The 71424-nt window shown below is 48.9% G+C and overlaps 2 protein-coding genes across 2 annotated transcripts; one reads left to right on the plus strand and one right to left on the minus strand.

Annotated features, from left to right (window-relative positions):
• Window positions 1-6163: 6163 nt before the first annotated feature.
• Window positions 6164-20588, minus strand: GLT6D1 (glycosyltransferase 6 domain containing 1). The gene is made up of 7 exons (XM_049896488.1): window positions 20583-20588; window positions 19711-19948; window positions 17530-17588; window positions 16752-16831; window positions 12113-12160; window positions 7472-7609; window positions 6164-6830 (listed from the first exon to the last, which is right to left on the minus strand). The coding sequence occupies exons 1-7, from the start codon at window positions 20586-20588 to the stop codon at window positions 6164-6166; spliced, it is 1236 nt and encodes a 411-aa protein (XP_049752445.1).
• A 9092-nt stretch (window positions 20589-29680) lies between these two features.
• LCN9 (lipocalin 9) lies at window positions 29681-35230 on the plus strand. Its single transcript, XM_049896489.1, has 8 exons — window positions 29681-29782; window positions 29987-30123; window positions 30531-30604; window positions 30929-31039; window positions 31376-31477; window positions 34431-34546; window positions 34656-34698; window positions 34983-35230. The coding sequence occupies exons 1-8, from the start codon at window positions 29681-29683 to the stop codon at window positions 35228-35230; spliced, it is 933 nt and encodes a 310-aa protein (XP_049752446.1).
• Window positions 35231-71424: the final 36194 nt, after the last annotated feature.

Below are 71424 nucleotides of genomic sequence, written 5' to 3' on the forward strand. Positions count from 1 at the left end.
CTCCTCCCTCCAGCCGCGTCGCCGCGCCACCCACGACGACCAGCTGGGCGCCCTCCCGGGGTCAGTTCAGGGGGGTAGGGCTGCGCCCTGTGTTTGTGCTGTCACAGGATGCAGTGCTCAGCTCTCCTGCGCCCAGTCCTAAGCACGGCGCCAAGATTACCTGACTGGGACGCTGGCTCCAGGCTCCGAAAACAGTCTCTGCTTCCCTGTAGTTGTTCGTTCTCCGTCTCTGTCACTCAGGTCAACTCTTTAAATCTGTGTTTGTTGGTCAGGGTTCATAGATTGTCATGTATGTGATCGATTCACTTGTTTTTCCGAGTCTTTGCTGCAGGAGGGATCCGAGGTAGCATCTACCTAGTCAGCAATCTTGGCCGGAAGCCACAATTTTAGTATTTTAATTGCTGTTGTTTTTGGAACACTTACTAAGCCCATTTTTTTCTTCATGAAAGAGGATTAAGAATTGCCCCTTGTTGTGACTTCAGAACCTCCAGTTCTCTTTTGTTGTGGTGGTTAGCTGCCATTCAGTCAGCCCCCAACTCCATGAACAAAACTCCATAGAACAAGTCTGCCTGGTCCTGTGCCATCGTCATGATCGGTTGTGGATTGAGCCATTGTGATCCAGAAGGTTTTCATTGGCTGATTTTTAGGAGTAGATGTCCAGGTCTTTTTCCTAGTCCATCTTAGCTTGGAAGCTCCCCTGAAACCTGTTTAGCATCACAGCAACATGCAAGCCTCCACTGACAGACATGAGGTGCATTGCCTGGGAACCAAACCCCGATCTCCCTCAGGGAAGACAAGAATTCTACCACGGAACCACCATGGCCCCCATCCCATTCTCACAATCATTCTATAATGGCTAACTACATTATGGAAAAGTCACAGCCGGCACTCTGCCTACATGACTTACAGAGGCTCCCTTCCCTAAGCTTCATGACACTCTAGCTATGACTTCCTGGGAACTTTTATCACTTTTGAGATTGCAGAAGAAATACTTGTGAGCAATCTCATCTCCCCCTGCTAGAAAGTAGGTTGCTTAAGGACACAGTTATGTTTTTAGCAACTTTCCATGGCTGATGGCATCTAGCAGAGTGAGTTTACCATGGAGCTCAGTAAATATCTTTTGTTAAAAAAGTAAAATGTCTATAGCTTTTTTTAAATGACACTTTTAAAAACCATCTCTCGAGAACACATTTTTTTTGTGGTTACGAGATGGGGGAGGGAGGGAGGGTGGGAGAGGGTTATTTACTGGTTAGTTAGTAGGTGAGAACTACTTTAGGTGAAGGGAAGGACAATACTCAATACACGGAAGGTCAGCTCAACTGGACTGGACCAAAAGCAAAGAAGTTTCTGGGATAAACTGAATGCTTCGAAGGTCAGCAGAGCAAGGGCGGGGTTTGGGGACTATGGCTTAAGGGTACTTCGAAGTCAATTGGCAAAATAAACTCTATTATGAAAACATTCTGCATCCCACTTTGAAATGTGGCGTCTGGGGTCTTAAATGCTAACAAGTGGCCATCTAAGATGCATCAATTGGTCTCGACCCATCTGGATCAAAGGAGAATGAAGAACACCAAGGTCACACGATAACTAAGAGCCCAAGACAGAAAGGGCAACATGAACTAGAGACTTACATCATCCTGAGACCAGAAGAACTAGATGGTGCCCGGCCACAACCGATGACTGCCCTGACAGGGAGCACAACAGAGAACCCCTGAGGGAGCAGGAGAACAGTGGGATGCAGACCCCAAATTCTCATAAAAAGACCAGACTTAATGGTCTGACTGAGACTAGAAGAATCCCGGAGGTCATGGTCCCCAAACCTTCTGTTGGCCCAGGACAGGAACCATTCCCGAAGACTACTCATCAGACATGGAAGAGACTGGACAATGGGCTGGAGAGAGATGCTGATGAAGAGTGAGCTACTTGTATCAGGTGGACACTTGAGACTGTATTGGCGTCTCCTGTCTGGAGGGGAGATGGGAGGGTAGAGAGGGTTAAAAAATGACAAAAGGGTCATGAAAGGAGAGGCTGGAGGAAGGGAGCGGGCTGACTCATTAGCGGGAGAGTGAATGGGAGTGTGTAGTAAGGTGTATCTAAGCTTATATGTGACAGACTGACTTGATTTGTAAACTTTCACTTAAAGCACAATAAAAATTATTTTAAAAAAATCTCTCTTTGCAACAGTAAAAGATACGTATTTGGTAGAATGTCTCTGGTTTACCTGTGTCCAGTCATATGCTGGACAGGTTAAAGATCAGCTGAGGGGGTTAAACCCAAGCGATACATACCTCAACACTGGAAAACATGCTGAGTGAAATGAGAAATATTTATTTGCACCAATAAATACTTATTACACTTTGACCCTTTTGTGTATACTTTTTTTCCTGAACAAAATTTAGGTGTGTTTCTTCCTTAAAGAAGCTATTTTATGCATCCAAAAGTATTCGCCCCACACGTCTGTCAGTTTGTCATTCTGTGAGGGCTTGCATGTTGCTGTGATACTGGAAGCTATGCCACCGGTTCACATACCAGCAGGGTCACCCGTGGCAGACAGATTTCACCTGAGCTTCCGAATAAAACAGACTAGGAAGAAGGAACTGTCAATCTAGTTCTGAAAAGAATCAGCCAGTGAAAACATTATGAATAGCGATGAAATATAGGCTGAAATAGTGCCGGAAGATGAGCCCCTCAGGTTGGAAGGCATTCACATATGACAGGGGAAAAGCTGCCTCCTCAAAGTAGAATCAACCTTAATGATGTGGATAGAGTCAAGTTTTCAGGACCTTCATTTGCTGATGTGGCACGACTCAAAATGAGAAGAAAGAGCTGCAAACATCCATTAATAATGGGAATGTGGAATGTAGAAGTATGAATCTGGGAAAATTGGAAATTGTCAAAAATGAGATGGAACGTGTAAACATCAATATCCTGGGAATTGCTGTGTTGTTGTTAGGTGTTATCAAGTGGATTCTGACTCATAGCGACCCTATGTGCAACGGAACTAAACTCTGCCCGGTCCTGTGCCATCCTCACAATCATTGTTTTATGCCTGAACTCATTGTTGCAGCCACTGTGTCCATCCATCTTGTTGAGGGTCTTCCTCTTTTTTGCTGACCCTCTACTTTATCAAGCATGATGTCCTTCTGCACAGGCTGGTCCCTCCTGACAACATGTCCAAATTATGTGAGACGTAGTCTCTCCATCCCACCCTTACTTCTAAGGAACATTCTGGTTATACTTTTTCCAAGACAGATTTGTGCATTCTTTTGGGAGTCAATGGTATATTCAATGTTCCAATCACCAGTAATTATCAATGCATCCTGATTGCTTGTGTGATCAATTTCAGGCTGCAGAAGTTGGTAAAAATCTTCAATTTCTTCATCTTTGGCCTTAGTGGTTGGTGCTTAAATTTACACACTAACCACTAAGGGCAAAAATGAAGAAACTGAAGATTTTTTACCAACTTCTACAGTCTGAAATTGATTGAACATGCAATCAGGATGCATTGATAATTACTGGTGATTGGAAGTCAAAAGTTGGAAACAAAGAAGAAGGATCTGTAGTTGGAAAATATGGTCTTGGTGATAGAAATGATGCCAGAGATCGCTTGATAGAATTTTGCGAGACCAACAACTTCTTCATTGCAAATATCTTTTTTTCACCAACATAAACGGCGACTATACCCACAGACCTCGCCAGATGGAACACACAGAAATCAAATCGACTACATCTGTGGAAAGAGATGATGGAAAAGCTCAATATCATCAGTCAGAACAAGGCCGGGGCCAACTCTGGAATAGACCATCAATTACTCATATACAAGTTCAAGCTGAAACTGAAGAAAATTAGAACAAGTCCAGGAGAGGCAAAGTACAACCTTGAGTATATCCCACCTGAGTTTAGAGACCATCTCAAGAATGGATTTGACACATTGAACGCTAATGACCAAAGACCTGATGAGCTGTGGAATGATATCAAGGACATCATACATGCAGAAAGCAAGACGTCATTAAAAAGGCAGGAAAGAAAGAAAGAAAAGACCAAAATGCATGTCAGAAGAGACTCTGATACTTGCCCTTGAATGTCGAGTAGCTAAAGTAAATGGAAGAACTGATGAAGATCTGAACAGAAGATTTCAAAGGGTGGCTTGAGAAGACAAAGTAAAGTATTACAACAACACATGCAAAAATCTGGAGATAGAAAACCAAAAGGGAAGAACACGCTCAGCATTTCTCAAGCTGAAAGAACTGAATTAAAAATTAGAGCCTCGAGTTGCAATATTGAAGGATTCTATGGGGGAAAATATTAAACGATGCAGAAGCATCAAAAGAAGAAGGAAGGAATACACAGAGTCATTGAACTAAAAAGCATTGGTAGACATTCAACCATTTCAAGAGGTAGCATATGATCAGGAACCGAAGACGCTGAAGGAAGAAGTCCAAGCTGCAATGAAAGCACTGGCGAAAAACAGGGTTCCAGGAATTGACAGAAAACCAACTGAGATGTTTCAACAAACAGATGCAGTGCTGGAGGTGCTCACTCGTCTGTGCCCAGAAATATGGAAGCCAGCTTCCTGGCCAACTGACTGGAAGAGATCCATATTTATGCCTTTCCCAAGAAAGGTGATCCAAGTGAATGTGGAAATTATAGAATAGTATCATTAACATCACATGTAAGCAAAATTTTGCTGAAGATCATTCAAAAGCCACTGCAGCAGTATATCCACAGGGAACTGCCAGAAATTCAGGCCAGGTTCAGAAGAGGACTTGGAACCAGGGATATCATTGTTGATGTCAGATAGATCCTGGCTGAAAGCAGAGGCTACCAGAAGGAGGTTTACCTGTGTTTTATCGACTATGCAAAGGCATTCGACTGTGCGGATCACAACAAATTATGGATAATATTGCAAAGAATGGGAATTCCAGAACACTTAATTGTGCTCATGAGGAACCTTTACATAGATCAAGAGGCAGTTGTTCAGACAGAACAAGAGGATACTGAGTGGTTTAAAGTCAGGAAAGGTGTGTGTCAGGCTTGTATCCTTCCACCACAGCTATTCAATCTCTATGCTGAGCATATAGTCTGAGAAGCTGGACTATATGAAAAAGAACAGGGCACCAGGATTGGAGGAGGATTCATTAACAACCTGCGTTATGCAGATGACACAACCTTGCGTGCTGAAAGTGAAGAGGACTTGAAGCACTTACTGATGAAGATCAAAGACTACAGCCTTCAGTATGGATTACACCTCAACATAAAGAAAAGAAAAATCATCACAACTGGACCAATGAGCAACATCATAATAAACGGAGAAAAGATTGAAGTTGTCGAGGATTTCATTTTACTTGGATCTACAATCAACAGCCATGGAAGCAGCAGTCAAGAAATCAGAAGATTCATTACACTGGGCAAATCTGCTGTGAAAGATCTCTTTAAAGTGTTGGAAATCAAAGCTGTCACCTTGAAGACTAAGGTGCACCTGACCCAAGCCGTGGTGTTTTCAATCTCCTAGTATGCTTGCAAAAACTGGACAATGAATAAGGAAGACCGAAGAAGAATTGACGCCTTTGAATTGTGGTGTTGGCAAAGAATATTGAATATACCATGGACTGCCAGAAGAACGAACACTTTGTCTTGGAAGAAGTACAACCAGAATGCTCCTTAGAAGCAAGGATGATGAGAGTATGTGTCACATACTTTGGACATGTTATCAGGAGGATCAATCCCTGGAGAAGGACATCATGCTTACTAGAGGGTCATCGAAAAAGAGGAAGACCCTCAACACAGTGGCTGCAACAGTGGGGTTAAGCATAACAAAGATTGTGAGGACGGTGCAGGGCAGTGTTTCGTTCTGTTGTACGTAGGGTCGCTGTGAGTCAGGACCGACTTGGCACCTAACAACAGCAACAACAAAAGTAATTCCATGTTATCTGCAATAGGTAGATTACAACATCACTGTGTATTACGATTAAATAATCAGCCTTTCATTCTTTATCTTGCATTGGCAGGTTTGGATGGTTTAAAATTGCAGGGAGAAAATAAAATTTTCTTTTTGAAGAGTGTGAGTTTTTATAAGTCTTTTAAAAATGGGAAGTTTAAGGTGTTCTGTATATGTGAAGAAATGTGATTCTCTTATTCGTCCCTAAACTTAGAGGCATAAGCGTCAGTCCCTTTCTGATCGCCATACCACCTTAACGTATTCAATCTGTGGGGGGAGACGAAACTTGGGGTCCCAGTTGTATTCTGGTGATAGCAGCTTGGTGGGCTTATTGAGGAAAAAATATTTGTTCAGGTGGCTTTCATACGTGCTGTTGAGTCTATTACTGGTGTCATGAACAACACCTTTTAGATATTTGTCAATGAGATTTAAAATCTCCTGAGGTGTGCCACCAATAATCGAGCTGTCGTAATAGAAATCTCCCAGGCCAAACGGAATGCAGGCTGCTGACCCAGGCCTTCTCTCATAGGGAAAATTCTTAGTGTTTTTAAAATACCACCACCTGTGGAGCTGAGCCACAGACTTGCCCAGCGTCTCAACCCCAAAGTCGTTCTGGAAGACCTGGTTGACGGCCATGCTGAAGAGGAAGTCGGCTTCATTCTGGATATGCCATATGATGTGGTCCCCTAAGCTCTTCATCCGCAAGAGGTTAAGGTCGTACCACAAGTCTTCTTCGTTTATTTTGAAGGCTTTGAATGTTCTCAGAGGACCTAGTTTCAGGTCAGGGAGCTGGAACAAGGCATCCACTATGACGTAAAAGATAACCTTGTAGCCAACCATGAAGTGCTTGTCAGCAGATCGTATGAAGAGTTCCAGGTACTCATCCACAAACCTGTGAAACACACACAAGGGGAAAAAAAATGCAAGAAACTTTTTTTGCTAAACATTGTCAACAGCACATGTACCATCAAACATGCTATCAGGTCCCTGGGGGCGCGAACAGTCTGTGTTCAACTGCTAGTCAAAAGGTGGGGGGTTCGAATCCCCTTAGCGGTATGGCAGAAGAAAAGGCCTAGCAATCTGCTTCCATAAAGATGACAGCCTTGAAAACCCTGTGGAGCAGTTCTACTCTGCACACATGGGGTCGCCATGAGTCAGAATCAATGGCAACTAACAACAACAACAACAAACACACTGTCTAACACAGTGATGTTAAGAGTGCCCCGGCGGTAAGGGTAGGGTAGTCCTGGTTGTGTTGGTCAGTGAAAGAGGCACAGTGAATGTGAGGGGCCTGAGAAGAGCTGTTAAGTTTTGGAATAACTGTGGTGAAGAAAGGAAACGAGAGCCAAATGGATATTAGTGAAGGGATTTCCAAATAGCACGAAGGACCCAGCTAAGGGTAAGGAAAATGCCACTACAAATTTTTATTCAAGACTGCTGGAAATAATGGCTATGGTTGATCGTGAGTAGCTAGTTCAATGCAGAAAGCCCATGAAGTGCACCCACACTTCCCCAAAGACCAGCAGCACCTACCTGCCTACAGCAAACACGGCCAAGCCCACGGTGATGTTCCGCCTTTGGTAGTAGTTGTTCAGGACCCGTCTGTTAAACGTGCCTTCCCAGATGACCGGAGCATGCCAGTCAGTCATTGTTACAACATCCGGGCGTTTGCTGTTGAACAAACAGAAGCAGATCCCACTTTACGATGGTAAACGAACTAAGCAGGTACCACTTTACGATGACTATGGAAGCTGTTGTCCAAGTGGAAATAGCCAATGCTTCTAGATAGTTACTCTGTGCCAGGCACAGTGTATTAAAAAAAAAAAAAAAAAAACTGTTTTTTTTTTTTTAATAGTGTGTTAAGTTAAAAAAAAGAAGTGACAATTCCATATCTTGGTCTCAATCAAAGACACATTGCATTGGGCAAATCTGCTGCAAAGAACCTCTTTAAAGTGTTGAAAAGCAAAGATGTCACCTTGAAGACTAAGGAGCTCCTGACCAAAGCCACGGTATTTTCAATCACATCATATGCATGTGAAAGCTGGACAATGAATAAGGAAGACTGAAGAAGAGTTGATGCCTTTGAACTGTGGTGTTGGCAAAGAATATTGAATATACCGTGGACTGCCAAAAGAATGACCAAATCTGCCTTGGAAGTACAACCAGAATGCTCCTTAGAAGCAAGGATGGCGAGACTGCGTCTCACACACTTTGGACATGTTGTCAGGAGGGATCAGTCCCTGGAGAAGGACATCATGCGTGGCAGAGTACAGGGTCAGCGGAAAAGAGGAAGACCCTCAACGAGGTGGATTGACACAGTGGCTGCAATGATGAGCTCAAGCATAACAACGATTGTAAGGATGGTGCAGGACCGGGCAGTGTTTCATTCTGCTGTGCACAGGGTCGCTATGGGTCGGAACCGACTCGACGGCACCTAACAACAACATATCCTGGTAAGGATGTGGTAAACCTGGATCTCTCACACGTTGCTGGTGGAAATGTAAAATGGTGCAGCCACTCTGGAAAACGGTTTGACAGTCTTACAAAACTAAACCTGCAACTACCACATAACTCAGCAATTGTGCTCCTGGGCATGCTGTCGTCGGTGTTGTTAGGTGCCATAGAGTCCGTTCCAACTCGTAGTGACCCGGCGTACAACAGAGTGAGACACTGCCCAGTCCTCACAATCTTTGCTGTGCTTGAGCACCTTGTTCCAGCCGCTGTGTTAATCCGTCTCATTGAGAGTCTTCCTCTTTTTCCTCTTGGTAAAGCTGATGCTCCACTTTACCAAGCATGATGTCCTTCTCCAGGACCTGGTCCCTCCTCATAACACGTGCAAAGTACATAAGACAAAATCTCATCATCTTTGCTTCTAATGAGCGTTCTGGCTGCACTTATTCCAGGACAGATTTGTTTATTCTTTCGGCAGCCCGTAGCTTATGCAATATTCTTCACCAGCCCCATAATTCAAAGGCATCAATTCTTCTTCTATCTTCCTTATACGCTGTCCAGCTTTCGCATGCACGTGAGACAACTGGAAACACCGTGGCTTGGGTCAGGTGCACCTTAGTCCTCAAAGTGACATCCTTGCTTTTCAACACTTTAAAGTGGTCTCTTACGGCAGATTTGGCCAACGCAATACGTCATGTGATTTCTTGACTGCTGCTTCTATGGATATTGATTGTGGATCCAAGTAAAATGAAGTCCTTGACAACTTCAATCTTTTCTCTGTTTGTCATGATGTTGCTCCTTGGTCCAGTTGTGAGGATTTTTGTTTTCTTTATGTCGAGGTGTAATCCATACTGAAGGCTGTGGTCTTAAATCTTCATCAATAAGTGCTTCAAGCTTTCAGCAAGCCAGGTTGTGTCCTCTGCATATCGCAGGTTGTTAATGTGTGTTCCTCCAATCCTGAAGCCATGTTCTTCTTCATATAGTCCAGCTTCCAGTATGTATCCCAAAGGAAAACATGTTTTCATAAAAGCCTGCACACAAATGATCATAGCAGCCTTCTTCATATTAGCTCAAACTGGACTTAAGCTGGATGTCCTTCGTCAAGTGAGTGGTTAAACAAATTGGTCCATATATATCACGGAACACCAGTTACCAATGAAAAGGCCCAAACTATCAATGCACTTGGGTGAAACTCAGGGAATTATGCTGAATGAAGCAAAGCTAACCCCAAAAGTTTACAAGCTGTGGGATTCCATTTATGCAACATTTTAAAAACAACAACAATTAGAAATGGAGGGCAGATGAGCAGTTTCCCAGGGTTAGGGATGGGGCTAGGCAGGAGGTAGGTGGGTGTGGTTATGAAAGGGCCACACGGGTTCCTTGTGGTGTTGGAACTGCTCAGCATCTTGACTGTGGTGGTGGCGTTGTTGGAGGACCTTCCTCTGCCATGTTGTCTGATGTTCTCAAGAATCAACACTTCATGCTGTTCCAAAGGGCAGCACCACTCGCCAGAGAGCAAGGAAAGCTCCAGGAGTTCGTGGCAGAATACCTGCTTTGGAAAACGGCTTGCTACAGTCTCCTAGGTTGGACATCCACATGCCCACCACCCAACCACCCCACTTCTTCCTAGGTGAGACTCTCACACACGTGCTAGGAGGTATGTGTAAGACGATTCATAGCCGCACTGTTCACAAAGCAAACGCGTGAACAGGACAGGGGGTGAGTGACCTGGCACACCTCCACACTGGATTATCGTACTGCTGTCAAAATGAGCTCCAGCAACCTGCACAATGTGAGTGAACCTGAGCAAGATAACACCAAGGGAAAGCGGAGGGCCCAGAATATCTTCTTGATGTGGTTATGAACAACTGAAATTTCAAAATAGGCTTTTTTTTTTTTTTCTCAGAATACTTACAGATGAGATTAAATGAAGCAAGGGACAATGGCCCAGAGTTCAGTATGGCGGTTATTTCAGAGGTGCAGAAATGGACAACACAAAGGGATGGAAAAGGATGTGAAGCTAGATGGAAGTTACTAAAGGCCGTAACATTTGTTTCTTTAAAAATAAACAAGTGGAAACAACCAAAATGTTCATCGCCAGGTGAGTGGATAAACCAAACGTGGTGTACACGCGCAGTGGGGAATCATGCAGCCGTAAGGAAATGGCAAGTTCTGATGTATGTCACGATGCGGATGAAGCTGGAAAACACCACGCTGAGATAAGTAAGGTGGTTGCAAAAGAACAAATACTGCACCATCTTCTTCATATAAAACAATCAAGTACAGAGAAACCAAGGATGATTAGTGGTGACCAGGGGTAGGAGGGAGGGGGAAGAGGAAGTTTTCATTTCGGGGGCACTGAGTTTAGGTCAGTGGTGGTGGAATATTTTGGAAAAGGGTAGTGATAACGGTGGCACATGAAAAATGTGACCAATGTCATTGAATCGTACGTGTGAAACTTGTGCTGGCAAATGTGCTGGCATGTATTGCATGAACTAATGTTGAGGGCGTGTCAGGAACCACGGATTATGATCAATCTAATTCTACACACCCGAGGTCCATTTAACATATGGCTAGACAGACAGAGATATATACAGATATTTATGAATGTATATGTGTGTGTATATATAAGAGAAAGGAATTCACAGAAGACGAAACACAAATGAATAATAAACATGTACAAAGATGCTCAATGCAAACTGAAATGAGATATTTTAATTCATTTATAGTAGTTTTGCCAAGAATAAAAGATTTGATAATACTTTACTCACTGTACAGAAGGAAATAAAATGGGACAATTATTAAAGAGCAATTTAACAACTCAAGTGAAAATGTAAAATGTCTACATCCTTTGGCCTGATGGCTCTGTTAGGAATTTGCCCTCGAGTGAACTCACAGGGCAGTACGTAGTAAGCACAAGAACAGTCATTGAAGCACTGTCTGCAACACCTCACGAAAAACCCAAAATCTAGAGGGAGCTGGTTAGGTAAACTACGGCATACACCATATAGTAGGATACTACAGAACCTCTCAAAAGAATGAAGCTGTCCTGAGTGTTAATGTCAAATCAAGGGGGTGCGTGAGTGGGATTTTCAACTTGCTTTCAAAGAGATTTTCTCTCTCACCAAGTAAACCAGAAGTTTCACCTAGGCAGACCGTGCCAGCTGTCTCACTGTCGCTTGGTGAACCAGAAGGTTCACCTAGGCAGACCGTGCCAGCTGTCTCACTGCTGCTCGGTGCTGTTGGGTCAGTTCCAACCCACAGCAACCCTCTATGCAAAAGAATGAACCACTGCCCGTCCTGCGCCTCCTCACAATCATTGCTAAGCTTGAGCCCAGTGGTGCGGTCACTGTGTCAGTCTATCTTGTTGAGGGTCTTTTCGCTGACCCTCTGCCAAGCATGGTGTTCTTCTCCAGGGACTGGCTCCTGATAACACGTCCAAAGTACGTGAGATGAAGTCTCACCGTCCTTCCTCCTAAGGGGAATTCTGGCTGCACTTCTTCCAGGACAGGTTTGCTTGTCCTTTCTCATTCCCACCCTTACTTACCTGCTTCTTGATAAGTAGACCCTAGGTTTGTTAATAATAGTTATAAAAATAAAAACTCCAACTTCTGGGAACCTCCCATGATAGCTACAATTTGGTGATGAAAAAAAAAATTACCACTTCAATTTGAGGTGTGTGTGTGTGTGCACACGTGTACATGCAGAAATTTTTGTTCTTACCTAGGATTAAACCAGTCAGACAGTTGAATTTCTTTTACTTGATGATTCCTGGGTACGAAGAGAAAATCAAGTTATTATAAGTAACCTGTTCATGCAACAGATATTTACTGAGCTGTGTGATGTGACAGGCACTGCTTGGTGTTGGCTCTACAACCACGAACGCTGAGATCAGCTCCTTCCCGAGGGAAGCTTAGAGCAGGGAAGACAGCCTTAAATAGACAATTGCAGTCCCCTCGTGGTAAGTGCTAAGCGGGTGGCAGGGATCAATGGGAGCATATCAGTGGACATTCAACTCCATTTTGGGGTCATGGGAAACCACTTGGAGAAGAGATAACTCAACTGGGTCTGGAAGGGCATGGGATGGTCCAGGAAAGAGGTGTAGGGTGAGAGAGTCATGACCAAGTGCCTGAAGACAAGCAAGAGTGCAGTTGTTGAGAGAAAGATATTTTTATTAAAAATTAACAGGGCAGATAGGAAAATGTATATCCAGACAAAATGAAGTCGTAATTAAATTCATTTATCAAATCTTAATGGCTTTGTTATGTGTTGATGTAAAAGGGTTGGAAGAGGAGTCCAGGTGTGTTTTTTTGGTATTCATTTAAATACAGGATTCATCTAGAGTGTTATTGTACTTTTCAGTTATCATTTAACTAACAAGCTTATTAGGCAACTTCACTTTCAAAACCCTGGGATATTTTGTGAATAAGAAAAGTAACTGTAAAAGTTCATCCCTTTCTGGTATTATCAGAGGTGCCTTTAACCACAGGTATTTTATGATGGGATTCCCTAGACCAGACACTGTCAAAATTCAAATTGCCCGTGTCTAAATCCATTAAAAACAGAAAGCGACAAAGGAGAACCGACTGAAACATCATCAGTCATTCTGAGTGTTGGTCTTACTAATTTCCGGACTCCTACGAAATGGTCCGTGAGCAGAAAACATGGGTGACTGACTAAGCAATGTTATCCTCATCTGAAGAAAACCATCATTCTTGACAGAGACACGTAAACTATAACAACTGTCAGGCCCTGCCCTGCGTAAGCTACTCTTTCCCCTCTCTTTCCATGCCATACTCTTCAGGAGGAAGTCACCGTGGGCAGCCCACGCTTAATGAGTGGGAAGTTACACGCCACCTCCTTAGGGGTAGAGTATCTACATAAATTATTTGGAGTTATTCTGCATGGGAATTTGGTCTCTTCTCTCCCATTTATTTATTCAATCGTTTATTTATATCAGTATGTACCAAGAATATTTGCATGTTGGGTTATAACCCAATAACACATCATTTTGTTGCTTATATTGTTCTAGCATTGGCCTTTGGGAGCTCCCTCCTGTGTTCCTTTGAAATGTCTCCTTCAATGTAGGCTTGTTGTTTCCTTTGTTAGTTTCAGGGGGTGGGGGAGGTGAGCACTTGGTTGTTTCCTGGCACAGCAAGGTGTTCCAGGTTGATCTTGTTTATTTCCTTGCTCCAGTCCTAACGTCAGCCATTTCTCCAAAGAAGCCTGGTTCCTTTTATTGGAGAATGGTGTTAGAAACCAAGATCTGGGCACTAGGTGTGCTCATTGCTGCTGGGGTGTCTTTGCTTCTAGCCTTCTCAGCTGATAGAGCAAAGAAATACATGTGTGTATGCTAACCTGTGTATACATGTATCTATAAATATTTCTGTACGTGAACATCTATATTTACATTAAGCTAAGTATGAGTTCATACTGATGTCTCCATCTTCAATCTATTTCCATATGAATCATTCTAGTCTCAAGTCCCCATCCCCCATTTGCTTTTCCATAATCTCCCACATCAACAGTAAGAAACCTGGCTCCCACCATACAGCATCCATCTACTCAACTGTTCAATTCCAGCAGACATGTAGATCAGTATCAGAATTGTTAGCCCACACCTCCAGGGGAAACAACTTTATCAACCAGAGTACAGTGCTTAGGTACAGGTTCTAATGCCTTTAGTCTCACAGACTCCACTCATGTCCAAAGTTACTTAGGTCAGCACCTTTCCCCACCCTCTTCAGTAAGGTTGTTTCATACAGTTTGTGATACAGTTAGATTGTTTCATTACATCCTACAATCCATCCCCTCAAATGACTTTTTAATTTGTATTAAGATTCATTCTTTGTGCTGTAAAGTTCAGTTGAACTAATGCGTAGAGCCACGTAGAGCCACATATCTACCATTACAGTATCATACAAAATAGTTTCACCACCCAAAAATGTCCACTGTGTTTCTCCCTCCCTCCTCCAACCCCAAACCCCTGGCAACCATTCATCTTTCTACTGTGTCCATCATTTTGCTTTTTCCAGAATATCATATAATTGGAATCATACCACCTGTACCCTTTTCAGACTGGCTTCATTCAGCCATACAAACAATACACATTTAAGACTTATGCATGCCTTTTTGTGACTTGGTTTCTTAGCTCATGTATTTTTTATCACTGAACAATATTTCATTTTATGGCTATAACATAGTTTATTACCCATTCACCTGTTGAAGGACATCTTGGTGGCTTCCAGTTGGTGGTGATCATGGATAAAGCTGCTATGAACTTTTTTTGTTTTGATTTTTATTGTGCTTTAAGTGAAAGTTTACAAATCAAGTCAGACTCTCATACAAAAATGTATACACACCTTGCTATATACTCCTAATTGCTCTCCCACAATGAGACAGCACATTCTTTCCCTCCACTCTCTATTTTCGTGTCCATTGGGCCAGCTTCTGACCCCCTCTGCCCTCTCATCTCCCCTCCAGACAGGAGATGCCCACATAGTCTCATGTGTCTACTTGATCCAAGAAGCTCACTCCTTACCAGTATCATTTTCTATCCTATAGTCCAGTTCAATCCCTGTCTGAAGAGTTGTCTTTAGGAATGGTCCCTGTCTTGGGCTAACAGAAGGTCTGGGGACCATGACCTCCAGGGTCCTTCTAGTTTCAGACCATTAATTCTGGTCTTTTTACGAGAATTTGGGGTCTGCATCCCACTACTCTCCTGCTCCCTCAGGGGTTCTCTGTTGTGTTCCCTGTCAGGGCAGTCATGGGTTGTAGCCGGGCACCATCTAGTTTTTCTGGTCTCAGGCTGATGTAGTCTCTGGTTTATGTGGCCCTTTCTGTCTCTTGGGCTCGCAATTACCTTGTCTCCTTGGTGTTCTTCGCTCTCCTTTGATCCAAGTGGGTTGAGACCAATTGATGCATCTTAGATGGTGACATGCGAGCATTTAAGGCTCCAGATGCCACTCTCCGAAGTGGGATGAGGAATGTTTCCTTAATAGATTTTATTATGCCAATTGACTTAGATGTCCCCTAAAACCATAGTCCCCAAACCCCCGCCCCTGCTACACCGGCCTTTGTATGAACTTTTTCACTCAGGTTTCTGTGTAGACATAATGTTTCAAATCTTATGTTGGGCAAATAGCTAAGAGTGCAATTGCTGGGCCATAAGGTAAGACTGTGTTTAGCTTTGTAAGAAACTGACAAATTGCCCTCCAAAGTGGCGGTACCAATTTACATGCCCACCAGCAAAGAATGAGAGTGCCTATCATCCCACATCCTTGCCAGCACTTGGTGTTGTCAGGCTTTTATTTAGATCTTAGCCATTCTAATAGCTGCTCAGTGGTGTCTCATTGTTTTAATTAATGTCTAATTACTTAATGACAAACAAAGCCTCACATTTTTTATATGCTTATTTGCTTGCCATCTTTGGATCTTTTGCCCATATTTTAATTGGGCTGTTTGTTTTTTATTGTTGAGTTTCAAGAGTTCTTTGTATGTTTTGGATACGAGTCTTTAATGTGTTTGGGAGGGGTTAATTTTCAAAGACATTATCTCTCACTATTACAGCTGCTTTTCAGATAGCATTTGAGAGCCCTGCATTGCTTATAAAGCAGGCCATGAAGAGGGGAAATTTTTCTATATAAGAGAATTTTAGCAGGTTAACAAATTTGTCCCCCAGTAGAGTAGGCTTATGTCTCTGTGGCAAGTTGCTTTTAGTCTTGTTTACATTAGACACACGGGTGGGACTTGGGGATAGGTTACAACTTATGTACAATTGTATTTCTCACGGTTTATGCAACCCAGCGCTCTGTATCCCTTATCTTTACTTTTGTAGGACATTCGTATACAAAATATGATTTCTGCCTGCACGCACCTTCCTCCACCTCACGTAAAGTTGCATGAGAACAGGGCTGGTTTGGTGATTGCTGCTTCCCAGCAGCTGGCCCAGAGCCGACACAGAGGAAAATCAACCAAACCCACTGCCGTCAAGTCGATTCCGACTCATAGCGACCCAATAGGACAGAGTAGAACTCCTCCATACAGTTTCCAAGAAGCACCCGGCAGATTCTAACTGCTGACCTCTTGGTTAGCAGCCATAGCACTTAACCACAATGCCACCAGGGTTTCCAAAACTGATTGCTGTCGAGTCGATTACAACTTACAGTGACCCTATAGGAAGGGGCACTGATAAACGCCTGCTGGGCGCTGGAACGTGAAAGAATTGATACATTTGTACTTTGCTTTCTCCCCCAAAGAAGAGATATTTTCTAATTAATTTCGAAGGTGTTATTAATATCTTTGGACTAAACTCAGCTGTTTAGATAATCCCTGATCACTAAAAGTAATATTTTATATTTACCTGAAATAGCGCTCAACCAACAGCAGTGAGAAAAGAAACGAAACCAGCAACAGCATTTTTCTGTTAGATCTCATTCTGTCCTAGGGGAAAAAGGAGGAAAAGAAAACTTCAAAAAGTTAAAAACCACATCTTTGTTACCTGCCAATAATGAACTAATTCATGGGCATTTGGGCAGCAATTAGGTGTCTGCTTCCAGAATCGTCCACCTTCGGGAGAAGACAGACTCCAGGCAGAGAACCTCTGTCCCAGTTGAGGTGCCTGTAGAATCCCGCAGGGGGCTGACTGGTCCTTTTAGGGTAAGGTGTGCAGGGTCCCCGACACCCCTGGCACTCTTTCATCAAATCCACCAGGGTTGCATAAAAAAAAAAAAAATCGAATAAAACTTTTGCTGTAAAGCTGTGAAAATATGATGAGGTAATTACAAGGAAGACCTTCTGGACTGGGATGTCTTCCCCCAAAGTTGGTATTTAATTCTTTTTCCCTCACAAAGACAGTAAGAGGGATCAGTTGTCCCCAGGCTACTATAGTCTAAAATATAGGTGCTCTCTCAAAGGCAGATGAGTGTAGGCAGTGAGGGAAGTCTGAACTGAAGGCATGAAGCTCCAAACTGGAATTTGGGGCTCCGACCAATGCACCGAGCTGCTGCTGGTGGCTTACAGAGGGCTTCTGTTTACTAGTCTAACCCAGTCATCTATGGGGTCATGGCACTGGGCTGTGTGTTAAATGGAAGTTACTGATGTTTAATTTTGAACACTGATTTGCTAAGACCTGCACCGACCAATTCAGTCACCAGCAGCCACAGGAGCTGCCGAACACTTGAGACGTGGCCGCTGTGATCTGAGACAGGTGTGAGTGTAAGACACACACCAGGTTTCAAAGACTTAGTATAAAAAAAAAAAAAAGAAAAATATTCCATTAATAATTTTCATGCTGATTGCATATTGAAATGAAAATAATATGGGTACATTGGGTTAAATTTAATCCTCCTATTTCTTTTTACCTTTTGTGGCTACTAGAAAATTTGACATTACTATCGAGGCTCACATTTTATTTCTGCCAGAAAGCTCTTCTTTAGATAAGGTCACACGGGGCAGGCTTCAAGTAAGCTGAATCTTAGTGCCCTCAAGATGTGAAATTGTCTGCCTTTCAAAGCCAAGAGCCTTGGAAATACCAGATGAGTGGGGGAAGATGGTGGTCCATCGGGCCACACTGCCTCCAACAACGGGCCCTTGAGGACTTCCTTCCGCGGGCTAGCAGCACGCTGATACTCCGTCTGTTCTACACAACGTCTTTCCGACCTCACCCACCACGACTTTACCACAAGCCTCATACTCTTATAAGTCTCTGCCTATAAGTCCCCGTACCTTGGATTAAAAAGGAAAAACCTTTGCTGCTGAGTCGATTCCAATTGATAGGGACCCATAGGACAGAGTGGAACTGCCCCATAGGGTTTCCAAAGAGTGGCTGGTGGATTCGAACTGCCAATCTTTTGGTTAGCAGTCTAGCGCTTAACCACTATGCCACTACACCACAGGGCTCCGTACCTCAGGTAGGGTGATATAAAGAGGCAGTCAAAGATGTCCTTAGGAGGACTGATGTGCTCCAAGCATCGAATCTCTGGGGCTTTGTAAAATCACACCCTCCAGCCTGTGTTCTGCACTCATGGTGGTTGAGTCGTCCACTAACAGTGATGTCACCAGACTCTTTTGATGACTCAAACATTAGAAAGTTGGGGTCATAATGACACAGCTGCCAGTAGGTTCCTCTCGTTGCCACCAGGTGGTTGGCCTTCATCTCGGGTGAAACAGTAAAGGACATTTTAAAGCGTTCTTCTGCTTTTAGCTTTGTTGTACCTCCTTGCTTTCTTCAGACTGATCCTTACAGAGAGATGCTGGAGTGGTGTGTGTGCATTTGTGGGTAGACAGAGAAGAAGAACGTCCACGCCTTCCTTCGGCCTCTCTTAGGCACTGCCTCCTTACCCCGGGGAGAGTGAGTCCCGGCTTACGCTCTTCCTTAGAATGTTTGTTAAGTGCTTGCTTTTCGGAAGATGAAAATACAAGTTTTCATGCTATAAGACCTGCCAGACGCATAAAAGTGCAAAGAAGAAAATGATCACATACAACCCCGCCGTCTTCAGTTGTATAGTTTAAAAAAAAAAACGCTGCTGAGTCAATTCCAACTCATAGTGACCCTACAGGACAGAGTACACTGCCCCACAGGGTTTCCAAGGGGCAGCTGGTAGATTCAAGCTGCCAACCTTTTGGCAGTCAGGTCTTAACCACTGCACCACCAGGATGTACTTTATTTCTTTGTCCCCTCCCCTTTTAAAATAAGCTTCTCTTATTGAAAAAGTAACACGTACATGGTAAAAAAAAAAAAAAGGAAAAAAATCTAACAGTAGAAAGGGTTATATTAACACACAACACATCTCCTTCCACCCCAGCACCTGACTCTCCGCCACGCACGGCCAGAAGTAGACACACTAACAGCCCTGGGGTTTTATTCCACAACCCTTCTCCGCATACGTTGTTCTTGTTGGGTGCGGTCGAGTCGATTGCGACCCATAGTGACCCTATATGACAGAGTAGAACTGACCCATAGGGTTTCCAAGGCTGTAATCTTTACAAGAGAATATCACCAGGTCGTTCCACCAAAGAGCCGATAGGTGGTTTGAACTGCCGACATTCAGTTAGCACTGGAGTGCTTTAACCGCTGCGCCACCAGGGTCCCTTTCTGTGCTCTAGAGATGTTGCCTGCAGTTCCTCCTTCACACAAACGGTGGCGCTCTTCAGCACCTTGGGTGCCCTACTCGGGATGTTCTGAAGACGGTCCCTCACACCTCGGACAAGCTGACCCTCGCTCCTCTCTACAGCTGACTGTGTCCACCGCAGCAACAGGTCATGGTTCGTTTAACCGGTTTCCTATGGCCGACTTTTTGGTTGTCCTCTGTCTTTGCTACCACAAGAAACGCCGCAGCAACAGTCCTCAGACGAGCTTCCCCAGCACACGTCAAACCGCACGGCCGGGCTGAGTCCTAGAAACACAACTGCTGGGTCCACGGTTAACTCGCTGAACATCGAAGTCGCTTTCCACAGAGGTCGAACGGGTTTGGGGCCCACGTCCACGGTGAGGGTGCCTGCTTCCCGCGCCCTCGACAACGCAGCGTGCTGTCTGTCCAGTTCGGGGCCGTCGGCAATCTGACGGGCATGAAAAGTCACCTCAGAGTAGTTTTCGTTTGCATTTAGGTTATGACGAGTGACGTTTATCCGGTTGCCATCGAGTCAGCCCCAAATCACGTGACCCCAGGTGAGTCAGGGTAGAACCGAGCTCTGTAGGGTTTTCAACGGCTGCTTTTCCAAGAGTAGCTCACCCAGGCCTTTCTCCTGAGTCACCTTATTAAACCCAGGAGTAAGCAGAACATCCAAACAGGTTGATAACCCTGGGAGAATGGAAATAGCAATTAAACATCTGCTGTACAAACAGCACCAAGACTTTCAAGGAACATTGCCCCAAACATGAAGCCAACTGCGTGCTACGAGGCAGGTTTACAGGGAAAAGGAGAGGCGCCCAGGGTAGGACATGTAGGGCAGCGTGTCTGTCCTCTACACACTGCGTTTACTCATCCAGGCACCCGGGGTGCAGGCGTGCAAAAGGGCAGACGCAGGCAGCAGGACCTGACAGACGGTAAACATCTCTCACATGCCAGGTGGGGCCTCACCTGGCACCTTGGGCCCAAGGGAAGCCAGCCGGGAGCTGGAGACTGGGGCTGGCCACAGTGAGGCCACTCTGCATTCAGGGTGGTCCCTCCTCTTCCCTTCCTGCTGATAGTACTCCCATCATCGGTTTGTTCATTCCTTTATTCAGCAATTTCATATTTGCTGAGGCCTGGAATTCAGGCCAGACACTGGATTTCAGGGTAAACAAAGTAGTCGTAGCCCCACGCCCACACTCCATGTCACTTACAGCCTAAGTGGGGACGGATGCTGAGCAGGTAAACAGAAGACCCTGAAGGTTTCCAGACGGGCCTTTGGGACAGGAAGGGGCAGTATGATAGATGGGGGAGAAATCGTGTGTCATGAGTTGTTGACCAGAGGAGAACGTCACAGGGTCTGCTAAAAATATGGGTTGGAATCCTAGCTCCTGTGCCTGTAAATATGATCCGGTGTGGAAAGAAGCTTTCCTTCTGTTCTGTTAATGAGGCATGCCAGAGCAGGGTGGATCCTAGACCGAAGAATCCCTTCTGAGATTTAGATAGAGCAGAACAAACACAGAGACATGCGCGGGGAGACGTGCCAAGGATGCCATCATGGACTGAATTGTGTCCCCAAAAAATGCACGTCAGCAGTCCGTGATTCCCAGTATTGTGTGATTGTTAACCATTTTGTCATCTGAAGTGATTTTCCTATGTGGTGTAAATCCTACTTCTATGATGTTATGTTCAGGAGGTGGAATTAGCAGGAGTTATGTTAATGAAGCAGAACTCAATCTACAAGATTAGGTTTTGTCTTAACTCAATCTCTTTTGAGATATAACAGAGGGAAGTGAGCAGAGAGACAGAGGAACCTCCTAACACCAAGAAAGCAGTGCCAGGAGCAGAGCATGTCCTTTGGATCCACGGTTCCTGTGCTGAGAAGCTTGTAGACCAAGGAAGATTAATGACAAGGACCTTCCCCCAGAACCGACAGAGAGAAAGCCTTCCCCTGGAGCTGGCACCCTGAGTTGAGATTTCTAGCCTACCAGACTGTGAGAGAATAAACTTCTGTTTGTTAAAGTCACCCACTTGTGGTACTTCTGTTACAGCAGCACCAGATGACTGAGACAGCTGCCAAGGAACTCCAAGGATCACCAGCAGCCACCAGAAACTCAGAGAGATGCTCACAGAAGGAAACGACAAGGCTGAGACCCTGATTTGGACTTCTAGCCTCCATAACTGTGAGAAAATTAATTTCTGTTCCTAAAGGTCACCCACTTGTGGTATTTGTTACAGCTGCACTAGGAATTTGGTACTGAAGAGTGGGGTTGCTGCTCCAACAAATGCCTAAAATGTGGTAGCAGCTTTGGAATTGGGGAATGGACAGAGGCCAGAGGAATTTTGATGTGTTCAATAGTAAGATCCTAGTTTTCCTTGAAGAGACTGTTGGTAGAATTGTGGGCACTCGGGGCGATTCTGATGAGGGCTCAGAAAGAATCGAGCTGTGCAGAAAGCTCTGTCACCGTGAGCAGAATGTTGCTAGAAATGTAGACATTAAATGTGCTTCTGGTGAAGCTTTAAAAGGCAATAAACATGTTATTGAACACTGGGGGAAATACAACCCTTGTTATAAAGTAGCAAAGAACTTGCCTGAATTATGTTTGAACGCTTTGTGGAAAGTATTAACTTACAAGTGATGAAGTTGGATATTTAGCTGAGGAGACCTCTAAGCAAGATTTTAAAGGGGCAGTGTGGTTTCTCCTTGCCACTTAGAGTAAAAGATAGATTTAAAAGTGAACTGTACAAAAAGAAGCCAGAATTAAAAAATTTGGAAATATCCTATTGTAAAAACCAAGAGAGTGAGTCCTGGAGCTGACAGCGAAGGTGTGCCTACACAATCTCACGATAAAGAGATTAGGCCTGTGACCAAGCGACCTAATCAGCAGCCTCAGCAAGAACCCTGCTAAGGCGGTTTGGGGACTGTGGCTTCAGGAGACATCTAGGTCAATTGGCAACATAAAACCTGTTAGGAAAACATTCTGCACCCCACTTTGAAATGTGGCGTCTGGGGTCTTAAATGCTAACAAGTGGCCATCTAAGATGCCATCAATTGGTCTCAACCCACCTGGAGCAAAGGAGAATGAAGAACACCAAGGTCACACGATAACTAAGAGCCCAAGAGACAGAAAGGGCCACATGAACCAGAGACTTACATCATCCTGAGACCAGAAGAACTAGTTGGTGCCCGGCCACAATCGATGACTGCCCTGACAGGGAGCACAACAGAGAACCCCTGAGGGAGCAGGAGATCAGTGGGATGCAGACCCCAAATTCTCACAAAAAGATCATACTTAATGGTCTGACTGAGACTAGAGGAATCCCGGAGGTCATGGTCCCCAAACCTTCTGTTGGCCCAGGACAGGAACCATTCCCGAAGACAACTCATCAGACATGAAAGGGACTGGACAGTGGGTAGGAGAGAGATGCTGATGAAGAGTGAGCTAATTATATCAGGTGGACACTTGAGACTGTGTTGGCATCTCCTGTCTGGAGGGGGGATGGGAGGGTAGAGAGGGTTAGCAACTGGCGAAACCGTCACGAAAGGAGAGACTGGAAGGGCTGACTCATTAGGGGGAGAGTAAATGGGAGTATGTAGTAAGGTGTATATAAGTTTATATGTGAGAGACTGACTTGATTTGTAAACTTTCACTTAAAGCACAATAAAAATTATTATTAAAAAAAAAAAACCCTGCTGAGGGTGGGATGAAATGAAGCAAAGCTGTGTGCCTCTTGGAATTCTACAGGCAGGAAACAGGGCAGCCCAAGCTCCGCTCAACTGCCCACAATTCTGGATTTCCATTCTGCCTGAATAACTTTGTTTGGACACCTGGAGTGATCAGCAACGGGAAGTTAATAAGAAGGAACAACGTTCAGCCCAGTATTTACCCGTCACCTGGTGCCCATCTCACAGTGTGCCTGATGCCAGTGTGCTCCCAGGGTGTCCCGGGACTGGAGTGAGGAAGGACAAGACGACACCCCGACGCCTGGGCTGACCTCCAGATATCTGGCACCTGAGGTCTACCCTGGTGTCCAGTGTGACTCCATGTCAGCCACTGTCCCTGAGGGCCACTCCAATGTCCAGTGTGACCCCACATCAGCCAGTGTCCCTGAGGTCCACCCCAGCATCCAGTGTGGCTCCATGCCAGCCAGTGTCCCTGAGGTCCACCCCAGCATTCAGTGTGACTCCATGTCAGCCACTGTCCCTGAGGTCCACCCTAGTGTCCTGTGTGACTCTATGTCAGCCAGTGTCCCTGAGGCCCACCCCAGTGTCCAGTGTCCCTCCATGTCAGCCACTGTCCCTGAGGTCCACCCCAGTGTCCAGTGTCACCCCATGTCAGCCACTGTCCCTGAGGTCCACCCCAGTGTCCAGCATGTTGGGTCAATGTCCCTGGGGTCCACCCCAGTGTCCAGCACAACTGACATGCAGCCGATGGCCCTGAGAACAGACTCGGGAAAGACACCAGGTCCCACAGTTTTGCCGGTGCCCCCTTTCCTTTCCTGCACTGATGCAGGTCACAGGCTCGGAGTGCCTTACCTGGGGAGGGTCCTGCACGGGTCTGTCTGTTTCCAAAGTCCCAAGGATGGCAGGGGTGGTGGGGCTGAGACTGGAGCCAACTTGACTGCAGAGACTCCTGGGCTCTCCTGAAGGGACACGGGGCTGGCTTCTTGCTGTGACCTTTGTGGTGGGTCATCACCACATTCACCCCTGAACTCCACTCGTGTCTCCCTTCCCCCAGCCACTCTCAGGGCACAGCTGGAAGTCTGCAGTGACGTCCACATGGGGCTCCCCCTACATGGGGCTCCCCCTGTACCCTGCCGCCCTCCACAGGCTGCAGGGTGCCTGGCTTCAGATTCTGGCTCCCCTCTTTGACCGGCTGTTGGTCTTGGGCAAATTATTCAATGTGACTTCGTCTATTTCCTCGCTGATAAAATGAGGATGACAGTGGTACCTACCTTTATCAGGTCGTTATGAGGACTGAGTGAGTATAAACTGATAAAGAACGTTAGAGTCCTGCCTGGCATGTAGCAAGGATCACTGTGGGTTCCTGTCACACAAGGCCCAAGTGGTCTCGCCCTCACCCAGCCTCACCGCCCCCGCCACCCTCTGCTCTCAGCAGCTCAGCTGTGTGGCTCTCAGCTCCTCACACCCACCACGCTTGACGTGCCACAGGGCCTTCGCACATGCTGTTGTTACCACAAATCACGGGTTCCAGCTGCCTCGGGCATAAAGCCAGTGGTGAGACAGGAGGAGGTAAGCAGTAAGACGGCTTTACTGAACACTGGTATTCAAGAGACAGAGGGGGTTAAATTTCTCTCAAGTTCTGTCTAATTCTAAAGAGTTAGTGGGAGAGTTTTATAGGGCAAAGGTCAGGGTTACCTAATGTTTTGATCACGCAGCCCACAGATGGTGTTATACGTCACAAAACAACTACAGGAAGCTAAAGGCATGCATTTGAGACATCCAGACTCCAATCAGTATATTTGTAACAGGCTAAAAAAACTCACATGACAATCTCTCGGCCAGTGGAACTCTCTTGCCAAGTCTACTCAGGCTGAGATGGGGAGCAAGAAAGAAAGTTGTAGATTAGAAATGTCGGGAGGCTGTCTTGTAAGCGGAAGGCCATTTCTCAACAGAACGAGGAAGGGAAGAGAGACCAAGGCCACAGGAGCTGAGAGAGCTCTGCACCCCTTTGGAAAAGACCAGCACAGCTGGTGCAATAAAAAATGTTCTTAGAGATTACTTAGAGCATCATTATGGCGTTAGTCATGTCAAGCTCCCAATCACCCACTGTGAAGAGGAGAAAGCCTGCTGTAAGGTGTTAGGGTGTTTGTTATGTCAAGCTCCCAATCACCCACTGTGAAGAGGAGAAAGCCTGCTGTAAGGTGTTAGGGTGTTTGTTATGTCAAGCTCCCAATCACCCATAGTGAAGAGGAGAAAGCCTGCTGTAGGGTGTTAGGGTGTTTGTTATGTCAAGCTCCCAATCACCCACTGTGAAGAGGAGAAAGCGTGCTGTAGGGTGTTAGGGTGTTTGTCACATTAAGGGTGGAAGAGGCTGCTCAGCCATACCTTGAACAGAACCTGCACCATTTTCTAAAGACTAGAGATTAATCACAGCTTATACAGTTACACTAAAACAAACGAGGAAATATATTCTCTCTAATATTAAAACACTGGAGAAAATCTGTTTTCTCTACTTCACTATCCCCTAGCCTGCAGCAGTCTTCCTCCTCCCCCTCTTCACCTTAGTGACATTAACGTCTCCTCATGCATCAGAGTTCCACATCAAGCCTCTTTCCTTCCTTCATCTGCAGACACCAGGCCCTTCGCTGGCAGCTGGGTGTCAGTGGGCCTCGCCTCCCAGGGGGGTGGTGCTTGTTAGTTGCCATCGAGCCGGCCCCTGAGTCTTGGTGACCCCACGTGACAGAGTAGAACTGCCCTGTGAGGTTTTCTAGCTCTAATCTTTGTGAAACCAGGACTGCCAGCCTTGGAGCCAGGGGGTGGGCTGGAGCCACCAACCTTTCTCTGAGCCGCCGAAGGCTAACCGCTTCCGCCACAGGGCTCCTTCTCAGGGCGCCACTCAGTAATGGTCGGGGGCTTGCTGCTCCTTGCCTGGGGGAGGGTCCTGTGTTCCATGGGAGCCCTGGCGAGACCCTCCTACCAGCCAGTCCCCCCAGTCTCCCCTCCCTCACCAGCCATCCCTGTCATCTGGGCAGAGGGCAAACCAGGCGGTCAGGGCAGAGGTGGCCTGACTCAACACCCCTGCCCATAGCCCCTCAGGTGCCAGTAGCGTCCTGTCCCTTTTTAACACAAAATGCTCTTGTTTGTAAATCCTTAAACGCTTGAGAATAAGACCCCTCCCGTTACCGGGGAATGGCCTCGGTTCCTGTCTTCCCATAGGAAAGAATTCAAAGGCTGAGACAAATAGTGCCAAGCAAGTAGAGGTTTATTAGCAAGCAAAGGGTCAGTGGGGAAAGTACACTTGACTAGGAAGCGTCGAGCGGGCTACTCAGGTAGAGAAAGAATCTGGGAGCCCCGATAGTCGTTTTCTTAGGGTTTTATACTCCTTTTTTTACTTGATCTGCCTCTGTTAACATTTAAAAGCCAGGACAAGACCCCCCCCTAACAAAGACCATTTCCTTGGCTTAAGGTTTAATTACCAAATTAGAGATCATACCAAGTTAGGGACTTTATCAGGTTAAGGGCTTTATCAAACCAAAGACTGCTGTAAAGATCATTTCCTTGGCTTAAAGTTTGACTATGTAGGGACCATCTTATTGGAGGAATGTCACCACCCCCTGTCTCTTCCTCTTCCCGAGTGCAAGCTCTCCCCCTCCCCCTTACACTCCCTTCCTCTCAAAGAAGAAAAGAGGCGCCCAGCCCGCCCGCAGGCACCCCGGCAGCAGACTGGGCCCGCTGTGCTCACGTGGGTAGCCTCGTAGTGCTGGACTCCTCTGTGGTGTGACCTGCGTGCTAGTCGGGGCTGCCTTGCATAAACTCAAGAAGGCAGGTACTTGCACCGCGTGTTCCCATCGCGGGCCAGGACCCAGCTCAGTGCGACAAGAAATGAAGGAATGAGGGGTGGGGATGCCCCAAGCCATCTGCGGGAAGCATTCAGAGCCCTCAAGAAAAGCCAAACAGAGCTCAGAATCGGGCGCCCCCCGCCTTGCGCCCCCGACTCCGTCCGCGCAGTTGTGTGTTAGAGATGCCGTGAGAAATTTCAGAGGGAGAGTAATGCACCACGATGCCAACTCCTAGAAACATCTCTTGCCCCAATTTAAAGTCGTAAAAATCATCAAAACAGACATAATCTTTTACAGTGGTTCCTCTGGGCCAGTCATTTAAATAAGTAGATTAAGTGGTTCAAGTGGGTGACCCTTGTCTTTTCAAGGAGCCTTTTTCGGGGAAGCGTGCCAGCGGGATGGAGAAGGCCCCCCTCCCCGCTGTCCCTGCAGAGCCACGCCTGGGGCCAGCCCGCGCCTGCTCCGCCACCTGGTGGCGACTTTAAGTGCAAGTCATGCCCTTAAAAAAATGTTTTAAGACATTTAGTTTGATGGAGAAAAGTATATGATTTATTCAATTTTTTAGGGTTTTTAAAAAGTATTTTTTATTTGTTGTTGTTGGGACTATACACAGCACAACATACACCAATTCAAGTTTGTACACGTACAATTCGGTGACATTGGTTACATTCTTCCGAGTGTACAACCATTCTCGCCCTCCTCTTCTGAGCTGTTCCTTCCCCAGTAACATAAATCCGCTGCCCCCTAAGGCTCCTGTCTAATCTTTCCAGTTGCTGCGTCGGTTTGATACCGTACAGATAGTTCTTAAAAGAGCGCAATGCTCAAGGCAGACATTCTTTACTAGTTAAGCTACAGTACCGTTTAGTTTTAAGATGTCAGGGGTGTTTTTGGTTTAAGGTTTAAAGATGATCTCAGGGCAACATTTTCAGGGTTTCATCCAGCCTCCATGGCTCCAGAAAGTCTGGATTCCACGAGAATTTGAAATCCGATGAAAAGAATCTCAACTACGGTATGAAGCTATGAAGGCAAAACTTTTTCAGAAAGGAAATTTAATTCATTCCTGGCTGGAACTGTGCTCTCGTTTTCAGAAATTCCGGAGAGAAAGATCTCCAAGAAGGAAAGCCTGATTTAAATCTTTGAAAATGTTTTAGTATCTGCTGAGCCTCAGACGGAAACCCTGGTGGTGGAGTGGTTAAGTGCTGTGGCTGCTAACCAAAAGGTCGGCAGTTCAAATCTGCCAGGTGCTCCTTGGACACTCTATAGGGCAGTTCTGCTCTGTTCTGTATGGTCGCTATGAGTCAGAATTGACTTGACAGCTACGGGTTTGGCTTTGGTTTTGTTGAGCCCCATATGGAGCCCTGGTGGCACAGTGCTTAAAGTGATCATCTGCTAACCAAAAGGTCCGCAGCTTGAATCCACCAGCCACTCCTTGGAAACCCCATGGGACACTTCTGCTCTGTTCTATAGGGTCGATACGCGTCAGCATTGGCTCAGTGGCAATGGGTTGTTTGGTTTTTGGTTTTGAGTCCCAAGTGGATCTAGTCCACCCAGAGGCACCTTGGAAGAAAGGCCCCGTGGTCGACCACGAGCTGCTGTTGAGTTGATCATGGCAAAGGCAGACATTGAAGACCCCATGCAGCACAGTTCTGCTCTGACACGTGGGGGTCACCTTGAGTTGGGGTCCACTCGGGGCCAAGTGGTTCCTGGTAGCAAGACCAGAAACCCTTGGATCCCTGCTATGTCCCACTCCCACATGATTCTGGAACTTTCCGTGGCTTCAAGGCAAGGCTAAAAAGAGCACGGCTGAACGGCTGAACGGAAGGACAGAGGACAAGAAGGCCTCATAAGCTCAGATTACTGCAGAGGACGGACACAGTGGCTAAGCAGCCCCATTCCCGAGGGCCTTCCTGCCCTGGGCCCTCTCTGTCTCCACACCCCCGTCTTGAGGAAGCTGCCTGACCTACCAGCCCACCTTGGGCGCATACCAAGGCATGGATCAGTGCCTCCCAGTACAATACCTGCCCAGGGCAGGCAGACGCATCCCCCTGCACTGGGAGACAGGGGTTATTCCCACTGCCACATCTGTCTGACCCCCCGATCTGTGTTCTCCAGCCCCTGGCCTGAGCCCACCACCTCTCTCTTCCTGGTCCTCCTGCTGCCTCCAGGGCCCTGTGGACACCCCCCTCCCACTCCCTAGATCACTAACTCTTCCAAGAGGTTTTGCAGTTTGACCCAAGTTCAGTCAGGTGCTCCCACCCAGGGCAACACCAGAGCAGTGGGGTCAGAGGGCAGGAAGCAAGATGGGGGGAGGTTTGGGGCCACATCCCTCCCAGGCTCTCCTGTCCTGCAGAGCCCACTATTCAGTGCCCACAGCCTGGGGGCCACGTAAGTGCCCTGTGGGGCCGTGTCCACAGCACCTGACATACTCCTCCATCAGACACCCTTTTGGGGGCCCTCGGTGTCAGTGAACTCAGTGGTCCAGCCTGGCCTCAGAAGGGTCATGGTATGGGGGGAGCAGCAGTCTGTAGTCTTGGCTGCATTCCTGCAGCAGGAGGGCCAACTGTGGACAGGGACTGCCTTGGGACAGAGGCCAGAAACCGCAGGTTCAGAAGGGGATAAAGGCAGTTCCAAGGGCCAGGTGCCACCCACCCTGAGGATGGCCCTGCTGCTGCTCCTGTTGGGCCTGGGGCTGAGGCTGGCCACTGCCCAACAGCTGGACATACACAAGATCGTGTATTGGAACTACGACATGGCCAAGGTGGGTCTGGGGCCTGGGGCTGGGCAGCACCTCGGGACAGGTGTCCTCCTCGGCCTGGTTATCTGACCTTCAACATGGTCTACAGCTCCCCAAGGGGCCCAGCCTGGATGGTTAGAGGGGCCGGGCCCGGAGGGAGGCCACTGCCCTGAGCAGCCAGCCCCCGGGCCCCTGTGGCCCTCTGCCCACAGAAGCACCTGTCTCCAGGTCTCGGGGGTCTGGTACTCCATCTCCATGGCATCGAGCAACATGAGTCGGATCGGAAAAAACGGGGACCTGCGGCTCTTTGTGTACAATATTGAAAGCTTAAAAAATGGAAGTCTGAAGTTCAGTTTCCACTTCATGTGAGTGGACCGAGGGGGACCCTGGGAGGTGGGAGTGGTAGCCGAGACAACAGGAAGGGCAGGAGCGTGCCAGAGTGGGCAGCAGACGGCCTGGACCTGGGTCAGGTGAGCCAGGGACGGTGGTGACCTGGGCAGGCCCACGGCTCTGGCTGGGTGTCTTGCACCATGAAACGGGTGAGAGCACCAACCCCTCCCGAGGTCATGGTGAGGGGCAGGTGAGCTGAGGCGTGGGCGCTGGCTCACAGGGGTCCCGAGAGAGCGGGGGCCAAGGGCATCTGGACTGGGCTTCCTGTGGCTTGGCGCAGGAAACTTTCTGCCCCTCGGGCCAGGGGGCTGCAGGCTGGTGGCCACAGACCCCACGCTGCCTAGTCCCACCCCAGGCCCAAGCCTCACCCCAGGTGTCTCAGGCTGCAGGGGCTGTGTGAGCAGTTGGCCGTGGTTTGTGAGAAGACGGGGAGGAACGGCGAGTACACCATCGACTGTAAGTGGAATAGCCTTCCTAAAATCCACTCGTCTGGTAGCAAAGTTCCCCTTCTCCAGACAGCTCCTGCCGGGCAAGCACTGACTTAGGAGAGTTCATGGGGACCCTGGGGGCTTGACCCAGGAAGCAGGGCATGTATGCGTCCCAAGGGGCAGGAGCATCGGGTCTGCAGATGACGGGGAAGACTGTGCCCCACCACTGCTGCCCCCTGACCCTGAGGGTCCCCATCCTACCTCCACGCTAGCCCACACAGCATGCAGTGAGCTGGGGGTGACGCCCTCCCTGGTGGGTGGCTGGCCGCTCTGAGCCAGGCTGTCTTCATAGATGAGGGAGAGAACGCAGTGCTCATCCTGGAGACAGACTACAAGTTCTTCATCACCTTCTACCTGCGCAACCTCAGGGACCGCACACAGACCCATGTGCTGGCACTCTATGGTACCCCTCCCTGACCTCTGCGGTCCACCGTACTCCTTCCTGACCCCCTCAGGGTCTACGGTATCCCTCCCTGATGCCCCAGGATCAACAATACCCCTCTCTGGCCCCCCTCCATTTACAATACCCCTACCTGACTCCCCAAGATCCTTCGGCTGTCCCCCCTGCTTGGGGGGCCAGCCAGGGCTACCAAGGACCCGTCCTCCTCTGGGAGGGGGTCTTGCCATGGCCCCGAGGTCTGGCCAGAAGCCCCCCGCTTCCCCCACAGCCATGCCAGCAGGGTGAGGGGCCTGGGTCCAGGGTGCCAGTGAGGACCCCAGCCGTTGCCATCTGTGCCAGGACGGATCCCGCAGCTGAGCCCCATCTTCCTGGACAGATTTAGGAAAATATGCCAAAAATATGGACTTGGTCCAAACAACATCATCAAGCTGAGCTATATAGGTGGGTATCACTGCTCTCAGCTCTTGTGCAAATGCCAGTGACCCCAGGGAGGGGTCTGTGAGAAGAGGCCATCAGGCTCAGCCCCACCAGCTCCTTGGCATGTGGTCCTGATGGTCTAGAGCATAGGTGGTTAGGGTGGAAACATCTGCACAGCCCAGGCTGAGAGCACCGCCTGCGCTGTCCCCCCAGATGTCTGCTCCAGGTGGTAGACGACAAGCCCAGGCGTCCCCTCTGGTGCGTAAGTGGCTCTGAGGCACAGGGCTTGGGGGTGCTGGGGGTGGGGGGTATTGGGAATGGAGGGACACTTGGGGTGGGGGCAGCACTGGGGTGGGAGCAGGCAGCATGGGGGTGGGGGCAGCACTGGGGCAGGGGACACCAGGAGGAGGAGTTGGGGTGGGGGGAGGCAGCTCTGGGGGTGAGGGAGGCACTGGAGGAGGCTGGATGGGACAGGTGTGGGGCTAACATCCTGGCCTGGGGTTCCAGGCCCAGAAGGGCCACGAGAACCACTTCTGGAAGACCTGTCTCTGCAAGTCTCTGCAGGCACCGCCAATCAGGAGGGCATAGGGTCTGAGCAGACTTGAACTCCAGCCCTGGGGAGCTTCCTTCAGCTCCATGGCAAAGACCACACAGGGTGTAGGGGGCATTAAACTACATACACATGTCGTCTCATGGCTCTGGAGCCAGAAGGCTGGCCGTTCAGGGGCTCTAGGGGCCATTCCCTCCTTATCTCTTCCAGCTTCTGTGGCCGCATCTCTCCAATGTCTGCCTGTCACCATGTGGCAATCCTCCCCCAACTCTCTCTCCTCTCTTGCCTGTTACAAGGTCATATGCCATTGAATTCAGGGCCCGCCCTGCTCCAGAATGGTCTCACTGGAGCTTTACCTTAATTCATCTGCAAAGACCATTTTTCCTAATAAGGTCACGTTCACATGTTTCAGGGTTTAGGACGTTCGCCCACCCCATTCACCTACCCCAGGCCACTTCTCTGAGCCTGCTCCCCTGCTCAGGAACAAACCAGGCCCAGGGAAGACAGTGCCCCTCCTTCCACCACACTGGCCTGGCTGGTACCCCACTCTCCCAAGTTGTCCCTTCTAAAGGCACCTCTACATACAGTTCCAGTTCCACAAGTTTCAACAAGCTAGTTCGGGTCAGGGCCCTGCGGTCCCCACACAGGAACTGAGCGGTAACCGGCTGAGAGCCTCCGTCCTCTCCTCTTCCCTGGGCTCTTGTTCTCCTGGGAAGGTTATGTGGAGGGTCAGCGTTGGGGCAGGCATCCATCCGCTCCACACAATTCACGTTTTGGTAAACACATGGGTGGTGCCAGCCAATCTATGGTTATCTTATGGATTAAAGGTGGTTATCCTTTGCCAATCTACGGTTGTTTTTAGCTATTTTATGGATTAAAGGTGATTGTCCATTGCCAGTCCATGGTTGTTTTATGGATTAAAGGAGATTGTCCACTGGGCATTTATCCCAAAGACAGGAAAACTTTTGTTCACACAAAGACATCCATACAAGCATTCACAGCAGCTCTATTCATAACAGCCCAAAACTGGAAACGACCCAGCGTCCCTCCCGCGTGAACAGCCAACCAGACTGGTGCATCCACACCGTGCACCACTTAGCACAAGTGATGTGGCAGGGACATCTGACCTTCTCTAACTTCACAAGGAGGAAGGAGAATCAAGGTCAGCAGCCCAAGGCTGATTCCTATCAGGCGGAAGTCAGACACACCTCCCCTCTCCAACCTTTTTAGCAATTCTGACACCAACTATCCCCCCCATGGCACTCTCTGCTTCTCTGCCGGGTCCAAGAGGTTCTCAGCACGGGGATCCCAGGTCCAAAGGATGCAGTTCACGCTCATCTCTTCCTCTTGGTGGTAGTCCAGACCCCTCTCCACCTCTGGGGTGGCTCCTTTTAAGCCTAAAACCAAAAACAAAATCCACTGCCACTGAGTCAATTCCGACTCATAGCAGCCTTATAGGACAGAGTAGATCTGCCTCACGGGGTTTCCAAGGAGAGGCTGGTGGGTTCAAACTGCTCATCTTTTGGTTAGCAGCCGAATACTTAACCTCTGGGTCACCAGGGCTCCTCATTTTAAGCCTAGCGGGGTGGCAAAATTGACCAATCCCCTCATTGGGGTTTCATACACCTTATTTGCATGGTCCCAACCCCAAGAGGGTGCCGTGCACTTTATTTGTATTATTAGCAAGCTGACCAATCGCTTTGGTGGCCACATGCACCTTATTTTCGTACTCCCACCCGACCATTTGGTAAGTGTTACAAGGCCGTGGTGAGAAAGGCTGTAGAAAAGCCACCTGTCTCACCACAGTGGGTCTCAGGGGACTGTGCTCAGTAAGAAGTCCAGGGCACACATCATGAGTCCATCTGTATGACATTCTTGAAATGACAAAACTAGGGCAATGGAGAACAGGTTAGTGGCTGCAGGGGTCAGGGGAGCGTGAGGGAATTGGGGGCAGTGGCGAAAGAGCACCAGAAGGGATCCTTGTGGGAACAAAACGTGCTCTGTGGACTCTGGTGGTGGGCACACAAATCTTCACATGCAAAAAAAAATGCATAGACATGTACACACACGCATACACACATATACATACATGCACACCTGTGCATATACACGTGTACACATGCATGCACACAGACACAAACACGCGTGCACGCACGTGTGCACGCACCCCTCAGTGCATTAAAACGGGAGATCTCACACTGCAGTTGTGGGAGATGATGGCATTGGAGCAGACTGAATAGAGGGTACGCAGCACCTCTATGCACCATTTCTCAGAACTGTGTGTGAGTCTACAATCATCTCAAAATAAAAAGTTTTCAATAAAGCGGGTACCCCCCGAGCTGACTGAGGAAATGCTTAGCAGCTGCCTTCCCTACTATCTTGGTGTCCTAGCCTGAGGGAGTTTCTCCAGCTTTCACTGCTGCCCAGCATCCTCAGTGGTCCCCCAGCTTGGGGACCCTCCTGCCTCCCCGGGAGAACCCCCATATGACCCCTGGCAGCGCTCCCTCCATGAATGCCCGGCCGTGGCTGTCATGTGGCTGAAGGTGGGGCGGTGGAGGGGAGAAGAGTGCTTGCCTGGATCCCACAGCACCGCCACTGGCATCCCAGCATTCCCCCGTGGGGAAGCAGTTGCCCCCCTACCTGCTTCCGCAGCCGGGGACCCGCCCCACGTCGCCCTACTCCAGAAGTCCCCCTGGTGGGGACACTGAGGCCTGGCAGGCGGGACTTGGGTCAATGGGACATTGCTGGCTTTCAGCAGGTCACAGGGCTTCTTTTCTGTGAACTTCACTGGAGCAACTTGTCTCATTTGATTATGCCAAAACCATCTTCCCTGTGTCCAAACGACTCCTGAATTCCAACAGTGGCAATGATCTCTAGGTGGGTCTTTCACACCCACCCAGACTTGCTCCGCCCCGATCCCTTGACCCTGGGCTCAGCTGCCAACCCACTGCACACCCCAGCGGCCCCTTATCTTCCAAGGTCATCTCTGGGGTGGGGCAGGGCCAGCAGGAGCCCGCAGCCAGGACCAACCCAGCCGAGCGTCACAGCTGGCCTTCCAGCTGCCCAGCTCAGGCAGGGCAGCCAGGAACGCCCGCTTTGGGCACAGCCTCCCTGTGTGTGCCTCCCTGGGGCCGCCGCGGCTGCCTCTGTGTTCTCGGGGTCCTCCACGCAAACCTCGGCAGCTGCCCCCCACGTCCCCCACGCTGGCCAGTACACCCTCCATGTAGCTACTGTTCTGCCTCCGAGGCCATCGTTCCACACCAACAGCCTCCCTGTCCACCCAGGCCTCCCCTCTCCCAGGATGCGGGGGCCCCTGCCTCTGGGGAGGACAGGGAGATGCAGGTTCTTGCTGCTCACACGAGCCAGGGCTCTAGGTGGGCGCTCACAGCCTCCTCCTGCTCTCTGCCGCCAGAGGCCTACTTGCCTTGATTAAAGTTGGCTTATCCAGTGAGAAGCCCTGACGATTACCCACACCTGCCCACACGGCCTCACCACACCTCTGCCAGTTACACCCAGATGCTCGATCGGCGAGAGACAGACGCCCGGCCACGCACACTTGGTTTGAAATGTGCAGAACTGCCAAGGCACAGAGGTTCGTTCCGGGGCCTTGGTATCACAAAGATAGGGAACAGAGGGCCCCTCAAATCTGCAGACAAAGTATAGGAAATGGGCCAGGACACAAAAACAAAGCCATTCCCCAAAACAATGGCGCAGGGTACCAAAAAATAGCCCGCGAATGTCTTTACAGTTGTCTTATAAAAACTGCTAGATAAAACCAGCCCCAGGGACATACGCAGAACATCCACCTTTGACCAATGTGTGACCTTCCAGCAGCTCAGTGAGGGGCAGCAGCAGCAGCCGAGAATCGAACTTGGGGAGCAAGAGACTGTGCAGGCGCGACACCCCATAATAAGTCCTGCTACGAACCCCAGAGGCCTCTGGGACAGGAGCCATCTTAGAAAGCTGCTGCGCGCGCACCATAGTTAACCTATCCCTGCCCAAAACGGGCTACTTGCCGGAAAACCCCGCTACGTCTGTGAATAAACATGAATCTTTTCCCATCCAAGAACTTTTAAAAACCCAGGCGGGTCTTTTGCTCTGCGAGATGGGAATGGGGTGGGTAAGCATTGCTCTAGGCCCTCCTTGTCTCTCAATAAAGCTTTGCTCGTGTGGAGAACTCTACCTGCCTCACCTGCTCATTCTTAACCAGTGAGAGGCAAGTGCCTTATTCAATTCCGGTAACATCATAACCTATAATCTGGGATCGTGTCCCCAGATTCTCGGATTCACGTAGCTACCTGAGAAGGGGTCTGCTGGGGCCCTGGGACACCACCCCACCCAAGCAGCCACCTGTCTGGGGCTCCCCCTGCAAGCCCAGCCCCAGTGATGGGAGACATTCTCTCTGAGCACCGCCGGCCACAGGACACAGCCAGCCCAGGAAGGGGTGTGACGGTGGGGAGGCCTCCAAGCTTGCACTTGTCTTCTTTCACCTTTGCTCTGCACCTCCACCTCCCAGCTTCCAGGAGGGGCTCCCATCTCTTGGTCTTGGAGCCAGTGGCCTCTGCAGGGACCGCGCTCCATCACCTCCAGGAGTTGGCTCCCCCCTCACTTGGCTTTTCAAAGCCCCTGAGGCCAGCTCTGGGTAGGTGTCCCCATCCCCCAGGAGGCTCGGTCCCCTCTCCGCCCCGCCCCCAGGGCACACATCAGTGGAGGGTGTCCTGAGTCCTTGGGGATGGCCGGGGACTGTGGAGGGCAGCAGGAGACTGGCCCTCCAAGGTCATTGCGGCTCCAACTGCTTCCCCCACCTGCTTTCACCACGTGCCCCACTAGCGCTCAGCTGCTAAATGTCATAGAGAAAAACTTGAATGCTGTTTCAAGTTAAAACAGGTTTATTAAAGGTTTAAAACAATTGCAATCAGGGAAGTGCGTAGCCCATTGACAATGAAGCCAGGTAGTCCCGGGGCAGTTTTGTTATACAAGTATTCTTATGGTGTAAAAAGAGGAACCAAACCATAGGGAGGGCACTCACAGGAAAGTCAATGAATGTTGTAGCAATCACACCCTGATTGGTTACTGTTTATTAATCGTAGTTAGTGATTGCCGATCGTTTCACAGGATGGTCACGAGACACTTACATGTAGTTTCTTTGGGGGGATTAGTCCCCAGTGAGGGACACCATGCTCTGTGAAGTGCAGGGTCGGTGAAGGGGAGGGCGCCCTCGACAAGATGGGTTGGCGCAGTGGCTACAACGATGAGCTCAAGGACAGCAACGGTCATAAGAATGGCACAGGATGGAGCAGCATTTCATTCTGTGATGCACGGGGTCACTAGGAGTCGGAAGCAACTCGACGGCACCTAACAACCACAACGACATCTTGCAAAAAGAAAAAAGTACCTTGCTGGCAACACCACTCAGACAGCACTCTTCTGGAGTATGGATAGTCTGAGGGATGTACACGGTCACTTGGTTTAGACCTTCAGGGTATATGGTTTCACATTGTGGTTTTGACAGTTGACCACCGAGGAAAAACACGTTTTTCTCAAAAAACATAGCTGTTAGTCTAGAATCCAGATTAAAATTAGATAGCATGGCCGGCATATATGCCTTTCTTTCACTGACTGCTCTGAACATTGTCTCTTCCTGAGACAGAACCTAAAGGTAGGCGGTTCAAACCCACCCACCAGCACCATGGAAGAAAGGTCTGGCTATCCGCTTTTGTAAAGACCACAGCCAAGAAAACTCTACGGGGCAGTTCTACTGTGTCATAAAGGGTCACCACAAGTCAGAATTGACTGGAAGTCACCCAACAACAACAGCAATTGCTGTGAAGGGCTCTGGGCAGCTCAATCTGCACTGACTACTAACCCAAGGTTGGTGGTTCAAAACCACCACAGAAGAGGGGCCTGGCCATCTGTTTCCCTAAAGGTTACAGCCAAGAAATCCCTAGGGAACAGTTCCACTTTCTAGCGGATGGGGTCACATGAGTAAGAATCTACTCCTAGGCAATGGGTTTGGTTTCTTTTGGAAAGGTTTCACAGTAGAAATGTCGTGGGGAGAGTGGGTATCTCTGCCCTCCCCCGAAATTGTCAGATGACTTTCCTACATGGTCTGTCCCCAGGGCCTTCCCACCCAAACGTCTCTTCTTCCCAGAGCAGTGAGGACACTCTTGTGTGTGGGTCACCCATCTGGTCTCATCTTTGGGGGCTGCCTGTCCAGGGTCCTTGCCCATTTTCCAGCTCGTTTTCTTTTTCCTTATTGATCCGTGCGAGTGAGTGGAAAAGCAGGCGTCTTCCCTGGTCTTCCCTTGTTCATGTGGTCTTTGATCATTCAGGGTCAGCCCGCAAGGCTGGGTGTCCTGGGTCTTACTGGGGAAGCTCCCTCCCCAGAGCACGCTTTCAGGCTGCCAGGCCATCCCCTCAGGACACTGCCACTGCGTGTCTTTGTTGTCTGTAGAGTATGAGCCCAGACCCTGCCCTCACCAGCTGCGACTTTGGCCATGTTTCTTCACCTCTCTGGGCCTCGGTTTCCACCTGTAAAGTGTGGACAGTAAGAGCCCCCATCTCATACGGTTACCACAAAGATTAAAGGAAAACATTCGTGCAAAGTACTTAAAACGGTGCCTGACAGAAAGTGTTTAATAAATGTTAACTTATTATCATTGCGGTTGTTGGGTGTGAATTCGCAGTTATCTCCCTCCAGTAAACTGTAAATTCACAGGGTGGGGTCTACCAGCACCGATTCTTAAACCAGCCGCCATTGTATCCTTAATCAGCTCCGACTCCTGACCCTTGGGTAGGGTCTGCCAGCACTGTATCACTAACACAGGACAAAGACTTAGTCTCAGCTAAATGATGAATAGCACACATCTTGCTCTGAACTGGGAGCGAAAGCCTGGGCTTGTCCTCCCAGGGAGGCTGGGTGAGGCCGTGGCTGAGCTGAACGACAGCAACTGGCTCAATAAAACTCTCCTTGTTGTCCTTGAAAATCAGCGGCTTAATAAACAGGTGCTCTGCTGGTGCCAGAAGGCACATGACCAGACTGTGCTGGATGGTGGGACATGGGAGCCCTGTCTCTGCCTCTGGAGGAAGGAAGCCCCTCTGGAGGCAGGTGAAGCCACATGCCAGGCCACATTGTCAGGGTCCTGGCCAGCTGAGCTCACAGGGAGGAGGGGAAAGGGTAGGAGGAGGTGGGGGTTGAGGGCATAGGGGTGTAGAGCCCTGAGCTGGGATGCATGGCCACATGGGCTTTTTCTCACCTGCAGGGCAGTTGCCCAGAGACAGGAGCAGGCACAAAGTGTTCTCCTGGAGAGCCTGCCCCACTCACTGAGACCCCCCCGCCCATATGCAGAACCAAGGACAAAATTCTCAAGCAGCTAGCTCCTTACCTCCCAGGAGGTCCGATGGGCCCATCTGGGGCAGGTGGCCTCAGAGTGCACACAGGTGCTGAGAGCAGGCCGCAGTGTGGCAGGGCCAATTACCCCAGTGTCCTCTCCTCTCTGTCTTTTCCTCCCTGAGCTCCATGAGTTTAATAAAGGGTGCAGAGCCCCAATCAGGGGCACATGCTGTGCTGAGCACCAGGGGTCACCTGGAACCAGGCTTCTGGGGTATCATGGATTGAATTTTGTCCCCCCAAAATATCTGCCATTTTGGCTAGATCATGAGTCACAGTATTACAACTGTCCACAATTTTGTCATCTGATGTGATTGTCCTATGTGTTGTAGATCGTACCTCTATGATATTAATGAGGTAGGATTAGAGGCAGTTACATTAATGAGGAGGGACTCAATCTACAAGACTAGGCTGTATCTTAAGCCAATCTCTTTTGAGATATAAAAGAGAGAAATGAGCAGAAAGACAGGGGGACCTCATACCACCAAGAAAGCAACACCAGGAGCAGAGCATGTCCTGTTGACCCGGGGTTCCTGCACAGAGAAGCTCCTCCACCAAAAGAAGATTGATGACAGGGACCTTTCCCCAGAGTGGATGGAGAAAGACGGCCTTCACCTGAAGATGACGCCCTAAATTCAGACTTCCAGCCTACTAGACTGCGAGAGGAAACCCTGGTGGCGTGGTGGTTAAGGCTACGGTTGCTAATCAAAAGGTCGGCAGTTCAAATCCACCAGGCACTCCTTGGAAACTCTATGGGGCAGTTCTACTCTGTCCTACAGGGTCACTACGAGTTGGAATCAACTTGATGGCAATGGGTTTGTTTTTTTTTTTTTAGACTGTGAGAAAATAAACTCCTGTTTGTTAAAGCTATCCACTTGTATTTCTGTTATAACGGCACTAGATAACTAAGACATGGCAGGATCTCTGGGCTGCAGCTTCTCCCCAAGGAACCTAGGGGAAAATAAAGTATAAAAAAAAACAACTGTCCAAAGGTACTGGAGAGTGACCAAAACACAGCAGAAACTGGAAGGGAGTTGACACCTGGAAGAAGAAAACAGCACTGACTGAGTTTGCCTTTCATTTTAAACATCACTTTGCCTGAGCACAGGCACCGTTTGGATGAGGCTAGGTGGCTAAGACTCAGGTAGACACCTTGGTCTTACTGGCTCACAGAACCAAGTTCAGGGCAACCACCGCAGCTGGAAAGTAAGAGGGAAAATCCAACACCCATGGAAGCAGCAGTCAAAAACCAAAAGATGACGAGGTGGAGCCAAGAAGGCGGAATAGACAGACTCTTCCGGCGAGCCCTCTTACAGCAAAGACCCGAAAAACAAGTGAAACAAGTATATGTACGACAAACTAGGACCCCTGAGCATCAAAGGCAAGCTTAGAAAATGAACTGAGGGGCAGGGGAAGGAAGAGATGGTTCAGAAGTGGAGAGGAGTTACTGGACCTGAATCACGGGCAGCCTGCAGGCACCATTCCTGGAGCGGCGGTGGCGGACTGGTCCTAGCATTTGGCCGTGGTTTCCTCAGGGAGAAGCAGCCAGCCACACAGCCTACTCACAACCCCGGAACCAGAGAATGGTGCTCTGCCAAAAGCTAAGCACTTGAGTATATTTTAACGTGCCTCGCCACCCCCAAGCCGGCTTCAGTGGCTGAATTCCCTGAGCCTACGATAAGCACTGTTGAGCTCCTAGAGCCATCCTCCTGGTGTTGGAGAAGGAAAAAAAAATTGCATTTGGGGGAAAAGATAATTTGCTAGCTCCACTAACTGGGGGAGCTCAGGACAGAAGTGGCTCCTGTTCAGGCATAAACGGTCTGTGGACTTTGAGAACGTTTCCCCTCTGCATGGACCTGTGTGGGCCTATTTCAGGAAAATAGGCCCTTGTTGGCAGACTCCAACCATTGCAGCTGTGCAGTGGAGAGGTGGGCGTTTGATGTTTGACATTGCTTTACCTATTAAACAGGGTCCTCACCTACCCACATCAGGGGATTAAAGACTGGTAGCTCCACCCAGGTCACCCAGCCACCTGCAACAGGGGTCGAAGGATAACTGGTACCTCCCAGTCCTTGCAACCAAAAATTTTGGGTGCCCATGATCCATCTGCAGAACCCACCCACCTGCACACTCTAGAGAACAGGGATGTGCTATCCTAAGAGACACTCGGGGGTTGGTTCTCAACCCCATGCCTTGCTCAGAGCGTGACCCCTTGCTGCAACCAGATACTGGTACCTACACTAATCACCCCTGCCCCTCAGAGACTGTAGGGCAGAGCCTGTACCACATACTTGATGATCAGCTACCTGGTCACCTGAGATGAATTCATACAAGAAAAGTGAATGGTCTCCTAGACTGATATACGAAAACAACTCTACCCATCTGCAGACAGGACGTCAGAGCTCCAAAGGTGAAAATAATCAAGCTATCTCACTCAAGCAACCCGTTTGGGCATATCAAAACAAAACAAAGCAAGAAGCTACAACACAGTAAGCAAACATAAACTACTAATACAATAACTTACAGATGGCTCAGAGACAAAAGTCAATATCGAGCCCCGTAAAGAAACAGACCATGATCACCTTAACAAGCTCTCAAAACAAAGAATCCAGGGGTCTTCTAGATGAAAGTGCATTCCTGGAATTACCAGAGGCAGAATACAAAAGTTTAATATACAGAACCCTTCAAGATATTAGGAAGGAAATGAGGCAATATGCAGAATAAGGTAAGGAACACACAGATAAAGCAACTGAAGATATTAGAAAGATTATTCAGGAACATAATGAAAAATTTAATAAGCTGGAAAAACCCATAGAGAGACAGCAAGCAGAAATTCAGAAGATTAACAATAAAATTACAGAAGTAGATAACTCAATAGAAAGTCAGAGGAACAGAACCGAGCAAGTAGAAGCCAGAACCTCTGAACCTGAAGATAAATCACTTGGCACTAAAATGCTGGAAGAAAAATCAGACAAAAGAATTGAAAAAAATGAAGAAACCTTAAGAATCATGTGGGACTCTATCAAGAGAAATAACCTACAAGTGACTGGAGTACCAGAACAGAGAGGGATAACAAAAAATACAGAGAGAATTGTTGAAGATTTGTTGGCAGAAAACTGCCCTGATATTGTGAAAGATGAGAAGGTATCTATCCAAGATGCTCATCGAACTCCACATGAGGTAGATATTAAAAGAAAGTCACCAAGACATATTATAATCAAACTTGCCAAAACCAAAGATAAAGAGAGAATTTTAAGAGCAGCTAGGGATAAACGAAAAGTCACCTACAAAGGAGAGCCAATAAGAATAAACTCGGACTACTTGGCAGAAACCATGCAGGCAAGAAGGCAATGGGATGACTTATTTAAATAATTAAAGGAAAAAAATTGCCAGCCAAGAATCATATATCCAGCAAAACTGTCTCTCAAATATGAAGGTGAAATTCGGACATTTCCAGATAAACACAAGTTTAGGGAATTATTAGTAAAAACTAAACCAAAACTACAAGAAATACTAAAGGGAATTCTTTGGTTAGAAAATCAATAATATCAGGTATTGACCCAAGACTAGAACACTGAGCAGAGCAATCAGGAGTCAACTCAGACCGGGAAATCAAAAAAACAAGACAAGATTAAGAAAAATAATAATAATAAATAAATAAACCTCAAAACAGGGTAACAGCAATGTTATTATATAAAAGAAGACAACATTAAAACAATAAAGAGGGACTAAGAAATGTAATCATAGACCTTGATATGGAGAGGAAGATACGGCGATACAAAGAAATAAAAGTTGAGTTTAAATTTAGAAAAATTGGGGTAAATAATAAAGTAACCACAAAGGAGACAAACTATCCTACTCATCAAAATAAAATACAAGAAAAACATAGAGACTCAGCAGAAACAAAATCAACAACAACAAATATGAGGAAAGGACAATATATAAAGATAATCTACTCAGCACATAAAATTAAGTGGGAAAAAGAAACTGTCCACAACACAAAACAAAGACATCAAAATGACAACACTAAATTCATACCTATCCATAATTACACTGAATGTAATTGGACTAAATGCACCAATGAAGAGGCAGAGAGTGGCAGAATGGATTAAGAAACATGACCGTCTATATGCTGCCTAAAGAGACACACCTTAGACTTAGAGACACAAACAAACAAACTAAAAACTCAAAGGATGGAAAAAAAACATATCAAGCAAACAACAATCAAAAAAGAGCACAAGTGGAAATATTAATTTCTGATAAAATAGACTTTAAAGTTAAATCCATCATAAAGGATAAAGAAGGACACTATATAATGATTAAACGGACAATATACCAAGAAGATATAACCATATTAAATATTTATGCACCCAATGGCAGGGCTGCAATGTACATAAAACAAACTCTATCAGCATTGAAAAGTAAGATAGACAGCTCCATATTAATAGTAGGAGACTTTAACACACCACTTTCGGTGAAGGGCAGGACATCCAGAAAGAAGCTCAATAAAGACACAGAAGATCTAAATGCCACAATCAACCAACTTGACCTCATAGACATATACAGAACACTCCACCCAACAGCAACCGAGTATACTTTCTTTTTTAGTGCACATGGGACATTCTCTAGAATAGACTACATATTAGGTCATAAAGCAAGCCTGAGCAGAATCCAAAACATTGAAATATTACAAAGCATCTTCTCTGACCATAAGGCCATAAGAGTGGAAATCAAGAACAGGAAAAGCAGGCAAAAGAAATCAAACACTTGGAAACTGAACAATGCCCTGCTCAAAAAAGACTGGATTATAGAAGACATTAAGGATGGAATAAAGAAATTCATAGAATCCAATGAGAATGAAAACACTTCCTATCAAAACCTTTGGGACACAGCAACAGTGGTGCTCAGAGGTCAAGTTATGTCAATAAATGCACACATACAAAAAGAAGGGCTAAAATCAAAGAATTATCCCTACAACTTGAACAAATAGAAAGAGAGCAACAAAAGAAACCCTCAGGTACCAGAAGAAAGCAAATAATAAAAATTAGAGCAGAACTAAATGAAATAGGAAACAGAAAAACAATTGAAAGAATTAACAAGACCAAAAGCTGGTTCTTTGAAAAAATCAACAAAATTGAGAAACCATTGGCCAAACTGACAAAAGAAAAACAGGAGAGAAAGCAAATAACCAGAAGAAGAAATGAGATGGGCAATATTACAACAGACCTAACTGAAATTAAAAGAATCATATCAGATTACTATGAAAAATTGTACTCTAACAAATTTGAAAACCTAGAAGAAATGGATAATTCCCTAGAAACACACTACCTACCTGAACTAACACAAACAGAGGTAGAACACCTAAATAGACCCATAACAAAAGAAGAAATTGAAAAGGTAATCAAAACTCTCCCAACAAAAAAAAACGCCCTGGCCCAGGCTTCACTGCAGAGTTCTACCAAACTTTCAGGGAAGAGTTAACAACACTATTACTAAAGGTATTTCAGAATATAGAAAAGGATGGAATACTCCCAAACTCATTCTGTGAAGCTAGCATATCCCTGACACCAAAACCAAGTAAAAAAAAAAGTAAAGACACCACAAAAAAAGAAAATTACAGACCTATATCCCTCATGAAATTAGATGCAAAAATCCTCAACAAAACTCTAGCCAATAGAATTAAACAACAAATCAAAAAAATAATTCACCATGACCAAGTGGGATTCATACCAGCTATGCAGGGATGGTTTAACATTAGAAAAACAACTAATATAATCCATCACATAAATGAAACAAAAGACAAGAATCACATGATTTTATCAATTGATGCAGAAAAGGCATTTGACAAAGTTCAAAACCCATTCATGATAAAAACTCTCAGCAAAATAGAAATAGAAGGAAAATTCCTCAACATAATAAAGGGCATTTATACAAAGCCAATAGCCAACATCACTCTAAATGGGGAAAGCCTGAAAACTTTCCCCTTGAGTTCGGGAACCAGACAAGAATGCCCTTTATCACCACTCTTATTCAACACTGTGCCGGAGGTCCTAGCCAGAGCAATTAGGCTAGACAAAGAAATAAAGGGCATCCAGATGGGTAAGGAAGAAGTAAAATCATCTCTATTTGCAGATGACATGATCTTATACACAGAAAACCCTAAGGAATCCTCCAGGAAACTACTGAAACTAATAGAAGAGTTCAGCAGAGTATCGGGATACAAGATAAACACACATAAATCAGTTGGATTCCTCTACCTCAACAAAAAGAACATCAAAGTGGAAATCACCAAATCAATACCATTTACAGTAGCCCCCAAGAAGATAAAATATTTAGGAATAAATCTCACCAGAGATGTAAAAGACTTATACAAAGAAAAGTACAAAACACTTCTGCAAGAAACCCAGAGAGACCCACATAAGTGGAAAAACATACATTGCTCATGGATAGGAAGACTTAACATTATAAAAATGTCTATCCTACCAGAAGCAATCTATACATTTAATGCAATTCTGATCCAAATTCCAATGACATTCTTTAATGAGATGAAGAAACAAATCACCAACTTCATATGGAAGGGAAAGAGGCCCCGGATAAGTAAAGCATTACTGAAAAAGAAAAACAAAGTGGGAGGCCTTACTTTACCTGATTTTAGAACCTATTATACCTCCACAGTAGTCAAAACAGCCTGGTACTGGTACAACTACAGATACATGGACCAATGGAACAGAATTGAGAATCCAGACATAAATCCATCCACATATGAGCAGTTGATATTTGACAAAGGCCCCAAAACAGTTAAATGGGGAAAAGACAGTCTTTTTAAGAAATGGTGCTGGCATAACTGGATATCCATCTGCAAAAAAATGAAACAAGACCCACACCTTACTCCATGCACAAAAATGAGTTCAAAAAGGATCAAAGACCTAAATATCAAATCTAAAATGATAAAGATCATGGAAGAAAAAATAGGGACAATGTTAGAAGCCCTAATATATGGCATAAACGATACACAAAACATTACTAGCAATGCAGAAGAAAAACTAGATAACTGGGAGCTCCTAAAAATCAGACACCTATGCTCATCCAAAGACTTCACCAAAAGACTAAAAAGATTACCTACAGACTGGGGAAAAGTTTTTAGCTATGACATTTCTGACCAGCTCCTGATCTCTAAAATCTACATGATATTGCAAAAACTCAACTACAAAAAGGCAAATAACCCAATTAAAAAGTGGGCAAAAGATATGAACAGACACTTCACTAAAGAAGACATTCAGGTAGCTAACAGATACATGAGGAAGTGCTCATGATCATTAGCCATTAGAGAAATGCAGACCAAAACTACAATGAGATTTCATCTCACTCCAACAAAAAAAAAAAAAGTGCTATTTTAATCCAAAAAACACAAAACAATAAATGTTGGAGAGGCTGTGGAGAGATTAGAATACTTATACACTGCTGGTGGGAATGTAAAATGGTACAACCATTTTGGAAATAGATTTGATGCTTTCTTAAAAAGCTAGAAATTGAACTACCATATGATCTAGCAATTCCACTCCTTGGAATACATCCTAGAGAAATAAGAGCCTTTACACAAACGGATATATGCACACCCATGTTCATTGCAGCACTGTTTACAATAGCAAAAAGATGGAAGCAACCAAGGTGGCCATCAGCAGATGAATGGATAAATTATGGTATATTCACACAATGGAATACTACGCATCGATAAAGAACAGTGATGAATCTGTGAAACATTTCATAACATGGAGGAATCTGGAAGGCACGACGCTGAGTGAAATTAGTCAGTTGCAAGAGGACAAATATTGTATAAGACTACTATTATAAGAACTCAAGAAATAGTTTAAACAGAGAAGAAACTAGTCTTCGAAGGTTATGAGACAGGGGAGGGAGGGAGTGTGGGAGAGGGGTACTCACTAATTAGATAGTAGATAAGAACTACTTTAGGTGACGGGAAAGAAAACACACAATACAGGCGAGGTCAGCACAAAAGCAAGGAAATTTCCTGGATAAACTGAATGATTCGAAGGCCAGGGTAGCAGGGGTGGGAGTTTGGGGACCATGGTTTCAGGGGACATCTAAGTCAATTGGCATAATAAAATCTATTAAGAAAATATTCTGTATCCTACCTTGGAAAGAGACTATGGGGTATTAATCACAAGCAAGCGGCCATCTAAGATGCATCAATTGGTCTCAACCTACCTAGATCAAAGGAGAATGAAGAACACCAAGGACATGAGGTAATTATGAGCCCAAGAGACAGAGAGGGCCACATAAACCAGAGACCACATCAGCCTGAGACCAGAAGAGCTAGATGGTGCCTGGCTACAACCGATGACCGCCCTGACAGGGAATGCACCGGAGAACCCCTGAGGGAGCAGGAAAGCAGTGGGATGCAGACCTCAAATTCTCATTAAAAGAACAGATTTAATGGTCTGACCTAGACTAGAAGGACCCGGGTGGTCATGGCCTCCACACCTTCTGTTGGCCCAGGACTGGAACCACTGCCAAAGCCAACTCTTCAGACAGGGATTGGACTGGACAATGGGTTACAGAAGGATGCTGGTGAGGGGTGAGCTTCTTGGATCAGGTGGATACTTGAGACTATGTTGGGATCTCCTCCCTGGAGGAGAGATGAGAGGGTAGAGGTGGTTAGAAGCTGGCAAAATGGACACGAAAAGAGAGAGTAGAGGGAGGGAGCGGGCTGTCTCATTAGGGGAAGAGTAGGTAGCAAGGTATATATAAGTTTTTGTTTGAGAGACTGACTTGATTTGTAAACTTCCACTTAAAGCACAATAAAAATTAAAAAAAAAAAAGATCAACAACAACAACAAAAAAAAAAAACCCTAAAAAACAAATCAAAAGATGCATTGCATTGGGCAAATCTGTTGCAAAAGATCTCTTAAAAGTGTTAAAAAGCAAAGATGTTACCTTGAAGACTAAGCTGTGCCTGACTCAAGCCATGGTGTTTTCAGTCACTTCCTATGCATGTGAAAACTGGACAATGAATAAAGAAGACCGGAGAATTGACACCTTTGAATTGTGGCATCGGACAAGAATATTGAATATACAATAGATTGCCAAAAGAATGAACAAATCTGTCTTGGAAGAAGTACAACCAATATGCTCCTTAGGAGCAAGAATGGCAAGTGCGTCTCACATATTTTGGGCATGTTGTCAGGAGGGATCAGTCCGTGAAGAAGGACATCATGCTTGGTAAAGAAGAGGATCAGTGAAAAAGAGGATGACCCTCAATAAGATGGATTGACACAGTGGCTGCAACAGTGGGCTTAAGCATAACAACAACCATGAGGATGGTACAGGACGGGGTAGTGTTTTGTTCTGTTGTACATAGGGTGGCTGTGAGTTGGAACCAACTCAATGGCACCTAAAGACAACAACAGATGCTCAGCAAAACTCCAAGCAGAATAAATACAAAGAAAACCACACTTAGGCACAAAGTAAAGCCGTCGAAAATCAAAGCTAAAGAGAAACATCTAGAAAGCAAGAGAAGAAAATGACACATTACATACACAAAAGCAACAATCAGGGGATTCGCATGACTTTTCATCAGAAACAATGGAGGACAGAGGACAGTGGAACAATGTCTTTAACCTGCTGAAAAAAACCATCAGACCAGAATTCTAAACCCAGTGAAAATATCCTTCAAGAATAAAGGCAAAATTAAAATCAAGGTGGATCATGTCAGTTCTCTGATCCCACCTCCCTCAGAGTTAAAGCTAAAGTCTTCACACTGCACAATGAGACCCTGCAAGAACTGACTCCCTCTAATCTTGTCTCCACCAGTCCACTCACCTCCTTACTCTCCCTGCTGCTCCTCAAATCCACCAGCACTTCCCCCACTGAGCCTTTAACTTTCTATTCTGTCTACCCAGAAAGCACCCCGTTACATCCACATGGCTCTCTCCCTCACTTCCTGTCTTAGTTATCTAGAGCTGCTATAACAGAAATACCATAAGTGGGTGGCTTTAACAAACAGAAATTCATTTTCTCACAGTTTAGGAGGCTACAAGTCCAAATTCAGGGCATCAGCGCTGGGGGGAGGCTTCCTCTCTCTGTCGGATCTGGAGAAAGATCCTTGTCTCTTAGAGCTTCTGCTCCTAGGCGATCCTCATGTGGGTTGGCATCTGTCTCCCCCATCTCTGCTTGCTTGTTTAATCTCTTTTATATCTCAAAAGAGATTGACTTAAAACACACCCTACACTAATCTTGCCTTATTAACATAACAAAGACAGCCCATTCCCAAATGGGATTATAACCACAGGCATAGAGGTTAGGATTTACAACACATATTTTGGGGGGACACAATTTAATCCATAACACTTCCTTTCAGTCTTTGCTCAAATGTCACCTTCTCAGCCAGACTTTCTCTTTTGAGATAGAAAAACATTACTTCCCCAAATTCCTGTGTCCTCTCCTTGTATATTTTTCTCCATGTTGTTGTTGTTAGGTGTCATCCAGATGGTTCTCACTCATAGCGACCCCATGTGCAACAGAAGGAAACACCGCCCGGTCCTGCACCATCCTCACAATCGTTGTTATGCTTGAGCCCGTTGTTGCAGCCACTGTGTCAATTCATCCCATTGAGGGTCTCCGTCTTTTCCACTGATCTTCTACTTTACCAAGCATGATGTCTTTCTCCAGGGACTGACCCCTCTCGATAACATATCCAAAGTATGTGCGACGTAGTATCTCCCTCGTTGCTTCTAAGGAGCATTCTGGTTGTACTTCCTCCAAGACAGATCTGTTAGTTCTTTTCGCAGTCCATGGTATACTCAATTTCTTCCCGAACACCACAATTCAAAGGCATCAATTCTTCTTCAGTCTTCCTTATTCATCGTCCAGCTTTCGCATGCATATTCACATGCATACGGGTGATTTTTCTCAATAGAACTTATCATTTTCTAATACACACGATAACTTATTTATTTTCTTGTTGTCTATTTCCTCAAGCAGATTGTAAGCCTATGGTCCTGTCTGTAGCATTTTCATCACAGATGTGCGACCAAGAAGAGAAAGGACCTTGCCACTTATTAGACATATGGCCTCAACTTTGGTTTCCTCTTCTGTAAAACATTGTGGCACCCATGGAGGGTGCTGCTCAGACCCCCGTTCAACAGAAGGCCTGCTGATCAGCAGTGAGGAGGGTGGCTGGGGGCTGCCTCCAGCAGTGGTGCCCTTGGCATCCACCTCAGCTTTTGGACAAGGCCACGCCCTTCCCAGACAGCCCCGCTCAGTGACTAAGCAGGTCAGGGTACTTGGGCTTGGCCATTTCTGCTCGACACAGACTGCTCTAATGGGCAGTTTTCTGGAGGTTCTTGTGAGCCCAGAGGCCACAGAACAAGGCCGGCCCAGCGGTCAGCAGCAGGAGTTGTATCCCCATCTCACGGTCTGTCTGGTTTTGGTGACAACTGAGAACGTACTGGCTCTCTCTGTGGGGTTGGCCAAGGTAGCCAGAGCCACGTTGTGGTCCAGAATCTACCCACCCAATCCTGTTTCCTCTTCCTTTTTTCTTGCCTTGGAGTTACCCACTCCCCCATAAACTACTTGCACTTCTAACTCTATCTTAGTTCCTGCTTCCTAGAAGACCCTGATGACCATATATTCCTACCTCACAGCAATGTTGGGGGCGTCAAAGGAGAATGGCTGTGGGGGTGGTCCCATGGGGTCCTCCTCCTCCTTCTCCCACTGGCCTGTCCACAGGAGAGGCAAGAAAAGGAAATCTGCTTCTTAGGGTAAGACATTTTCAGCCCAGATCTGCTGGGAATAGACCTAACCAAGCTGAGTAGTTGGACCTAGACCCAGGTGCTCTGTGACTCGGTCACCGAGGCTAGGCAGGAAGCTCCCTGGGAACAATGTCACATGGCCTCTCCCACTCCCAAGGTCTAGGCAGAAGGAGACAAGAAGGAGGATACAGGGAGATCCCTCTGGGGCATGGAGGGGGGATGCTGTCAGACCCCAATTACTGTCCTCATTCCGTAGCCCAGTGATAGCCTGTGGCTTCCTCAGGGACCAAGTAGGGCTCACTAGAAGTGAGGCACCTTGTTTTCGTGTATAATTGGCAGGGACTGTGAACAACCCGCTGCAACCCCAAACCTAGCGCTAAACTCCAGGATGTCTCATCCACGGCCCATGTCTACCCAAATACGTCCAGGAAGTGTGCCAGATGCAAAGGGCAAGCCAAGGAGACTCCAATTCCAAGCAGGCTCAGGACATCGGCCCAATCCAGATCCTGCTTTTGGTTTTGGAAATATGCTGTATGGGAAAATAATACCTTTGGCGTTCACAGTAACAGAGAACGGACTGGTGCTGGCTGACATTTCTGAGGATTAGGAGCCACCCCCCGTCAGGGATAGGCAGAACACTTGCAATGTGACCTTGTCAGGCACCCCGGCCATGGCCAGCAGATATAGACAGATAGACAGCACGCTGGGCCTGGGCATCACTGGAACCAGTAAGTTCCCAGTTGTCACCAAAACCAGACAGACCGTGAGACAGGGATACAACTCCTGCTGCTGGCCACGGGGCTGTTCTGTGGCCTGCAGGTTCACAAGGAACCTCCAGAGAAGCGGGATCCCAATTCACAGAAGAATGTGTCAGCAGTGAGAGGGCCAAGGGTGGGGCAAGGGGCCACGAGTGCTTCCCAGGGAGGAAGGCCAGGAACGAGACAGGGAGGACGACATGCTTGGTATCCAGGGGCAAGGCAGGAAGGGACCTGTGGGTGTCCAGGGATGAGATGGGAGGCCCTCTCAGCAATCAGGGACAAGACAGGGAGCCCTCTCGGTGTCCAGGGACGAGATGCGAAAGTGGAACCCTCTCGGTGTCTGGGATAAGGTGGGGGGCCCTTCTTAGTTATCTAGTGCTGCTATAACAGAAATACTACAAGTGAGTGACTTTAACAAACAGAAATTTATTTTCTCACAATTTAGGAAGCTAGAAGTCCAAATTCAGGGTGCTGGCTCTAGGAGAAGGCTTTCTTTCTCTGTCAGCTCTGAAGAAAGGTCCTTGTCTCTTTCGAGGTTCTGCTCCTGGGCCATCTTCATGTGGCCTGGCATCTCTCTTTCCCCATCTCTGCTTTCTTGGTGCTTGCTTAATCTGCTCTTTTAAATCTTAAAAGAGGTTGTTTTAAAACACACCCTTCACTAATACTGCCTCAACGATATAATAAAGAAAACCCTATTCCCAAATGGGATTATAACCACAGGTTTAGGAGTTTTTCTTTTCTTTTTTTTTAATAGGAGTTAGGGTTTACAACACATAGTTTTGGGGGACACAATTCAATCCATAAGACAGGTCTTCTTGGTGGCATCCAGGACAAGATAAGTAGGGTCCCTCTGGGTGTCTGGAGAAGGGGGTGCCCACTCAGCATCCGGGGATGAGACAGGGGGAGGGGGGAAAAGGAGGCTCTCTTGGTGTCTGGAAATGAGATGGGGGGCCCTCTCTGTGGCATCCACAGATGCGACAGGGGAAGGAGAGCCTTCTCAGCATTCAGGCAGCACCCTGATCCCAAACCCTGAATGGGCAGATAGGGTTAACCCTGCTGGGAACAAAAACAGCTGTTAAAAGATTACCATCTAGAAGCTGGGAAAACAGGAACCACACCCTGTCGACAGGAGATAAAGTTGAAACAACCTGTGAATTACTGTCTCTCTCTTAGTGTTTTTCTAGTCCCTTCCCCCTTTACAGACGCCCCCGTGCGCAGAAGAACAAAGTGTGACTGACCGCTGCTTGACCTTCCTTAGCCCACCAAAGGTGGCGACGTAGTGCTGAAGGTCAGTGCGCGAGGGCTGCCGAGAGGACTCCGTCTTAAATCTCAGCGGGTTCCATCTTGGATGCCAGATGCTGGCAACCTAATTTAGTATGGACTACCGTAAAATAAAAAATAAAAAATAATTTTTTTAATTTTACCGCCATTCTGAGAAGTACTTGCCCCTTGAAAGAAACTTACTGAATATTCATTACTCTATTGTCCCCACCAAACCTACATAAGCCCAGGCCTCGCCTCGCCTTTCCGAGTCCGTCTTTTAGAATGGCTGGAGCCCTCTCTGACTCCTTTTACTTGTCACAAGTAAAATAAACCTGTTAGAGTTGAATACGAAATTGTCTCCTCCATATATTCTTACGGAAACCCTGGTGGCGTAGTGGTTAAGTGCTACGGCTGCTAACCAAAGGGTCGGCAGTTCAAATCTGCCAGGCACTCCTTGGAAACTCTATGGGGCAGTTCTACTCTGTCCTATAGGGTTGCTATGAGTCGGAATCGACTCAACGGCACTGGGTTTGGTTTTGGGGTTTGGTGTATTCTTACAAGAGAAAGACAAGGTCCCACTGAGTCGGGAGGGCCTCCATGCCCTCAGCGGTAACACCTGGATGCCTCATTTTGTACCTTCCTGGAGATCCTCCCAGGTTGCAGGGCTCCCAGGGTAGAATCTCTGCCTCAGGCAGCCGTGTGCACTCCTGTTGGCATTGGTGGAAGGAGGCAGGGGCTGGCAGCCTGTGCACCAGGGCTCTCTGGTCAGCTCTGGTCAGCCCTGCCGGGTGCTGACAGGCAGTGCTGCCCATGTAGACCATGGGCAAACACAGGCAGACCGTGGGCATCCCCAGGCCAGGACTCAGCCCAGACGCGGCCTCTCCCTCGACTTGTAAGTGGCCACAAGGGAGCATGGTGTTTGGAGCCCCTGCTAGGCTCTCAGTCAGGGAGAGCAAGGGAACCCCTGGCCGTGGGGGCAGTGCGGGCTCAGGATCAGCCAGGGTGGATGGCAGCACCCCCCCCCCACCCCCGCATGCCCTCTCGAGCCCCTCACTGCTGCAGCAGCTCTCTGGGATCTGATACACTGCTGTCCTTGCCTCCAACACCTCGGTTCTGATTTGCCTGGGCAGGGCCTTCCAGACCTTCACCCACATGCTGGCTGGGAGGGATGGCAACCTGCATGGGGAGCTCCTGGTGTTGTGAGTCTGTGTGGTGGGCTGTCACAAGGTCACCAGTGACTAGCTCCCATGGCCTCTGAGCACAATGGCCCGGTGTGTGCCCAGTGTCTATGCTTGCCACCTCCTCCCTTCAGGGCATCCTTCTAACTGCCCAGTCCTGGGAGGCTGCAACCTGGGGGGGCAAGTGAGGTCTGGGAGGGGGGCAGGTACAGTCTGAGGGGACAGGTGCAGCCTGGGAGGCAGGTACAGTCTGGGGGGCAGGTATGGCCTGGGGGGAAGGTACAATCTGAGGAGACAGGTGTGGCTTGGGGGACAGGTACAGACTGTGGGGACAGGTGTGGCCTGGGGGACAGGTGCAGTCTGGGGGGGCAGGTGTGGCCTGGGGGGCAGATAGAGTCTGAGGAGACAGGTGTATTCTTGGGGGACAGGTACAGACCGTGCAGACAGGTGTGGCCAGGGGGACAGGTGCAGCCTGGGAGGCAGGTACAGTCTGGGAGGCAGGTATGGCCTGGGGGGGCAGGTACAGTCTGAGGGGACATGTGTGACCTGGGGGCAGGTATAGTCTGAGGGGACAGGTGTGGCCAGGGGGCAGGTGCAGACTGGTGGGGCAGGTATAGTCTTGGGGGGGGGGGCGCATGCGGCCTGGGAGCCAGCATCACAGTGACCAGCAAGCACAGATGTCACCGTGTGTGGACACATCTCTGTAAAAATGGGAGGCATAGCCAATGGAGTGACGACTGTCTGGCTCTGCTTCCAGACAAGAGGATGACCAGTCCCCGAAGCTGTACCTCGTCACGTACAAGACCATACGTTCAGCATGGAGTGTGAGAGTCACGGCCCCATCACAGGCCCATAGGGCGGCCCACTGCAGATGTGGGGCCGAGATGGTGGCCTGGTTACAGTGAGGTCTCGAGTCTCCCCAGGAGCCTCAGCCCCACCTCTGTGCGGCGGAGGGGGCCACAATGGGAGCTCAGCTCTGCTTGTTCTGGGGGGGCCTGTCTGGCCTGGGGGGGGGCCTGCCTGGCCTGGAGGGACCTGCCTGGGCTGGGTAGTCCTGCCTGGGCTGGGGGTCTTCCTGGGCTGGGGGAATCTGCGTGGGCTGGAGGGCCCTGCCTGGGTTGGGGGTCTGCCTGGGCTGGGAGGTCTGCCTGTGCTGAGCAGCCACTCTGGGTGCACAGACTTACCACCCACACTGGCCCCCAGTATGAAATGCAGTCCATGGTTTGATCAGAGGAGGGGCCAGTGTATCCTCTGCAGTGCCCACGGGGCCTGGCAGCCGCACTGTACTCTCTAGCCATTCCAGGCCTCTATCAGGCCACAACCTGCTCTACCTGGAGGATGTGGATCCTAGACACCTCCTGGTTCTCTACCTGGTCAACAATAAAAGCGGCACCATCAGCCTGGTGGCCTACTTGCCAGGTATGTGCAGGCTACTCTCCTGGGCTGACAGCTGGCCACCCACACCCCATGCCCCTCCAGGACCAAGGCAAGAGGTGGCAGACAGAAAAAGGACCTGCAAAGCCATCTCCTGGGAGGGCACCCCAGGCCATACAGGCAGGTGGTCAGCAGGAACTAGCCTGCAGGGAGCACCTTCTGTAAAATGGGGTGATGCTGGTTTCCTTGCAAAGGTGCCCAGGCCAAGTCAGGGCAGAGTGCTAGCCTCTGCTCCAAGCACCAGGTGGCGACTCAGAGTCAGGTCGACCCTCAGCCCTCAACCACTGCAGCCCCGAGTCCCCATACACTCACACATATACATAACCGTCACTCACACAAACACACAGCCCTCGGGTCTCACATTCCCCTAAGCGGTTTAGACTGGAGAAACTGGCACTTCCCACGATGATAACAAAGAAGGGGGGATTCTGAAAAAGGAAGAAGGAGCAGCTGGGGCAAACACTGGGGGGTCAGGCCACCCACTCCCCCGCCTTCAAGCGTAACCAGACCTCACGCCAGGGGCAGGGACGCGCTCTCCTCCCCCACACCCACTCAAATTGCCCCCAGACTCAGAAACTCTCCTTGCGTCCCCAGGAACTTGGGTGCCTTGGTCCCCGAGACCCATCCCGGAGCCCCTCACCCACAGCTACCCCTGCCACCCTCCTCTCCCATGGCCAGCCCTTTGCTCCGCCTGCAGTCTGGAAGCCCACTGTGAAGAAAGAGTTCCTGGGCTGGTTTAAGAGCACCGTGGCCAAGCTCAGGCTCTGGGAGGCACGGATCATTGCTCTGCATGGCGCAGGCGAGCCACCTTACTTCCCCTTCTGGGCTGCCCACCCTGCCCACCCAGGTCCGGTGGCTAACTCACTGTCACTTTGTCTCCGAAGAGCGCCGCAGAAAGTTCAGAGCTAGGCCTCGGGCACCAAGACAGGTTGGTGGCCTGTCCCGGGGGGTGGGCCGTGAGGGTGAACTCAGCAAGGGGCCTTTGGGTGACCCGTGAGTACACCCTCTCCTCATCCCTGAGAAGGCAAGCGTCTCTAGGGTTGCAGGATGAAGACCACTGCCAGGTTGCCCCCAGTGCCCTCCTGCCCCCATCACATGTGCCCCTTCCTCAACCCCTCCCCTTGGACAGTGAGGGTCCGTGCTGTCGGGGCTCTGGGTGGAGAGCTAGAGACTCCTCAGAGCCTTCTGCTCACTCCCAACCTCTCACCCTCTCCCAATTCTCCAGGAACTCCCCCAAGAAAATGCTGTGCCAACCTGTCCCTGCCCCCAGCCCCACGCCTGTCCCCATCCCTGCCTTGTGGGGTCCACAGCAGCTCCTGGAGGGCCCAGGAACCCACCGTCGCCAGCCAAGGGCCCCTCTGTCCCACCCTCACTGTCCCCACTCTGCTTTCTCAATAAATGATTCTCCCCCAAATGTTGACTCCCGGGTCTGTGGGGGAAGCCACAGCACTGCCAGAGCTTGGAAGGGGAGATTTCTTCCACTCGGGGCTGCAGAAACGAGAGCGTCTCCCCAACAGAGCAGGGCCGGGGGAGCATCTGCCCCTCACCTGGGCCCTCCCCAGGCGGGCCCCCCTCAGGCCTCTGTAACACGAAGTGATGGAGGGACTGTTGCTACTTCTTCACCTTCTCAACACGCAGGCTTGTGTCTGTGAGGGCTCTTGTGGCCTCAGAGAACAGAAAATTGTACACACACCACACACATACACACGTCACACACACTCATAAATCCTACACACACACACACACCCCACCACACAAAGGCTTCAGCACAAAAGGGGAATGTTGGCCTCACATTCTGAGGGGTGCAGGCTCCCTCCTCGGCCCCACAGATGCTGCCTGCAGCCCCTCTTGTGTCCCAGTGCAGTGACAGGCGCCCATGTCTCAGAGGCCCCTGAGGGAGCCCCAGATTGCCCCTGAGTGGCCTGGGTTCTGGCCCACCCAGGCCGGTCTCCAAGCCGGGAGGTGATGGCCTTACTGTATTCCCGGGGCCTGAGTTACCGTCCTCCCTTGGTCAGAGATGGTTCAGCTTCATCCAAGCCCAGTGGCTGAGAGGGAGAGAGGGAAGGGGCTCTGTGAACAGGAAAGCGGGTGGGGGGACAGGCTGCCCAGCCCCCTTCCTCCTGGACTTGTGTCACCAAAGCCTCCACCCAAGGGTCACACCAGCTCCAGAGGGTCCTCTGCCCACTGTCCTGAAGGGCATGCAGGGGAAACCGAGCCAGCTCCTCCTGCGGGGCAGTGGGGTCTGCCCTGGGGTTCAGCAGCCGGCCTCCACCCCCCCAGCCCCTGACTAGGGCTTTTGCTGAGGGTACCAGTTCTCCTAAGCGCTCTGCTTCGGCTGACAGCACAACTACTGAGACAAGGGGATCCCTTTACGTCGTCAATGATACTTCTCACCCTTGACGACTGCGGCACCCAGATGTGCTATCAGTGACGCTTCCAACAAGCATGCCCAGAGCTTCCGATGCGGTGCTAGGAGCCTGCAGGGGGCGGGATCTAAGCTCTTCTCTCAGTCTTTAGGGGGTCAGGGGGCAAAGGGCGAGGCCAGGGGAGGCCTGAGTAACCGCAGTCAGAGGGCTCGGGTCAAGCTCAGGGGGCTCCTCCAAGGACCACGCACCTGGACAGTGTCCAAGCAGAACGCCTTCACGTAACACTTCTCCCTGAGCCCATGGCGATGGACCAAAGGCAGGAACGAAGGAAACACACGAAGCCATGGTGAACACAGCAGACTCAGGGCCCTGGTGGAGGGGCAGCCGAGACGCGGCCCCTCCCCAGTGTCATGAGGGTCTCAGTAGATGCAAGTGCACCAGCCATTCCACAAACACCACCCAGCCCTGACAGAGAGCACAGTCAGGAAGAAGCAGAGCCACCCGTGATGGGGACACACCACCCTCACACCATCTGACCGTGGACACAGGCACAGGACGACACACTGGGAGAAACCCACCGAGCTGGCAGGCAAGGCGGTACCCCTGGGTGGGCAGTTGTCTAGCTGAGAAGGGCTTGGGAAGGAGGGACATCCCTCAGGGAGGAGAACACATGAACACCCTCTGAGATGAGGCCACAAGCTGAGGGATCACTGATCCATTGACCCACACTGGCACAAACACCGAGTACCCAGACACCCCCAAGGGCTGTAAGTCTGCCCAGCTACCCCAGGGAAACCCCACCTCCTGCATCAATCAGCCTTGACCCCTCTCTGCAGCCAGCATGTGGAGGTCACCGGGGTCCTCTATCTCTGCTTACAGCCCCCCGCACTGGAGCCCTCGAGAACACCCTGGTGGGTGGAATGGTCAGCAGTCACTGGAGTCCTCCATCACTGCTTACAGTCCCCCGCACTGGAGCCCTCGAGAACGCCCTGGTGGATCGGGTGCCCAGCAGGTGCTGAGAGAGTGTGCTGCATGTTCCTGGTCACAGGCACGTGCTGGGCACATGTCCAAAGGCTGCCAGCCTGCCTGCCTGCTCGCCCAGCCACCCTGAGCAATGTAGAGTGCAGAACAAGGAACAAGACACACTTGCATGGGAGCAGAACAAACACTCTGGCTCCTGGCGTCTCCCATGGACCCGGCTCAGTGGGTCGCATGGGGAACCTGGGCAGCCTCCTGGCGTCTCCCGTGGACCCGGCTCAGTGGGTCGCATGGGGGACCTGGGCAGCCGCCTGGTGTCTCCCGTGGACCTGGCTCAGTGGGTCGTATGGGGAACCTTGGCAGCCTCCTGGCATCTCCCATGAACCCGGCTCAGTGGGTCGCATGAGGGACCTGGGCAGCCCCAGTCTCCAGTGTTGCTCCTGCGGATGAACAAGCCAGAATTTCCTCCCACGGGTGCTGCAGGCTATGATGGGCACCGTCCTTGAGCTGGGGTGGGGGGCAAATGCCAGGCGAACTGATGACGCACTGCAGGGATTCGGGCCCCCTGCAAAAGTTGCATTTTAAGACTGAGGGCATTTTCAGGTGAGAAAGCTGGCTGTGTTCTCCACGTCCTCAAACGCTTCATAAGCCCGAGAAGAGAGACTTCTCCCCGGAACGGGCGCTGGGCCAGGAGGCCAGGTCTGTCCCGAGCTGCGGACATTAGGCTAGGCTGCGCCCATCATGCACGGGGTCAGGCAAGACGACAAGGGTCGGGGAGGCGCACTGGGTTGGGGGGCCGGGCCTGTCCAGAGCACTGGGCGTGATTGGGGCCTGAGTGCCGTTCCACCCTGGTGGAAGGATCCTGTGTGGCAAAGCCAGCAACCTGGGGACTCCTGGGTCCTCGAGCTGCGGCTGGGCGTGGCCCACCCTCAAATCCCGTGGCCGAGACTTTCGTGCCCACTGGTCTGAGCTAACGGGGGAAGAGGGGCTCCCGGGTGTGGTGGGACATTCTGATTTTAGGATTTGCCACCCCCCTTGATTTGTCTCACCCGGGGTGAGATATTTCCCAGCTCTGAGTCCTCAGACGGGGCCTCAGCTCTGTCCCCATTCTGGTTATTTTGCATGTAAATCAAGGTGGCAATGCCTTCCTCACTAAATGTGGATCAAACCAAAAACCAAGGTCTGTGCGCCCAGCATGCGACCAGCTGTGATGGCAGCGCCACAGTCAGGAGGAGGGGCCACGTCACCAAACACCACTGTTCCCAAACCACACAGGCCTCGAGGACAACTTATCCTGGGTGCAACTAGGGACTTTGAGGCCCTGAAGAGGAAATATTTGAGGAAAACAGCTATCAAATCGCCCCTGGGCCTTCTTCGCTTGTCCTTCTCTTGTTTTTGCATAAAACACACAAAAAAGTGCAAAGCTTTGACATGCCCCGTAAAAACTCCTTGCCGTGAAGTCAGTTACAACTCATAACCACCCAAAGGACGGAGTAGAAGTGCCCCGTAGGGCTTCCTAGGCTATAATCTTTACAGATTACGTCTCATGTTCTTTGGACATGCTGTCAGGAGGGACCAGCCCTTGGAGAAGGACATTAAGCTTGGTAAAGTAGAGGGTCAGCGAAAAAGAGGAAGGCCCTCACCGAGATGGATTGACATAGTGGCTGCAACAATGGACTCAAGCATAACGACGATTGTGAGGATGGCGCGGTGTTTCGTTCTGTTGTGCATAAGGTCGCTATGAGTCAGAACCGACTCAACGGCACCTAACAGCACAACAGTCTTTATGGAAGCAGACTACCACATTTTTCTCCTGGGAAGCGGCTGATGGGTTCGAACTGCTGACCTTTTGGTTAGCAACCGAGAGCTTTAGCCACAGGCATTGTACCACCAGGGCTCCTTCTCACTGTGCAGCTCAGTAAATCACCACCAAGTAGACACCTGTACCCTAACCCAGCAGCCCAGAGGCGCCCCGTGTGCCCCCAAATCCAGCCCCGTTCCACTTCCCCAAAGGTAGACACTCTTGACTTCAAATACTGTCATTTGGTTATGGTTTTCTTTTTTTTCATTTCCACCTGTGAGTTCCAACCCATTGTCATTTGCAGCTATGGCACATGCATTTTCTCACTCTATAGCCATTGTCTGTCACCATCCGTGTGTCAGTGTGTTGTACTGTGGTGGCTTCCACGGTGCTTTGATGCAATACCAGCAGGGCCACCATGGTAGATAGGCATTAGCAGATCTTCCAGACAAAGACAGACTAGGAAGGACGCTCTGGCAACCTGCTGAGAATTTTTTTTGTTATTAGGGGCTGTCGAGTCAGCTCCAGTTTATAGCCACCCTGTGTACAAGAGAACAGAACACTGCCCAGTCTCGCGCCATCCTCACAATCGTTGTTATACTTGAGCCTATGGTTGCAGCCACCGTGTCAATCCATCTCACTGAGGGTCTTCCTCATTTTCGCTGACCCTCTACTTTACCAAGCATGATGTTGTTCAGGGACATTCCTAATAACAGGTCGAAAGTACATGAGACATAATCTCGCCATCCTTGCTTCTAAGGAGCATTCTGGTTGTACTTCTTCCAAGACGGATTTGTTTGTTCCTTTGGCAGTCCATGGTATATTCAATATTCTTCACCAACATCATAATTCAAAGGTGTCAGTTCTTCATCAGTCTTCCTTATCCATCATCCAAGTTTAGCATGCATATGATGCGATTGAAAACACCATGGCTTGGGTCAGGCCCACCTTACTCCTCAAAGTGACATCTTTCCTTTTTAACACTTTAAAGAGGTCTTTTACAGCAGATTTGCCCAATGCAATGCCTCTTTTGATTTGTTGACTGCTGCTTCCATGGCTGTTGATTGTGGATCCAAGCAAAGTGAAATAAATCCTTGACGACTTCAACCTTTTCTCCGTTTATCATGATGTTGCTCATTGGTCCCGTTGTGAGGACTTTTGTTTTCTTTATGTTGAGCTGCAATCCATACTGAAGGCTGTGGTCTTTGATCTTCATCAGTAAGTATTCAAGTCCTCTTCACTTTCAGCATGCAAGGTTTGTCATCTGCATAACGCAGGTTGTTAATGAGTTTTCCTCCAATCCTGATGCCCTGTTCTTCTTCACATAGTCCAGCTTCTCGGATTATTTGCTCAGCATACAGAGTGAATAAGTATGGTGAAAGGATACAACCCTGATGCACACCTTTCCTGACTGTAAACCACAAAGTATCCCAATGGCTGCCTCTTGATCTATGTACAGGTTCTTTGTGAGCGCAATTTAGAGTTCTAGAAGTTCCATTCTTCACAATCTTATCCATAATTTGTTATGATCCACACAGTCGAAGGCTTTGCGTAGTTAATAAAACACAGGTAAACATCTTCCTGGTATTCTCTGCTTTCCGCCAGGATCCATCTGACATCAGCTATGATATCTCTGGTTTCATGTCCTCTTCTCAATCTGGCTTGAATTTCTGGTAGTTCCTTGTCAATGTACTGCTGTAACTCCTTTTTAATGATTTTTAGCAAAATTTTACTTGTGCATGATATTAATGATATTGTTGTAATTTCTACATTCTGTTGGATCACCCTTGGAATGGCCAAAAATATGGATCTTTTCCAGTCAGTGGGCCAGGTAGCTGTCTTCCAAATTTCTTGGCATAGAGTGAGTGCTTCCAGCACTACATCTGTTTATTGATACATTTTAATTGGTATTCCATCAATTCCTGGAGCCTTGTTTTTCACCAATGCCTGAGAAGTAGCCAGTGAAAATCCTATGGATCACAACAGGACATTGTCTGACACAGTACTGGAAGATGAACCTCTAGGTTCGAAAGTTCTCCATATACATGGTGTCCACCACAATGGACTCAGCATACCAACAATCATGAAGATGGTGCAGGACCAGGTAATGTTTTGTTCTGTTGTACATGGGGTCATTGTGAGTCAGAGCCAACTCGATGGCAACTAACAAAACCACATAGCCATTATATGAATATTCTACAACTTTTCGTCCATTCTTCTGTTGATGGGCATTGAGGTTTTTTCCAGTTTGAGGCCATTATGAATCCGCTGCTATATGCACGCTTGTACACATGTCTAGGAGCCCCAGTGCTGGGTACATATCTAGATCACCAGGCATGTTCAGGTTCAAGTTTACCAGGTCATGCCAGCAGATTTTGAATGTGGTTGGACCAGTAGGCATCCCAACCCCCAGAATCCTCCAGTTTCTGCTATTTCTTGTCCTCACCAATAACTGGTAAGGTCAGTCATTTTAATTTTAGCTATTCTGGGGCAAGGGGTATTATGGAATTTCATTGTAATTTTAATTCCCATTTCCCTGATTACAAATGGAATTCAACAAGTTTTCATGATTTGGGTCCTCTGGAGTCTTTTTGTGAAGTGACTACTCGAGTCTTTTGCCAATTTTTTTTTATCCAGGTGTCTTTTTTCTTGATTGGTTGATGTTCTTTATATATTCTGGGTATCAGTCCCTTGCCAGTCATATGTGTAGTATGTCTTCATCACTCTGTGGCTGTATTTTTCACCCATTTACTTGTGTCTTGTAATGAAAACACCAAAACCAAACCTATCGCTGCAAAGTCAATTCCAACTCATAGCGACCCTAAAGGACAGAGTAGAACTGCACCACAGAGTTCCAAGGAGCACCTGGTGGATTTGAACTGCCAGCCTTTTTGTTAGCAGATGTAGCACTTAACCACTATGCCACCAGGTTTCCTTGTAATGAAAGGAAGTTCTTAATTTTAACATAGCCCAGTTTAGTAGCCTTTGCCTTACTGAGTAATGCTTTCTCTGTCTTGTCGCAGAAGGCTTTCTCTCCCCCAGGTTGTGAGGATATTCTCTGAAGCTCTCTTTGTTTAGAAGCTTTGTTCTTTGGCCTTTTACATCTGAATCCACAATCTGCCTGTGCTGGTTACTCTCTGGTTTTCCCTGCACACCGACTTCCCACTCGTTCTTTTCATTCAGATCTGAGCCCCTAGGGCTGCATCCAAGGGGAGGGCCTGCCCTTCTGGCTTACTGTGGGATTTGGCCAGTGGGAGGCATCAACAGGAAACTGGAGAGTATGGGGTATTTATTTTCCCCCATTCTTCTCTGCTGAGCGGATTCTCTGGTGAATGCTCTCTGCTATTTCTTCAGCTGCCGTCCATCTATAAACTGCTCCTTCCTTTTGCCCTCAAGCCCAGGGGTGAAAACAGCTTCTGCTTATTGGTTTCTCTTAACACATCCCTCAACTTTGTCATTGTCATGGATTGAATTATGTGCACCCAAAAATGTGCGTATCCATTTGTCGGGGCCATGATTTCCAGTATTGTGTGGCTGTCCTCCATTTTGTGTCCTCCATTTTGTGACTGGATAACATTGCAAAGAATGGGAATTCCAGAACACCTAATTGGGCTCATGAGGAACCTTTACATAGCTCAAGAGGCAGTTGTTCGGACAGAACAAGGGGATACTGATTGGTTTAAAATCAGGAAAGGTGTGCGTCAGGGTTGTATTCTTTCACCATACCTATTCAATCTGTATGCTGAGCAAATAATCCGAGAAGCTGGACTATATAAAGGAGAACGGGGCATCAGGGTTGGAGGAAGACTCATTAACAACCTGTGTTACGCACATGACACAACCTCCACAATGAAAGTGAAGAGGACTTGAAGCACTTACTAATGAAGATCAAAGATCACAGCCTTCAGTATGGATTACACCTCAGCATAAAACAAAAACAAAAACAAAACCTCACAACTGGACCAATGAGCAAGATCATGATAAATGGAGAAAAGATTGAAGTTGTCAAGGATTTCATTTTACTTGGATCCACAATCAACACCCTCAGAAGCAGCAGTCAAGAAATCAAAAGATGCACTGCATTGGGTAAATCTGCTGCAAAGGACCTCTTCAAAGTGTTGAAGAACAAAGATGTCACCTTGAAGACTAAGGTGCGCCTGACCCAAGCCATGGTATTTTCAATCACATCATATGCATGTGAAAGCTGGACAATGAATAAGGAAGACTGAAGAAGAACTGACGCCTTTGAATTGTGGTGTTGGCAAAGAATATTGAATATACCATGGACTGCCAAAAGAATCAACAAATCTGTCTTGGAAGAAGTACAACCAGAATGCTCCTTAGAAGCAAGGGTGGCGAGACTGCGTCTTACATACTTTGGACATGTTGTCAGGAGGGATCAGCCCCTGGAGAAGGACGTTACGCTTGGCAGAGTACAGGGTCAGCGGAAAAGAGGAAGACCCTCAACGAGGTGGATTGACACAGCCGCTGCAACGATGAGCTCAAGCATAACAACGGTTGTAAGGATGGCTCAGGAACAGGCAGTGTTTCATTCTGCTGTGCATAGGGTCTCTATGAGTCAGAACCGGCTCAATGGCACCTAACAACAACAACAACAATCTTATGTTAAAGAGGATTAGGGTGAGATTGTAATACCCTTACTAAGGTCTCTGTGAGTCTGAATCGACTGGACCGGCAATGGGGTTTTTTGGTTTACTAAGGGCACATCCCTGATCCAATGTAAAGGGAGTCTCCTTGGGGTACAGCCTGCACCACCTTTTATCTTACAGGAGATAAAAGGAAAGGGAAGCAAGCGGAGAGTAGGGGACCTCATACCACCAAGAAAGCAACGCCGGGAGCAGAAGGCGTCCTTGGACCTGAGGTTCCTGTGCTGAGATGCTCCCAGACTAAGGGAACAGTGATGACAAGGACTGTCCTCCAGAGTCAACAGAGAGAGAAAGCCTTCCCCTGGAGCTGGTGCCCTAAATTTGGACTTCTAGCCTACTGGACTGTGAGAGAATAAACTTCTCTTTGTTAAAGCCATCCACTTGGGGTATTTCTGTTATAGCAGCACTAGATGACCAAGACAGTCATTAAACTCTCTTAGATCACCCCTTTTGAGTGTACCATTTGTTCCTGCCAGGACTCTGCCCGGTATACTGCTGGAACTGATTTTTGTGTTTGATATAAGGGCCAAGATTCCTTTTTCTCCTTGTGGGCATTCCATTGTACCAGTTGCGCGTCCTGAAGAGACTACCTTCCCCATCTCTCTTCTCTGCAGTGCCATCTGTGTTATAAAAGGCGCCCATGCATGCGTGCCTGTACTGTGTTAAAATCGGTCCATTTCTGTTTTACCTTTACAATGATACCAAATTAAAGCTGTATAAGTACAGATACCCGGTAGAACAAGCCCCACCAAACTGAACTTCTTCAAGAGAGTCTTGACTATTTTTAACCCTCAGCAGTTTCATCTAAGTTTTAGAAACAGCTTATAAAGGTCCACAAAAAATATTTCTGATTGAGATGCTATAGATCATAGGGAGAGAACTGACATTTTTATAGTATTGAAACTTCTAATCCAAGTACACGGTATACGAATTTAGTTAATCTAATTTTTCAATACTAGTTCATAGTTTTCTGTGAAAGAGACTTGCACAAGTTTTTTGTTGGGTTTATTCCTAGTTACTGGATATTTTTTTTTATCTAATTGCAAATAAAATATCTGATTATAAATGGAATTGAACACCTTTCATTTTCAAATTATACGTCACTCACACACAGAAAGAGTTTGTTTTGTGTATAGATCCTTTAGCCACCCACCTTTCTCAACTCACTTGTTAAATTTTAATAATTGATCTGCTTACTCTTCTGGATATTTTTCACATAACTATATCATCTATAATACGAACAAGCTTGGGTGCAGCACTTCCTTTCAAATCTTATCTTTCACTTCTCTACTCTTGCTGAATCTGGGTCACTATACCAAGTTCAACAGCGGCAGTGACAATGTACATCCACATCTTGCTCTTGACCTTGGAGGGAAAGTTTCTCATACTTCACCATTAGGTATGAGGGTTGTTCTAGGTATTCTGAAAATGCTGTTAATCAGATTAAGTTCTCTTTTATTTCTGGAGCCCTGGTGGCACAGTGGTTAAGAGCTATGGCTGCTAACCTAAAAAGTCGGCAGTTCAAATTCACCAGCTGCCCCTTGGAAGCCCTACAGGGCAGTTCTACTCTGTCCTGTAGGGTCGCTACGAGTTTGAATCGACTATGAACTGGAGTCGACTTGATGGTAACAGGTTCGAGTATTTTTTGTTCGTTTGTTTTTAGCTTGGTAGCCCTGTGCTGGGTCCCAGAGCTGTAGGGCTGCTGATTTTTATCGTCCAGGAACCCCAGCCATGCCCACACCTTGTGGCCGACTTAGGCCTGGGGACACAGGACCTCTCCTGCTGCCCACAGACATGGGACATCACACAACTTCCCAGCTGATCCCTGTGGGCGGAGCAATGTTGGGGTGGACACACCCATCTTAAACTCACCACCGCACTGCCAACCAGCCAGTCCTACTCTGGGCTGGAGTTCCTGCTTCTGGGCGATGGCACGCTGGGGTCACCTCTTGGGTGCTGGACCTGGGACCAGAATATGTGGGGACCTCAGTGGGCGTTCCCACGGGTTACCTCACTGCCCTTTAAACAAGTCTGTGGGGAACCCAGGCCCCACAAACATCCCTCATGTCCTAGCCCCTCACAGGCCTGAACATCTGCTTCCAAAAGGCCACAGCCTTGAAAACCCTACGGAACAGCTTCACTCTGTACACATTGGGTCACCTTGAGTCAGAATAGGCTCAACAGCCACAAAGACAAATTTTACAAATGAAAGAAAAGTGGGTTTAGAAGAGGCGATTGGCGGGGTGCCTTTCAAAGGTCCAATTTGGTTCAGCAGACAGTTGAGCTCTCTGCCAGCCGGCCACTGTGCCAAACAAGGGGGTTCAGTGAGTGGAGCAGACCCAGCCTTCCCATAGCCCCCACAGGCTGGCGAAGGCTGCAGAGAGCCTGGAGGTCGCACCCTGTGGTGAGAGGTTCAGCGTCCAGCTGGTGAAATCCATAAAGGGCAGGCAGCAAAACATTTCTAACTCCCCCACCCAGGATACAGCCACACACCCCCCAGACATACCCATCCCAGTCATGGACATCCCCCTTGGACATGGCCACCCACTGTGGGCACAGACAACCCCTTCGGGCATAGCCACCCACCCTGAGCACAAACACCGTCTCTGGGCATAGCCACCCCTCCCGGGCACAAATACTCCCCCAGGACACAGGCACTCCTCATGGACACAACCATCTCTCCCCCCACGGGCACGGCCACCCCCCAGGACCCAGTCACCCTTTGTGGGCACAAACAGGCCCAAAAGACACAGCCACCCCTCATGGGCACTACCATCTCTCCCCCCATGGGCACAGACACTCCTCCAGGACCCAGCCACACCTCATGGGCATGACCATCTCTCCTCCACCCCCCGTGGGCACAGACACTCCCCCTGAACCCAACCACTCCTCGTGGGCACAGCCACCCCCCATGGGCACAGCCGCCCTCCTGTTCTCTCACTGGAGGCGGAGAGCCATAAAAGTTAAGGCCAAGGGCACGAGGTCATCAGCTGCCCACATTCCATCCCTGAGGTCTGGAGGGGGGAAGTGAAACAGACCTGCTTACCTATCAGCAGAGCCGAGAGGCCCCAGGGTGACCCCAAGACAGCCCTGTGAAGGTGGTGCCAGGAACCCTGGATTCCAGAGCCACCTCTCTGCTCTGCCATCCCTGCTTGACCCACTGAGGCTCAGTTCAAGCACCTGCATCCTCACTGCTCTGCCCCTCCCACCCCAGGCAGGGGCCTAAGAGAGGGCTGCCAGGCCCCTCCCCTCCCCTCGGCTGTTGGCGCCACCAAGCCTCAGCACCTGCAAACAGCGCCCCAGCCCTGCCCCTCAAGACCCCGGGAGAGCTTGCTTGGGGTCAAGGGCAGTGCCAGGCAAACCCTGAGTCCTGACAGCACCCCGCCAACCAAGAAAACCCCTAGGGGCTGTTTCCCAAAGGGCACCCCGGGGAATCCCATTCTACTCTCATTTGTACTGGGGGACCTGGGGGGCTGAGTGACAGCTGTGTCTGCAGGGCTCCACCCACACCTGCCCCATAAGCGCTGGTTGTCAGGAGATGCTTCTGTCACTGAGGCTGGACACGTGGCAGCCGCATGGCACCTGGCGACAGGACCAACGCTGGCACAGGAACCCGGCTGCCTGCTGACCCAGTGTTCATCAGACAACCCAGCCCACCTCCCCTCCTCTCCTGCACACCCACCAATGTCTCAGCTCAGGACGAGGGCTCCGTGGACACCTCAGGAAGGGCCGCCCAGTCCAGGAGGTTCTGCAGCGGCCTGAGGCTGCCGTGCCTGAGCCCCACATGTGCAGGCTGAGCCCATAGCAGCGGCTGAGGGGTCAAATGCCACACAGCCTCTCTGGTCCTGGGGGGAGCTGGGCAGGGTTCCTGGGGACAACGTGAACAAGGTCAGCAGGGTGAAGCTGCTTCTGTAGTTCCAAACCAGAAAACGCGCTGCCCCGTCCACCTCCCCAGGCAGGAGTGAGCGAGATAAGCCCACCGCTTGGGGGGTGGTCACAGAACTCCAGGATACTTGTCCCACTGGGCTCCAGTCCTGCCCCAATTCCTCCAGCCCACAGCTGTTCTGCGATGCACATTGCCTTACTGATTAACAAATAATCACCAATGCTTTTCTGTCAATCCCGCTGTGGCGAAGCAGCTGACACCTGCCTCATTGGGTGCAGCCACTCAGTTGCCCTAAGGCAATGCCCAGCCACATCTGGCTGAATGGTCTCTGGATTGGTGCTCCCAGCCTCACATTCATCAGTGGAGAACACTGGGCACCAACTGCCCCAGGGTGCTGGTGCAGCTCCCATGTCCGGGGTGAGCTCCCATGAAGGGTTGGTCAGTTCAAGGGGCCTGAGGTCACGGGCCTGGTGTTCAGGACGTCAAGTGGCCACAGGGGGCGGGGCATGAGCTTGGAGAGGGGTGGCCAGGACCCTGTGGCCGCACAAAGAGAAGGTGCCTGGGCCAGCTCAGGGTCGGGATGGCGTGGTCAGATTCACAGGTTGTCAGCATCCCTACGCCCATGAAGACCTTGCAGGGCACAGCACAGCAGGGGGCCCATCCAAGGCAGCCTGGATGTGGCTGTGGGGCGGGGGCATGGCTGCACCCTGGGAGACTTGGAGGACAGAGCAGAGGAGTGTGCTCCTCGACCAGGTGGGGCCCAGACACAGGTCCCTGAGGCTAACGCCCCAAGTCATGGGAGCCTGAAGAGCCCTGAGAGAGCCCTGTGGAGCTATAAAGCAGGCAGACTGAGTACTAACACAGCAGAGTGCGCCCCCACACCCACACACACCCAGTGCACATCCTGCTCTTGTCCCTCCTCCCCGTGTCAGCCACTGGAATCCTCCTGACTCAGCTGTCCCCACCAGCCCTCACCCCTCAGCCCCTGTGCCCATGGCAGAGACAGCCAGAGCCCTGGCACTGGATTCTCCAGCCGGCCTCACCCTCCCACCACCCAGACTGTGCAACCCACCATCAACCCTCCTCCCTTCCTCTCCCTGGCTCCAGGGACAATCCCTCCTAAGTAAACGGAGAGGTGTGTGCCCCTGGGGGGCAGTGGGGTGCTGGGAGCTGGGGGGCCTGGAAAGGTAGGGTGAGTCAGGGGAAGGGTGGCTAGGGGCCAGAGCCCAGGCTGGGAGGGCACCCCACTTGCCACCTTCAGGTGAATGTCTGGATTCTCCACTCCAGGAACTGATCCCCCACCCCCTCATCATCACATGGCCAGCACCCCCCTTGTCGACGTGCCCCCTGGGTCTCCCCAGACAGCCCTGAGGCCCCAGGGGCAGAAGGAGTGTTCTCCTCTCCTTGGGCCTCACCTAGGAGTTCCTGGGCATAAATGAGCACCCACTGTGTGCTCAAGCCCCCCAGTGGTGGAGGGGAACCAGCCACTGCCCCTCTGAGCTGCAGCCAGAGCACAGCAGGGCCACCACAAGGATGACCCAGTGTTCGGGCTCAGGGAGCGTCAGAGGCATCCAGAGGGGTCAGGAAGGTTCCAGAACGTTCTGGAAAGAGGGAGGAGGCAAGGGAGGGCTTTGGCTGGGCCCTGAGGGTGACAGATGTGGTGCCCACCAATGACACCAGGGCCCAGTGGAGGCCTCAGCTGCAGCACTGACCCAGCTCTGGGGCCAGGCTGCCACTCCAGCTCCCATTCCCCAGCCCTCAGCAGGTTCGACTCTGTCGGTGACCAATGGACAAGGGAGCCCCTGAAGCTGGGCCTGCCTGCCTGGGGCCTTTATGCCAACAGTGGCCGGAGGCTGCCCTCCTCTGGGCTCAGGCACAGGGCACAGGTGAGCAGCTGGATGGTCAGACATGGGGTCTGCTCTGGGCCAA

This window comes from Elephas maximus, chromosome 9 (genome assembly GCF_024166365.1).
Source record: "Elephas maximus indicus isolate mEleMax1 chromosome 9, mEleMax1 primary haplotype, whole genome shotgun sequence".
Classification (NCBI taxonomy): domain Eukaryota; kingdom Metazoa; phylum Chordata; class Mammalia; order Proboscidea; family Elephantidae; genus Elephas; species Elephas maximus.

Coding starts and splice junctions, on each gene's coding strand:
- GLT6D1 (XM_049896488.1), bottom strand. Junction 17,589..19,710: donor TTGCTGCGGCGTTTCTTGTG/GTAGCAAAGACA, acceptor CACCTGTCTCAG/ATCACAGCGGCCACGTCTCA. Junction 12,161..16,751: donor TTGGTTGAGCGCTATTTCAG/GTAAATATAAAA, acceptor CTTCGTACCCAG/GAATCATCAAGTAAAAGAAA.
- LCN9 (XM_049896489.1), top strand. CDS start 29,681: ATGGCCCTGCTGCTGCTCCTGTTGGGCCTGGGGCTGAGGCTGGCCACT. Junction 29,783..29,986: donor GGAACTACGACATGGCCAAG/GTGGGTCTGGGG, acceptor ACCTGTCTCCAG/GTCTCGGGGGTCTGGTACTC. Junction 30,605..30,928: donor CGGCGAGTACACCATCGACT/GTAAGTGGAATA, acceptor CTGTCTTCATAG/ATGAGGGAGAGAACGCAGTG.